Raw genomic sequence first — 72,089 nt, 5'->3', positions numbered from 1 at the left:
GCCAATGGCACCCTGGCTTGCATCAGGAACAGTGTGGCCAGCAGGACTAGCGAGGTTATCGTCCCCCTGTACTCAGCACTGGTGAGGCCGCACCTTGAGTACTGTGGTCGGTTTTGGGCCCCTCACTACAAGAAGGACATTGAGGGGCTGGAGCGTGTCCAGAGAAGGGCAACGAAGCTGGTGAAGGGTCTGGAGCACAAGTCTGGTGAGGAGCAGCTGAGGGAGCTGGGGTTGTTTAGCCTGGAGAAGAGGAGGCTGAGGGGAGACCTTATTGCTCTCCACAACTACATGAAAGGAGGTTGTAGTGACGTGGCTGTCGGTCTCTTCTCCCAAGTAACAAGCAATAGGATGAGAGAAATGACCTCAAGTTGCACCAGGGGAGGTTTAGATTGGATATTAGGAAAAATTTCTTCACCAAAAGGTTTATCAAGCATTGGACCAGGCTGCCCAGGGAAGTGGTTGAGTCCCTGTCCCTGCAGATATTTAAAGGATGTGTAGATGTGGTGCTTAGGGACGTGGTTTAGTGGTGGACTTGGCAGTGCTAGGTTAATGGTTGGACTTGATGATCCTAAAGGATTTTCCCAACCTAAACAATTCTATGATTCTATGAATTTCATATTCATTATAAAGCAGTCTGTGCAAAATTTCTGAAATGGGTTGTGTTGTAACTGAAAAACTTTTAGGGGTCTTCAGACTGAAGAAGTTTGGAACAAATGCATTAAATTTAATGGTAGGCCATCTTTAAGAAGGAATATAGAAAGTTGTATTGGATGGGAAAAGTAAAGTAACTGTAAGAATTAACTTTTACTCTTGACATTTCTATTCAGTAAATATGATCTTGCAACAGTGCATATAATTCACATTCCCCTGTTTGTATTCTTTAAATTTTGGTGAATTTCTGTTTTTTATGACCGTTCAAATTGCATGTCGATGGCAGTAGAAAAATGAATGACAATTAATTTAGTACCACTGAGTTTTCATTTTCAAGAGAGAGCTGAGTAAAATGCATGAACGTGTTATACTCTGGAATATCCTAGGGGCGGTTTTCTGGACCCTTTTTCCCCCCTTCAATCTTTGAGAGCCAATCTTTGAAATTATATTTGATATTTCAATTTTTTTTTGCATAAAGTAGTTAGCATGTGTTTGTGTGCACGCAACCATGTGTGTTTCTGTGAACTTTTTTATTTAATGTAAAAGAAAAATTGGTACCTTCCCAGATCGTGATAACAAAGTATGGAATTAAGGAATACATACATTTGATTATGGCAGAAAATCAAACACAAAAGAACAGCAATGGAAACAAGACAGCAGGGTTAGCATAACTTCTAGAGAGAAAGGCATGTTTCGTTGCTTAGCTTTTTCCTCTTCTTAATATAATTACTTTTTTTGTGACCTTGCATTAAAATCTGCCTTACTGTCATCTAAGAAATCTTTCTGTAATTTACAACTAATTTTTAATTACTGCTGCTTTTAGTGCATTTTCACAGACACAGTAAAATCTGTAATTACTTGTAATTTTATAATTTATTTTAAATACATAATGATGTAGTTGTTTACCTATGTAATATATGTACTAGTGTGTAACTTCATTCAGCACAGAATACTTTTTTGGCAGGCACTGATTTAGCTGATGTTTGATTTTATTTTTTAGTAATAAACTTTGTATAACTTTTAAAATTCAGATCTTTGGGTGTAAGTATTGAATGACTGAACTGTTTTGATCAGTATCAGACAGGTGTAAGACTAGCTTTACAAGTTAAGCTAGCTTTATACACGTTTATAGAGTTTTCATTTTTAAGGCTTTAATACTGAGAGTACCAAGTATTAGTACACAGGATACCAAGAGATTTTCTGTGATCATGTCTAAAGCAATTTGTCTTTTATATTTAGTAGATAAATTGAATTGGAAAAATGTTGAACTGGATGCTGTGACTTACAAATTGATTCTTATCTCAGTGGTAAAATCAGTAAATGTTTGATCTGAAAGGAAGAAATATTGATGATTTCTGAATATATGTTCTAACATGTCTTTGTACAGTGGTCTCCACTGTTCATCTGAGGTTACAGTATTTGTAAAGGGTGGGTTGGTCCTATCTAGGCTATTAAAGAAGGAAAACGTAGAATAAAGATGCCACCTTGTGGGTGAAATAAATGATGCAGTAGACATGAGTCAAAATAACTTGTTTACCAAATAGATTCTATGCATTTGTGACTGGTTGCTAGAATTTGAGCTTGTATTTTCTTAAACATTTACAGTTATTTTGGGGGTTTACGTTTAGTATTTTTGTATGAAGTATCTAAGTAACAGCAGTTGGACCATTCTGGTCTTAAGTGTTAAATGGCTGCTAAAAGTAACACAAGGTAGTTTCATTCGTGTTCCTCATCACCACATAATTTTGGCATCAAATTCAATGTATTGTTCTTAATCTATTAAAGAACAATTTTAATGCAGTCATCCTAACCTGAGTGGATAACCAGAATTAATGGTTTTGTAGATATTTCCTGAATGAAAACAGTATGGTGATGCATTCCTGTGCTGGAATTCTTCTCACTACATACCCAGATTAACATGTTACATGTATTAATTTGTCTTTCTTAGCTGCACATCATGGATTTCTTACAGCAGTTAGTGAAATACTAGGTGTCTACAGATCTTGGTACCATGGTTTTGAATCACCCTTGTCTTGGACAGGTTTATATGTGGTGTTCTTGATTTTGAGGACATTATTTCAGGGTTTTTTTCCTCATTCAGGGGTAATGACCCCTCAGAGCTGCTGTATATGGGGAACACAGTTGAGAGAAATTATATCAATACTTAAAAAATATGGACCAGCAGACTGTGGGTGGGTCAGCTCACGAGGGCTCTCAACTGAAGGCAGTAGTGATGCTTGGTATCCATGCCGCAGTCCAGCCAGGTACCAGAAATTCCCCAAGCAGTTTCAGATAGATATTTGATTTCTGTTTCTGTCATGAAGTAGTATGTAGTGTTCAGGTATTCTGTTTGCACAGAGTGACAGGGGTCTGTGAAGTGCTTCACGTGAAAAGCTCCGGATAAAACCTACATTATTCTTATTCTGGCTATTTTACCTGAATCTACTTGTCCTCTTTATTCTTGCATGGATTTTTGGAGACTCATTCGTTTTGGTGTTTTGTTTTGGAAAAGCTATGCTCGCCGTTCAGCCCAGGTTTATTGCATAAGAATCTCATAACAAACTCTTCAGGATCAATTAATCTTATTGTGGCATCATGAATCTTTGATGTGACATTGCCGTGGGGAACACTTCCCAGTGTCGTTAGAATTTTTTTTTAAAGTACTCTTGCGACTACGTGCTGCACAAGATCTTTTTTTCATAGGTCATGTTAGGGAGCTCAGAGTTGTATGACCCACACAACTCACAGTTTAAATGTTGCCACGCGGCATGCGCATTTTGTTGCTGATTGAGGGAGTAGGCATGTGCAAGAGCACCTGAGTTACCCAGATCTCAGATGTGGCAAGAAATAAGCTAATGGGGGTTACCAAGACTGGTATCAGGTTGTCCTGGAAGCCAGCTGCAAGTCAAAATCCAGCCTCCAGTGGAATCGTCTGCCCTGTGTGAGCCCTGGTACTCATCCACCTATCAAATAGCCCCTTACCTTCACTCTTTGCATTACATATCTTGTACTTGTCCACAGGGTTGTTAACTCCCAGGTGTTCAGATTTTCTTTTAATAAGAACATTTTTATTATGGTTTTTGAAGAAGCGGATCTACAAGGAGGAAAAGGTTTATTTCTGTAAATAGCAAAGATAAGCTACATGTGCAACTGAGAATTTGAGTTCTTCTGCCTCCAGACAAGTACTTACCTCCCCACAACAATGTCTAAGCTGGAGAAGGCTGCTTCAGAGTTCCTCCCTCCTGCTTTGCCCCTTCACATGTTCCAACATGTGCAGAGCAAGACCCAGCCTCTCCCAAAGCATGCATTTCCATAAAAACCTGCTGTGTGTACTGGAAAGCAGCCATGACACAGTCCCGGTCCTGATGCGAATTACCAAAGATTCAGGGCTTCACGGTGCACAGTAGGGAGTACTTGCCCCTCAGTTTGGCTGTAGTCTCAGTGGCCTCTGTAATCTAACTGGTAAATGCATTTTTATTGTAGTAGTTGTTTTTTGTGGTTTTCTGTTGTCCAAATTTCAGAGATATCCAGAAATACATGATACAATTATTTTCAACTTAGTCAAATAAATAAAGTACTCTACATTTCCAGTGGACCATAGAGTGACAGACTTATGCCAAACATGTAATAGGTACCTAGCTTGATGTATCTATAATCTCAGTGCACAAAGGAAAAAAAAAAAAAATCGAGTTCTACATGAACACAGCATGTGATGAAGCAGGGTCTTGTGATAGCACTTCTAATATTTGATGGAGCTGGCTAGCCAGACATTTCCTGGAAAAAGGCTGCAATGTTTTGATATTATTTTTCATTTTCAAATAAGATCTTATTGCTAGCCTTCTTTCAAAGGTTAGTAGATTTTATTTTCTTCTACCTTAGAGATTTTATGCCTAAGACACTACTCCATTTAAAATGTATCATATGTACATCAGTATCTATTGGAAACCAGGTTGCTAAGCTTGATGAGCTCTAAAGGAAGGATTAAAAAAATTCCAAGATCAGTCAGGGGGGTGAAAAACAAAAGTTGTTTAAAGCTGCTTTCTTTAGCACAGCTTCAAATAAAACAAATGTAGTACTTTGTCTTCCTGCTTATTTGAAGTATCTGTGAGCAACATAGTCTTCCTTTGGCTTTGGATTCACTTCCTGATTTGTCTGTAGGTTTCAGGAGGATTGTCAATGTAACCTGTGTAAATACCCAGGCGGGTTTCTTCTTTTCCATGACTAACTTTGGTTCAGATTAGGCAAAAGCAATTTCTGTCCATTTCCTTTTGTATGGACAACTGGAGTAATGCAGATGGGAGTCCTGCTGTGCAGTTGAGCAAGTCATGGCTGGCAATTACTTTCTCAATGTCTGGCATCTCAGATTGTTTTATAAAGGACTGGGTTTACTTCTAGGCAAGAGATGGAGTTAGACCTTTATTTGGTAGCTGGAAAGGTAGCAGAATTCCTGATGCCAGGTCCCAGCTCTGAAATCTGCTGCTTGCTCCCATGCTGTCATCATGAACTGCTGAGCAGGCTGCAGGGGGGTTGTAGTAGCACAGGCTCTTCCCTGTGCTGAGCAGGGCTCAGATTGTCAAACGTGCTGTCTCTGGTCTCTCCTCGGGACTGAACAGTAGTGTGGAGGCTTTTCTTGGCTGATGTTGGCCATAAAAAGTCAGGTATTAAAAAAAAATCTATTGCAGCCTAGTAAGAAAAAAATCCTAGTTTGAAGATGTTTTACGCTGTTCTCTGTTATGCTTTAAGTTTGTGTACCCTTAGGAAATAATCCATGACATTCCAATCATCCAAGAAGCCAGGTAAATACTCTGCTAATAACTGTCAGATGCAGCTTTTTTTTGTATATGATTGTGCACATCTTTTAAGCATGCCCAGCTCTGCTTTATAACCCCTTGATCAGTTATTACTATGGTGTTTATGTGTATTTAAACACTAATGTAGTACAAGAAATTAACATCGTATTTACCGGTTCAAAATATATTACTGCAGCTATCTATTCCTAATGTCCTATAAGACTGCCTTTGTTTTGAAAGATTTGTCTTTGCCATAGCAGTTCAGTTTTCTGAACTTAACACTTCTTTGCACCCTGCTCAGAAATTACAGGGTATATGAAACATACTCTGAAATTCATTCAAACTTTTAAAACTTATTAGGTCTAGGAGAGACAGATTTAAGATTACTGAGGTTTCTGGTTGAAGTACTTCAAGCAGAAATCCATACTCCATTAGGTTTTGTAACATTATGTGACCTTAATTTTCCAGGTATTTTGCCCTTCAAATTGAAGATAGTATTTTAATACTATTTAAGTCTCCTGAAGAGCCTTGTAATATGATAGGCTTAAGTTGTGAAACATTTGAACAAAATGAAAGATTAAAAAGTAATTTAGGATTTTGTATTTTTTTTTATGTATAGCAACATAAAGATACGCATCAAATGGTAAATTGAAATAGGTGATAAAAGGTTCTTTGGGGTGCATTTATCAGGGAAATTAGGTGTACATGTAGTCAGCCATATTTCTTGTTTGAAGGTCTTTCTTTGCATTTGATTATTTTAGGCAAAGCCATTCCCAGTGCCTTGAACTTAGGGATTTGTCTCATGTTGTGGTGTACTTCAAATAACATTCTGTCTGGACAGCAGCTGTAGGATCCTATCTCAGCAGATGAAATAGAATTACAGAGCTGTACTGACTTGCTGGGGGAAAAAGCTGAAGAATTATTTTTAAATAAATCTTGTAGAAAAAGATAGGGGAGAAACATGTTTTTTTATTAATAAAGGTGATATAGTCTTTCAGTAATGTTAAATATGAGGAAATGAAAATTATCAGCAACTAGTGTTGTGCCCAGGTCCAAAATATGTTAGAACTGGACCTAATAAATTACAGCAATAGCTTCTGATGTTTTGCCCCCTCTAATGTAATCCTCGAGCAGTCAAATAGCTATGCAGTATGACAGATGCAAAACACATCACTTTCAAAAAATCTTGAAAAAAGCAGGAACAGTATGTAATTGAAGTGTAATGGCACTTATGCTGGATGTGCAATTACATATATTCACATGTATATTTGTACATTTTGTAAGTGTGTATCTTGATGGTTACCCTAGGCGTTGTGGGTTTTTTGTCTCGAAATCATGTTTTATTCATATACACCAAAAGTGTCAATTGCTAGGTTTTCTGTAACTGTCTACAACAGTGGTTGTTACTATATACTGTAACAACTTAGCATAGATTGCCTTATTCAAAGATTTTCATTATTTTGCTGATAAAAACAAACTATTATTTAACAGAATGTCTTTTTTGCAGGCTTGCGCGCTGATAACTGCCTAGCAGATTATATGAATGTTACAATGTCAAACAGAATTGCCTGAGATGTTGGTATTAATACTGAGACGTTTTTCAGTCACAGCTTCAGGTTGGGTATTCTAGTTACTGAGTACAGGAAAGAATTTTAAAACGCAACTCAGCAAGCAACGATTAATTACATTTTGCTTGTCTGAACTGTTGTTTTCTTGTTCTTGGCTGCCAAACATTGAGATTTTCCCATGTATTTCATTAGTTGTTTCCCAGTCCCTCGGGTTTAGCTGTATATTTGGTATACTTCTCTGACAGTTTCAGATGTGGCGGTTGGTAGTGGCTACTAAATTTGGTCTTACTGGCTGGTCCAGTAAGTGACTTGGTGGAGTCAGAATAAATTCCTTTTGCTGACAAGACTTCCAGTTCTGATTTTTAAGTATCACAGGCTGCCTTGGCACTTGGTGAGTGTGAACATTCACCCTGTATTCCTGCCAAGCTTGGAGTAGGACAACTGTGAGTGCAGAAAGGCAGCCAGAAATCTTGAATCAGAGCTGTGAAAAATTAAGTCCCCCTTTGTCTGTGCTTCTGGACCCTATTTTGCCAAAAACTACGAACTTGACCTCTGCTTTGCTAAATTTTACTAACTAGAAACTGCAAGTAATCCAAAAAAGATTGTTCCAAGTTAACAAAGATTGTATAATTGCTAATTTTTTGGTTTCAGCTAGAAAGCTGTGAAGTTTTGTGTCTACTTTACTAACTCAGAGTAATTAACTGAGCATCCTAGCAGTCTGAAATGCAGAGAGCAAGGGTTTAGGAAGACTGCAGAAAGGAAATTCCAATCAAAATATGAAAAGGTTAAAAACATAAATAAATTTTCAACTTTGGTGGAGTTAAGGAAAGATCCTTGTCAGATATTTAGAAGTACTGAGTTCATACCATAACATATCAACTTACTTTATCTCTCAGGAGTTTCCTGAGCCAGAATTTTTGTAATCCCATTGGTCTTTACTGAGACAAGCTTCCGTCCGAGTTTGGAAAGATGAATCTATTTTTACATCTTACCGTCACTAAGAATGAAATAAATCTGTGGCCACTGTTTTTGCCATTTGCAGAATCACTTCACAGTGTTATGTCAACTGTAATGGTGGTATCAACAACGTTGTGATGTCTGGTGGTGTTGCATGGTAAGCACTGTATGGCATTCTTAAGCAAAATCAAATTTTCATGTTCTTCGCATTCCAGTCAGATAAAAATAATTCTTCTGGTAAAATACAGGGCAAGAATGTTTCTGTCTAGCATTTTACAAGCAAAGAACAAAACTTAGTTTTAACTTTGAAGAAATTACATCGTCTTGTCCTTTTAATTGAAAGAAAGGATCCTTTGCCTGTGAAAATTAAATCCTCCACATTTTGTAGTTGCTTTTCAAACTCATCAACCTGACAGTGAAATTGTGTAATCTGGTAATAGCGTGCCTGAGGCTTATTGCAATTTTGGGCAGTGGTATAAGCAGATGATGAGCTCTGTTGATTTTAATCACTTAGGGTTTGATTCTCATCCCACTGACCTGGGTGTAAATGCAGATTAACTTCACTGACTTCACTGGAATTACCACAAACATCTCAGTGTAAATGAAATCTGAATTTATTTCGTTGCATTTATGGTTCCACTATAGGATCTTCGGAAGTCATCAAAGAAAGAAAGGTATGGATGACTTTTCCCATCTCTTTGTGACAGCTTTCTTATTCAAATAGCATTTGTCTCTGACCAGTTGTTAAAATTGTCATGTATCTGTCTGTGTGTTTGTACTGACGACTCAAGGTCATTGTGCTAAATGCACACGCCAGTTGACTTTTCATTGTCTTACAGCCAGTTTGAGTTGCTTTAAGGTTCCTGCAGCTTGTCACTAGAATTTCTCTTTATTCATGAGCTTTCGTGCTGACTTTATAGTCAGTTTGAAACTGATATGAATATATTTTAGTGTATCTGGAAGGATGGAATAATTGGACATGTTCTAGAATACTTTTTGGTAAGTGGCCATAAATAAAAACTATTGAAATGTAGGATCTAATCCTGCAGTCGTTTTTGCCACCTCTGATACTGTCGACAGGAGATCTGTCTACATAGCAGGGACTAAGGCATTAGGCTTGTACAGAACAGAAATGTAGCTTGTTCACAGCAGATTTTATAGCACAGATGTCTTCAGTGGCACAGACGTGAATGTTTGCTATTTAGTGAAGACTTTTTCTTAACACTGGAAGCTTGCTTTTCAGACTTGTAAGCCAAACTCTTCACAGCAGACCCTTCAATAGTTTTGTTTTTTTTAATGTGATAAGACCAGTTAATTTGGTGCTGAGCCTGATGTGCATTTTTCCTCCTTTATTTTACTGACCAATGAAAATTAATGGGAATCCTGTGCCTGTTTGTTACTTGTGGTTCTTAAAATCTCCCAGTTCCACATTTTAAAATTTTGCATAAAAGATGCTAATCAATGAAGGTCAGAGATATCTGTGTTAATAACTACTGACTGTTACTTGTAACTAGTAATTAAGTAGTAACTAGTTCCTGTTATCTCTGCTAATAAACTGGTCCACTGTAATTTTTATGCATCCTCAGTGTAATTTAGGGATAATACAGAAACGTTAAACACAACCAATAGGGTAAGAAAGGAGGAGCAGGAAAAAAGGTGAGCATGGGCTGTATTTTTATACCAAAAAATACCTGTTTGTTGTAACATGCTAATACAGTTTAATTGAACATCTGCCCTAGATTTGACTAAGGTATGGATATGGGGAAGTAATTATCTATAAGTATTTCTAAAGCCCTGAAACACTGGCATATTTAGAGCTAGATTAACAAACTACTTGAAATATATTCATAGCCAATGCTACATCACAGTACTTCTAGGTGTTTAAGCTATGGAGGAGAGCTTAAGATCTCAGTCTGTTGTGTTCAGGGAGACATGTCTGCCTTAGAGGAGTGTTTGTTCTGTAGGAAGGGATGTGTCTTTGGTCCTTTTTGTGCCCAGGACTTCAGCCGCAGAACAGCCCTGAACCATTCCCCTCAAAGAACTGAGGAGGTCTTCACCTTCCTTTAACACATGGCCAAATGAGGAGGCATGGTGCACACTCTATACGGTCACAACAGAAGAGCTGGCAGAGTCTGTCCTGATCCCTCATGAGCCTAAAACGTCATACTCTTCGGGGAGAGCACCAGATGTGCACTTGGGCCTGTCAGCGACAGGGGGGCTTTTGTTCCCCACAGCCTGCCTGTGTGGCTGTGCAGGGCACAGCAGCCTGCTGCTCGGGCTCCCAGGGGTGAAAGCACTCCTACAGAAATGCTTTGGGTGCTCTCTGAGCATCTGTAGCCGAGCAGCCAGCAGGGCAGACTGCACTGGAAACCCGATTTGAATGGAGATGCAAGATAACTTTTGAGCTGTATTTTTCCTAGTACAAGTGTGACAGCTAGGGGCATGCGTGGAAGCAGAATTTTAGGCATGTTCAGACTTCGAGTGCCTGCAACACGCTGCAGGGAAGGTCACCCCTACCTTCTGCCTCATTTCCTTTGTGTATTTGGCCCTTAGTGGCTGCAGAATAAAACAAACAGATCGGTCTAGAAAGGAAAGTAACTAGAAGTGTTTGACCTAAACAATGGCTTTATCTTTGTTTGCACTGCCAAGTTATTTTCCTTGTTTTGTCACGGAGGGAAAGGGTTATAATGTATCCTAGCACTTCTGGTCTCTGCACAGACAAAAACTGATGCAACTGTTAAAGCTAGAGTGTAGGAAAGACCTGGCTGTGTGAATCTCTAGGAAAGTCTCCATGTGCTTTCTAGGAATTCCTGTCTTGCTTTCTAGGAATTCACTCCGCAGCTTTCTAGGCATTTACACTGTACTTTCTAGGAAACCCCACCTTCTGCTTTCTAGGTACATTTCCTCATCACTTTCCAGGATTATTGCCCACCTGCTTTCTGGGAATTTTCCCTATGCTGCCTGATAATTTCCCCCCATGTGTTCTAGGAATCGCCAGTGTACCTTCTAGAAATTCCCTGTTTTATTTCCAGGAATTTCCCTGTGCATTCCAGGAATTCTCCCTGTCCCATTCCTAGGAATTTTACCTGTTGTGTTTTGGGAATTTTCTTTGTGCTTTCCAAGAAATCTTCCCTCCAGGTGGGAATTCTCCAGGGGCTTTGTAGATTTTTATTACTGTCCTTTGTAGGAATTTACCCTGTGCATTTTAGAAAATTTTTCTTGTGCTTTCTAGGAATTCCCCTCTGCCTTCTAGGAATTTTCTCTGTGCTGTCCAGATATTTTCTCCTGTAAATTCAAGGAATTTCCCCTCTGCTTTCCAAGCCATTTTCTATGTGTTTTGTAGAAATTTTCCACATGTTTTTGAGGAATTACCCTTCTTCTTTCTAGGAATTTATCACAGGCTTTCTTGGAATTCGCCTTTCACTTTCTGGTAATTACATGCTTTTCATTTAAACTGAAGATAAAAACATACTCCTTACGAATGGTTGTGTATTAATTTATTAACTGATAGGATCAAGTATTTTTGTAGTTTATATTGAGGCCTTTTGTGTTGAGCCTTTATTTTTTGCAAGAGGGTGGGATTAGTTCTAGCCTTTCTCTCTAAAGAATGGTGCACTGTCAGATTTTGGGCAGACCTACAAAACATGAAAAGATTTTCACTGCTTTATTAGAGGAGTCTGTAGTAAGATATGTGTAGTCAGAGACCGTTGTCTTGGTTTTGTATGCACACATTGCCAGCTACAATGAGGTCCTGGCCCTGCTTTTGTGTGTTCTAAGTGTTGCTCTTCTATAAGTTAAATTGCAGGAGGAGGCCATAGAGTTAATTCATAGCTCTTCCAGTACTTGTCTTCCTGTACAAATTATTTTTCATATATTAATATTTTACAACATTAATAGTGATAAGTGGTATTATCTTAATTTAACAGATAAGGAAAATTGTAGCAGGAGGGTGATGCAACTTCTCAGCTCTTAAAGGAGGTGCTATGTCTGAGAGAAGATTTAATTTCTGGCTAAGTGTAGAAGCAGATATGCCAAAAATAGATAGTAGTAATCAGTAAGACCTAAACCCCAGCATTCTGGTTTCTTTTTTTTTTTTTTTTTTTTTTTTAAATCAAGTTCAGATATTGTAGATGCTAAAAATCGTAGAGGAATTGAAATAAAAGAAGATCTGGGATGTTAGATTCTGATATATGGGCCAAGTAGCTCCCACCTTTCAACACCAGATTGTTGAAAGTGGGAATTCCTAGTGTGTGACCATTCTTTATTCACGACAGACACCGTGTCTGTTAGTGTATCCACCTTGACCAGTAACAACTAAATACATCGATGTGAGCTCGCATTCTCTTTGGATCCCTCACCATTGTAACTTTGATCAAAAGCACCTAAAAATAATTCTGGGTTGGGAAGGAAAAATAACTTGAAATTGCTTTTTGATCATATTGTCAATTCACAATGGAAAAGAAAGCAAGCTGCAAATATGATAGGGAACTGCTTCGAGGTGCCTAAAGCTGTCATGTAACATTTCCTCCTCTTCTATTTCCCTGTTTATATCACATGCATATTATATTGTCCCTGTTTATTAAAAACAAAGCAAATATTCATCTGCCTCTCCTGTACAGCTTGTAATTGTATAAAACGCGCATTTGTCATAGTTACTTAGAGTGGTTAAGGCAGATAATTCACTGCTGGAGCACTTGAGATTTTGGATATTTATTACCAAAGGATATCTAACAACCATACTGTGTATTCCAGAGTACTCTCTCTTCTTGTTGTATGCTGGATTCCTCTCAGCTACTCTCATTTTTATCTGTATATAGGGCTGTCTGCCATGCTATCTGTTCATTCTTTAATTGGTTAATTAAATCTGTTGTTATAATTTCTAGTTTAAGTGATTAATAAAACATTGCAAAATACTGTTAGGTGCACACAGATGTTGTGGTAGGGTTTGCCTGATGTCTTGTCCTGTGGTACTGACACCCATAAGTGTCTGAGGAAGGCCACATGACTCTTAGAAGGTGATTAAAGTATTGAGAATAGGAAGTCTCAAGCAAAAGCTAATGTAGAAGCAGGTTTTTTTTTCCTTGTTTCTGGTGAAAGCAGTTTGATTTGAAGCAGCTGTAGGTCCCTCCCTCCCTTATTCATTTATTTATTTAGAACTAATCTTTTAGTAGTAGTACTTTCTTGTGGCTAGACAAAGAGTTCACAAAGATTTTCTGGAAAAGTAATCCCTCCTTTTTCTTGCATAGTCTTACTGATAATGTTAAAAAATATATCCTTCAGTTCATTGATTTGTCAACAGAAGACTTTACTCAGTTCAGAATTTTTTAGTGCAAAAATTTTGTCCAGAATCAAAATGTAAAATAAATTCAGGATTTTAGCCTTTTTTTATACTTTCAGAATATCTTCAAGACAACAAAAATATTTCTATGTATCATTAAGGTTATGTCTTCTTTGTGCTAGTTATCACTTTTTTTTCCCTAGTAAGTTTCAGAGAATCAAATACTGTAATAATTTTATCATATTACTGTTAAAAATTTCTTAGATGGTAGGAATAAGAGTACTAATATTGTCAGAGACTTAAATATGGAAATAGGGTATTAATCACATGTCATGTAAATTGCAGAATGTAGGCTATTGAGTGAGATTAGAAGTTATCTCTCATTATAAAATCACTACATCAGAAAAGAACATTCTCTTAAGTAGTTTTCATCTGCGTGTAAGGATTTTGTACTATTGTTTTCTAATAAGCCAACTGTCATTCAAAAAGAAAAGTCCTGGCTCTGGGAGGTGAGGGGATAGGGAGGAACCAAAGGACTTTAGGATGTTCAAATGACATCTGAGTTTCTCTCTGAGGTGTATCGGAGGTAGTGGAGCAGAGGAGATTTTGCAGAATGCCTATGGAAAATTTGATCCTTATTTTCTGCAGAAACACAGGTTGTACACTCTCGGTTTAAGCCAATGTTTTCCATTTTCTTGAAATTTGGATCCTTCTTTTATCTCATTTGTCTGTCTCGGTCTCTAAAATGCCATCACCCTTGTAGTCTCCATAGACTGAAGCCCCAATTTGGCTGAGATAAGGGGTGCTGCCTTCCACAGCTGGGCAGGGCAGAAGCTGCTTCAGCATGGGGAGTAGGCGCTGGTGAGGGATGACCACAAGTGTGGGCACTCAGGTCCCTGTCCTGCAGGAGGTGAACGAGTATCAGCAGTTAAAGGTAGTTTTTGGTGCCCCACTCATGCTAGCCATCTGGAATGCAAGAACAACTTTCCTTTATAAAGTTGACCATCTTCAACTTGATGGTTTTGCAAGAGTTAAAGGTAGTTAATAATTCCCTAATTAATCCCCTTACACTTTCAGGTATTGCTTCTTCTCAGTTCTCCACTGTGGAGGAACTGTGCTCTAGCCGCCTTGCCTGAAGCCTTTTTGCACAGCTTCTTTTTTGAGAAACGTAGACTTTGAGGAATCATTTGCAAATCAGTAGCTCTCCAGGGGAATTACACGAGTACCCAGAAATACTTGCTTTCATTATCACTGTCTTGGCACTACTGCTGAAGTATGTCCTCACATGATGCCAGTTAGAAGCAAAAGTTCATTTTTATTTGACACTCCAGATCAACAACTTCCCAGGTTTAATGAAGTATTTTGAAATCCTCTAAAACTGTGTTGTATACCATTTGCTTTAAAGAAAAAATCTAGTATAGTTTTGAACTGTCTGGTGGAAAAAATGTTTTTTTCCATCTCTGAATACAACCAGCAATCTGCAGATAGACAAGCTGAAGTATCATTTTTGACTACTTTTTTATTTTTTGCAGATCTGCTGTCCAAACCAGTATTCTGTGTTATGCCAATCTACTTCCTCACCAATGCGGCAGGCAGCTGTAGTTAGAATACAGGGCTTTTGTGTTCCACCAGCCCCCTCATCTCTCAGGTTTTATTCTGTTTCTTCAAGCAGTGGACATGTTCCTGCTAGACTCTGTGCTTTTTTTTAATTTGGGCAGAGCCTATATAAGACTGAACAGATGGCTGAAAGCAGTGAGGGGAAGATGATAAAATGTAGTACGTGCTCGGCCTCGTTTGAACCAAGGAATGTTGTATTTTTTGCCCCCACTGGAACAAAGATCCCATGTGTCCTGGAGGTGCATTAGCAGAGGCATCCAGACAAGCAGTCAGTGACAGAGAGGCTAACACATAGCCTCAACTTGTGAAGGATCCAGCATGCGTGGAGATGGTAAGCAAACTGGAATTGGACCTGTCTTTCTTTGCTATGTATTTTTGAAGTTTGTATTCAAGAGTAGGTATTTCTTCATATTCTACAGTTACTAGTGCTCATTTCTCTGAAGTAAAGCAAGGATTATATTTCCCAATGAATTCTTTGAAGTATTATATAATAGAGTAAAATCTCTTCCACAGAGAATGTTTTTGAACTCTTGCACCTAATGACAACTTGATGTTATTTTCAATGGTTATAGAAAGTGCTGAGTTCCAAGAAATTCATGAAAACACAGAGGGGTAGTTACACCAGGTAGGCACGGCAGGAATTCCACAGCAGCAGCTTTTCACTGTTTAGAAGAATCCATTCATTGGAAGACGTGTTGAATAAATTAACTTAAAATGTTGAACTTTTAAAAACTGTTTATTTTTTTAGACATTTAGCATTATTGTTTTACCTCAAGGCAATATAATAAATGGGATGAATTACGTAACATTTTGAAATGGTGTAGTGATATTTATCAGGTGATATCATGCCTTAATTAAGATTGAGTTAATTCATGCAGAAGTTTTGTCTGCACACCCAATAGATATGTTTTCATACCACTGTATAAACTGATGAAGAAACACATGCTCTAAAGGGCTTATTAGTCCTACAAGTAGACTAACATATGTTAGATTATGGTTATAGGCTCTAAAGTTATAAATTAGTCTAAGGATTTAGGTCTGGGTAACTATGTCAGGAAAACAATAAAAAAGAAGTGAAGTGAAGCTATGTTAAATCCATGTCAGAAATAATCAGGTGATACCCCATTAGTTAATCCATCCCATGGTCAGTGAATACATGCTCAGTAGAATACATGCTCAGCCTTTTCTGAATTTGGATTATTTGTTGACTCAGCCCCTGAAGAATTGACCTCTGAGGTCACATGCTTTACAGCTCTGTTGAGCAGTACTGTAAGTACAACTAGCTTGACTGTTAGAAATACTGGGAATGCACACATTCAGCTGAAGTTAAAGAAATTTGCATGTTCATCACATTTTGAAAATCAAGCTTTTGTCTTAGGAGTCAGAGTTTGCATGTGGTGGGCAATTTTCCATTTTTCCTACCACCCACTGTACCCCTGATGTCTTTCAAATATGGTACTCTTCAGCTATATAATAGTGTCTAAATGGTAATACTATACTTATGATAGTAGGTGAAAAAATTTAGGCAGAAGTTGGATTTGAAGCTGATTGTCTTTAATTTCTCCATAGTTCATTCTTATCGATGTACAGAGTCTCTTTTCTTATCATTCCTGCAGTAGTTAACACACTGATGGAGACATATTTATCTTCTATCATAATCCCTTCTTTAATATTGTAGGCTTTAAAATTGTTCAGTTGAAAACTTTAAAAGCTTTTGTTGGAGAAGTGTACATATGTACATATGAAAAGAAAATTGAAAAAAGCACTGAAACTGAAATTTCAGAATAAAATCCATCATTTTGGATATTAACATAAATGGGTCCTCTTTCAAGTAGCATTTCTACATATACATTTCTTTATATTCATTATTCATATACATGGATATAAAGTAACTATCATCCTAAATTAGTCATATCTGAATATACAACCAATTATTTGCTTTTGTGAATTATATGGAAAACGTGTTTAGTAAGAGGACACACAAAGTCTCAAAAAGTCAGAGATGTGTAGCCATAGATATTTGTGATACTGCAAGAGCAGTACCAGATTATATTGAATAGCCATCTTTATTACCCCTAGCAATTGAACTTGTAGTAGCTCTCTAGTTGGCTATTTCGTTGCTGGCATCTAAACAGTACCCACTTTTAGATCTCGTAGGAGTTTTATGAAAGTGCATGACAAAGTTTGATTAAATAACACTTTTTATGTGAAACATGCTTGCTTTTTTCCAGTATTACATTCAGGGAGTGTCACTTCATTAAGAACAGTTTTAATATGTAAATTGTCAATTGCAGGCAGTTTTTGCAAGTCCCAAGCCATAGGCATCATGGAAGGTGTGTGTGGGGTTTTGTTGTTGTTTTATTTACCACTAGCATTTATAAAGTGACTATCCACTCACTGTCTCGGTAGCTGAACTGCTAGGAGAGTCTATTATCCCAGGCTGACCAGAGAATCCAGTGCATATTTGTTAGTGGATGAGGCAAGTCAAGCATTTCTCTGTGTTTGATTTCCATCCTCTGCAGATTATTCCAACAGCTGCTGCAACTTAAGAATTTGCTTCCCCCTCCTGTTCCCTTCACAACCTTTATAGTACCTCTGGCAAAGACAAAATGTCCCACTCAGCAAAACATTTTGGAACCAATATAATTTCAGATACCTGAGATAAATACGTGAAAAATAAAGGGGAAAATTCCTACGAAACACTGGGGAGATTTCCTAGTAAGCACGTGGAATTTTCCTAGAAAGCAGAAGGTAAATTCCTGAAAAGCAGAAGAGAGAGTTCCTGGAAAATGGAGGGCATTTCCTGGAAAGCATGAGGGTAATTCCTGGAGAGGACTGGGGAGGGTTCCTACGAAGTAGAGGTGGGATTTCTTAGTAAGCGCATATGGAAAAATTCCTCGAAAAAAGTGAATGGAAAACTTCCTAGAAAGCAGAGGAAGGTCTACACAGCCAAGAGGGGTTTCCTAGAAAGCACATGAGAAATTCCTGGAAATCACTAGGGGGAATGCATAGAAAGCAGAGGGGGGAGTTATTAGAAAGCATTTGGGTGGTGGGAATTTGTGAAAAGCAGGTGGGAAACTGGGAAGCCACACGGGAATTTCTTAGGAAGTGCAAGGTAACTTCCTGGAAAGTAGGGACAGAATTCCTAGAAAGCAGAGGGGGATTTCCTAGAAAGCACCTGCAGAGCAACGGGGAGATTTCCTGAAAAGGAAAGTGGGAATGCCTAGAAAGTGGAGAGTGTATTCCTGGAAAGCACAAGGGGAATCCTAGAAAATGGAAGGTAGAAAAAGGAGGAGAGCAGGGTGGGGTGTGTGGGGAGAACACCTGCAAAGGAAGAAAGCACACAGAGAATTCCTAGAAAGCCAAAGGAGGATATTCTAGAAAGCACACTTGAAATTCCTAGGAAGCTGGGGGTGAATTCCCAGAAAGCACGTGAGCAAGTCCTATAAAGCAAAGGGGGAATTCCCAGAAATCATGGGCAAAATTATGGACATGTGGAAAATTTCCTAGAAAAGTGAAAGTTAATGCCTAGAAAGCAGAGGGATATTCCTGGAAAGTAGTGGAGTGTATTCCTAGAAAGAATGAGGTAAATTCCTACAAAGCACATTTTGGGGTGTGGATCGTTAACAGGAAAAAAGTAAATACCATGTAGATAGATTTTCTTTAAAGTATTCTTTGCTTTCTTATGATCCAATTATTCTTTTTTTCCCCAATATCTGTTTGAGCACCAAGATGTCATATTAGATCCAGAATTTCTCTTTTCACCTGTAGATGTAGATGTTTATTCTCCTTTTTCAGGTATTATTTTGTGTCTAACCATGTAAGTCAGGGTTCTTATTCCTTCATGAAAGGAAGTTCTGCCTTGAAGCTACTTGAATGGAATGTGAGCATCTTAAAGAGACTGAACTATGATCATGTAATACACTTACAAGATATGTTTGAGACACCAAAGGTAATATTTAATTAATCACTGCACTGGTGTTGGTAGACTGAAAAACAAACAAATAAAAGAACTATCTCTGTTCCATGGTAACTCATATCTTGTTCAAGAATTTTGTAATTTGGTACAAATCTTACAGATCTTGACCAAAACACTGTGGAAATATTTATGTTTTATTTTCCTCTAAATTCTTGCAAAGACACTGTTCCCAGAAATATAAACTAGCAGTTCAACAGAGGACAGTTTATGTCAAGGGAAATACCTGACTAAGCCTGCTTTGTTCGCTGGTCTCTGATAGGTAGAGACAATTACCACAGCCTAGCTTTTAATTTCTTCCTTCTTCCAATTCTCATATCTTTCTTTTTTTACCCTCCCCCCCCCCATTCAGAACTATTGCAACAATAATTAAATACAGTCACCATGAAAATTACAGGGTTGTTTCTTTCCTCTGCTTGTTTGCTGTAGTGCTCTATAAGGAAAGTGGTCCTCTTGTGTGTCCATAGCATTTCTAACAAGGAGAAACATCAGCTGATAAGCAGTCGTTCCATTTTTTTAATAGATGTCTGCTGTTTGAGTAATTGTTATAAAGCCAAAGAATGGTGGAAATCTCATTTTTGAGGTTGAATTACTACTATTCTGTCTTTAACTTACGGTGTTACTTGTTGGAAGGGTGTTATTGCTGAGCTGAATAGAAAAGATCTCAGGACTTTATAATGACAGCACCATATTATAAATATTGCAGTAACGCATGTAAAATAATATTTGCTGTTAGCTGTAAGCATAGGTTTTTTTGGGGGGATATTTAATTGGTCAGTCTCATTTGAGTAATGTATTATAGTTTTAATTCCTAGTTGCTGAAAAGTTGCATTTTATATTTTTTCAAATGTTGGGCCTTTCTTAGGCTTTCTGTAAAAGCCATTGATGATGCATTGTATGGAAGAAGCTTACGCTAAATCCATACTTAGTCCTTCTTTTGAAATCATAGTATTTTTATACATTTTTTAAATGTATGTGTTTTGAAAGCCTGAGAGTTTGTCGCAGTAAGCACTGGCGATATTTGTGGCAGGTCAATTGTCTTTTGTCTTCTGTTCATAAAACACTAAGTGCATTGGGGTTCTAGGTCATCACTGCAGCTGGAGCACTGCTACTAATTATATATATTGTTATTACATGACAAGAAACCAAACTCAGAAATAACAAAATCATTACATTCTCTCTTTATTAATAATAGCAGATGTATCTTGTAATGGAGCTGTGTGAGGATGGAGAACTTAAAAAAATTCTTTGTAATAAAGGACACTTTACAGAAAATGAGACAAGGCACATCATTCAGAGTCTTGCTTAGCAGCAGCATATCTTCACAAAAACGGTAATTAAGTTCCTATGTCTCCCATATGTTCACTGATTTCGAGTGTTCACACATCTGACAACAGTTACTGATTGCTATTCTTTATCTATTCATTTCATAATATATAGTCCAGTAAAGAAAAAGTAAAATATACTACATGAACGCTTTTTTAGAACTTTATTTTTCTTACAGATGCAATAACTGATACCATTTTTATTTTATTTCTCTTTCCATACCAGCTATGGATAATAACATATATTATTATTTCCTAACTTGCAACTGCTTTGCGCTATAATATTAACTTAGTTTGGTTGTTAAGTGTATAGTCTATTACAGGAGGTAAAAAAGCAGAAGTGGATTGTTTCTGATACTTCTTAACAGTACGTGTTAATTTAGGATTCAGTAAACACCAGCATTTTCATCCACCACACACAGAAGCATTACAGTTCTGCACAGTCCGCAACAGAGTTAACTTATGCAGCCAAAAATTTAGAACCCGTAGATAGTGTAGGATTGTGGATAATTCTGGAGTTTTTCATACAGAAATTATGAATCTCTCGGTTACAGCATACTACTTCCAAGAATCCTTCACTTTTACCATTTTTTCTGTTGGGATATACAAGGTTATGAAATGGTGCCTTGTTTCTTCTGTGTACTCATTGGAAGGGCAAAAACCTCTACTGGTTTTGGATATGAAAATGAACTGCAGGTATGAAAATATGTGCAAATTTTATAATTATACAATATAAACCCTACTCTTTTGTTAGATGATGTCAGGTGATCTACTGATATTAAAGACTGAACCAATATGAACTTTTTTCTTTATTACACGATTGTGGGGAGGAATGAGATTTGAAAATCTGTAATACTTATATGACTGGATGAAATGGGAAAGATGCTTTTGGTTAGGCTTCCAGTAGTTCAGAGTAAAATGCACTGGAATTGCTCAAAGAAATTACTGAGCTGAAAGTTTAAAACATTTCTGTCAGAATATCTTCACTGCAACTGATAACATTTTATTTCTTAGCCTTTCTTGGCAGATATTGTTCACAGAGATCTAAAACTGGAAAACATTTTAGTTAAAAGCAGTGACATCGATGAAGCAAATGAAATGAAATTAAAGGTAAGATGACAATTGTAGTAGTTCTGCTTCAAGAACTGGTTTTAATATCCAGGTATTACTGAGAGCCCTGACTTTGATACCTATTAGCAGCTTTTGAAATGAGCCACTAAATGGTGTTACTAGGGAAAAAAATCATTTTGGAAGCTAAGTGTCACTGCTGAAAAAGGCTTTTTTTTTTTTTTTTTTTTTTTTTTTTTTTAATGATAAGTATATTTCTAGGTCAATTAAAAAAAAAATTCCTTGAAGTAACCATACCTTGTTCATCTAGATCTACATTAGCATAGTCCCAAGCCATTCGTTACAGGAAGCCAGCAGGTGCTGTGAGATGTAATTAATTTTTAAATTAGGAATATTTTCAATTTAATGTAAATCTGTTAGTAATTTAGAAAAGAAGTCTATTTAGACTGTGCCCTTGGTTGAAATACAAATATATTATAGGATTCTTTTGATATTAATAAATATTTACTACCTAAATACAATGTCCCATATGCTTATTTCTTTATTGAAAAAAGTAGTCTTTGATGCTTAATAAATCATATGTTAATTATCCATCACTGATTTGCTGTTTTAGTAGTAGTTACTGTGAAGATGTAGGCATCTTCTAAAATAACCTTGTAGAATGTAATTATTGGATCATGAATGTACTATCTTGTGTAGAAAAGTCCATGTTGAGAAGCGTTTCAGGCACTGAAGAGTGTGGACAACTCGGTAATTCATGGTGGGAGAAATCCAGGGTGCAGAACTCTGTTTGCTATGTTTCTTAGGGCCTATGTATTTTTATATAATATTATACTGTTTTTAATAAGCATAATTTTGGATTTCCCTATATCCTTCAGTTTGGGACAGTTTGTATCTTCCTGCAAATGCTAGAGGTAGGTAAGATATTGATATAAATCTCCTGGTTTGCCAACCAGCTTTCCATCCTTGTAGTCAGTTCACCACTTCCGTAAGTGGAAACCATCATGGCCAGCTATTCTTGTTTCACAGCCTTGCTTTATATATCCATTTGGAACAGCAACTATCACACTCTGTCACCTCTCCTTCAAGGTGAAAACGTCTTTCCTGTCCTCCATCCTGTGAATCAGAACAGATCTTTCCCTGTTTTTCTTGTTCTCCTGATTTTAGAGGAGAATAACTCCTGAAAACTTTAATGGAAGAAGCGGAAACGAAGGAAGCAAACCCCAAAGCTGGTATGGCTACTAGCAGTAAAAGTGGCTACAGGAAAGGGGGAGGTCCATCACACAGCGTGAAACAGATAAACAGCTAAGAACAACATTTATCTGCTCCAGAGTTTTCAGGCTCGAGGCAACTGATGTTAAACGTGAGGCTCCTGGTGTTGGCTGTGAGAAATAGTTTTCTCTAATCTTTATGACTTTATGGTTTGGGGCAGGAGATGCAGGGAGAATTATGGGAGAGATCTGGACACAGGTTCCTCCTGGTGAAAGAACAGAGATTCTTCCATATGATACACTACTACATGGCACAAGTGCAAAAGGGCATGTGGTTTAGATTAAGTTTTGTTTATAAGTATAGATAGATCTTCAGTTTCAAGCCACCTGTAGGTATCAGGACATTCCTTCCCAAACTCAGACATACTGACAACTTCAGATATATGTATTGTCTCTCAGACTTGGAGATAAAGATTGTAAAAATATGCTGAAGAAATTGGCTTCTCCACATAAATATTACACCTGAATAAGGTTTTACTATCAGGATAAAACCCCATCTATCAAAAACAATTAAAATCAGCATTTCTTTGCACCCTTTGAAATGCTTTCCCACGTGAGGGATGAAGTCAAAGCCCAAGGGGCAGGTCCTAACTGCTTCCAGTTTTTGCAGCAAAAAAGGCAGAGTTTAAGTAATTTTTTATAAAGAAAGGTGACTCTCTGAAAGGAAACAATCAGGTTTCCAGTTTGCTGTTTGTGGGTATGTGGAGTGTTATACCTGTATGGAAGATGTTGTGAGTGTTCTGAGGAAACCTCTCATTTTGAATATCACAGCTCCTCACAGTTTTGTCCCATGGGAAAGGGAAGAAGGAAGTGAGTTTAGGTAATGACAGCCCATTTAGGACACGCAAAATGCCTGCAAGGAGGTACTAGAGAGGTACCTCCTGTAGTACTAGAGAGGTACTACAGGGTACTTTCCCTGTTAACAAAAAAGGTACAGTGCCTGAATTGTAATATCCTGGAATGCCGAAATACTAAAATTGTGACCAAACCTCACTTATTTCATCACAGTGTACAGCATGACTCTAATATTTTAAGTCAACTTTTATCGCTTCCAGGGCTTTGATATTGTCCTGCTTATGGCATGACAATTATTTGAAAGACAAAAGACTTTCAGCTTTGTCTCCTTACAGGTAACTTTAAGAGGCAACCATAATTTGGCCCCATTTCATTTCACTTTCATTTCACTGATATCTCAAATACAGGGTGCTTAAAGTGGCGAGGAGGCAGAATGCAATCCATGTTCATCTGACAGTTTAGGTTTTCATTTAGGTTATTAACAAGCAGCACTCCAATTTATCAGCAACTTGGTTTTATTTATCTTGACCTTCTAACTTCTGTCTCTGTCCCTCCTTGCCCACAGCAATGTAGCATCTCCACCATCAGTCTGCTGTAGTTGGGCTTTCCAACCTGCTTTATTCACAGAGAAGGTAAAGCGGCCAGCAGGGATTTGGCCTGTGTCCTTGGAGGATACTTAGTTTTATATGAGCTTGAATGTCAAGGAAAAAACTGTTACATTAAAAAACCACTTAGACAGTGGAACAAATTGCCCGGCAAAGTAATTACAGGACAAACAGTAGTGATGTTTGGCACGAACTTGCTTATCTTTATGGAAGAATAGGGGAGAAAGAGACTGAAGATCGTTATATGAAAGTCTAATTTTTAATGGTTTTTCTCTGACTTCAGCATTTTGACTACAAACAGTAAGTTCTGCACTCAACAAAAGCAGTAAAAAGTCCATCTTTATTGCTAGCTTTAATACTGTATTTTTTTTTCTGCTAGGAGGCTGACTTTGGTTTAGCTGTACAACAGACTGGTGGTGGTGAAAGCATGTTTCAGCCTATCTGTGGGACTCCTATATACGTGGGTAAGTTCAGTGCTTCGTTATTTTTAAGAGCTACAACTTGCTGGATTCCTTCCAGATCACAAAGAGTCATATGATCTCTAAGCCCCTTCTTTTTTGTCTTTTATTTTCTCACAGGAATTGTCATACTAGCTTAAACTGCCTGTATGTCTAACCTCATACAATTATCTCTGAGACCCAAAGCATCAGTTTCAGAGAAAGGTGGAGCTATAACTGGTAACAACCTTTTAGTGAGGCTCATCAGATCTTATGCAGCTGCTGTGGAATAAATTGTCCATCATAAGAATTTACATTTCATATGCATTTTGCATTATATAAACATTCATAGTATCTGTTTCTGATGTGTCCATTTTACTAAGCTATATGTTCTATGTAGCAGCGAATTACACAGATTAACACTGTGTTTGTTCGCAATTTGGTGCAACTGTTGGATCCTTGGCAGACCGCTCACACTGTCTCTCTCTTTCTCTCTCTCTGGTCTGTCAGAGATCAGGCCTTCTCCTGAGGATCTGGAGGGGATAGGTTGCAACAGGTATCAACTGGTATCAGGGCAAGGCAGCTGGCAAAATCCTGATACTTGCTGGTGTTTTAAACATGCTTACTACTTGTTATATATACGAAAAAAATAGTGAATTTATGTGGCTTGTCCATATGCTCTCCACCCTACATGCCTTTCAGTTTCTTTTGGCTAGTGGTGTCTAGTAGGAGTGACCCTTTGTTGTCTTTATTCATCTGAAGAGTCAACACTTATTGTTAAAAATATGTAGACTGGCTGTGAGATCTGCAAGGGTCAGCTCTCTCAACTCTTCCTGTGCTGATGGTAGCCAGTTTCCACAGAGGCCTTGTACCTCCAGCCTCTACCTCCAGCCAGGCAGCGCGCGTCTTCTGAGCTTCTAAGGTTTTTCTGAAGGGAATGATAGAACCATCCTTGACCCAAGAGCTGCATAGGTTTTTTTCTCCCCTTCCCCCAACTTCTTGAAATGGGTTTGGGCTCATTTGGCAGAGTTATCTTTCACTGTTGGCTACAGACAGAGCAATACCCAGATTTCAACTCAAGTTTGTATATTCTGAATTTCAATTACGGTTCATTTTCCTTTTTTGAGTTCTGCTCTAAGGAAAGGAGCTAAGGTACATGCCTTGCAAGCTCAGATTTTGTCCTACAGAAAAATGCCATCCCTTCAGCTATTTGTAGCTTTTGTTGAAAGGGTATGGAATCACCATTTTCATTTGGATGCTACCTCTATCAGACAACATTAGGGATGACCTAAGATCTCTTGGAAATGATTGTATTTCATTGTGCTGTTATTCAGTCAGCCTTCACAGGTCTTTTGAGGCATATATTTCTGGTAGGTAAGCAGAACAGCTGCATAGGTTCTTTACATCCCCTTTTCAGGGACAGGTGACGAGTAGTGCTTTTTTGATAAGGTTTCTTTTAATAGTCATGGGCTTTCTCATCTGCCTCTACTGGTTCAGTGAACTGGAGTGGAGATAAATGGGGCTCTGAAGAAAACAAGCAATGATTTATTTTAAATCAGTTCTGAGGTATGTTTGTCTGCACATGTTCCTTCTTTCTCTTGCTATTCTGGAAGCTCAAAATCTCTGAAATTCTTCATTGGTTAAGACCTTGAATAGTATCTAAGGTTGTGCCATCCTTTAAGCCCACCTTGGAAGGTTCACGGATACTTAAAGCCTAGACAAAGTTGACAGGAGACATTACTGACCAAAGAATCTGAAATCAAGTGCGTGTGGTTTTTGCAAATGTGCGATTGGTGGTCAGAGGTAATCAGAGATTCAAAGAGATGGTTTTAATGCGACGTAACTAATTCTTTTCAACCTCCCTTCTGCATAAGAGAGATGGAAGAACTCCATAATTCTCAACTACTCATGGGAAAAGAGGTACAACTGTTGAACACCAGCTGAGGGCTGCTGCCAATCACCCCTTGGGTTGGCTGGTTGAGGGGGTGCTCTCACTCCACTCACTATCCAGTGCCTAAAGGAGACAAGCAAGCGGGTCCCTACAGTGAGGACAAACAGCTGTTCCAGCTGATTGTACCTCTTCAGAGTGCAAGCAGTGACATGCTGTGTCATGCAGGGAGTCACTTTCTAATCAATACTTACAGGCTGCATGAAAGTAACTCTATGTCTACTACAACAAAGGAAGGTAGCAGTTAAGGAAGATTTTGGTCAGATATTAGATGTCGCTGTAGAGGAGTCTGGGTTCTTGTCTGACGATATTCCTTGATGATGCTGTACTGTTTATTGTCAGGCACTTTTCTGCTGGTTTTGGGTTTTTTTTCTTTTCCTCTCTGCTCCCCTAGCCCATCAGGTACTCATTACAATCTCTTAGATGATATGCAGAACTAATTCTCTTATTTCCTCATGAGCTCTATCATGCCCTCCATGCAGACAACACTCACTTTGCATTTCCATGCTACATTGTCTTCAAACTGCTTCAGTCTGCCTTATATTATTGCTAAGTTAAGTTCAGTGCAAGGAACATATTCTGTTGTTACAAGGTCAGCTTTTTCTCTGTTGCTGGGTGTTTTTGAAGCCAACAGCGCTACCTGAATCATAGTACCTCACTCTGGTTACGTAAAGCTAATTTGTAACTTCTGATGTGCTGCAGAAACTTTTGGGAATCTCCAGCTAAACAATGGGATTAAATTCTAAACCAGTTTTTTCATAGAAAATTTCCATCCAAACAATGTGTCTATCCCAGTGTATAACACACTGTTTATTATTTGATGTTGAAATGGAAGCTGAAAGAAACCACGAAAGCAGGTAATTATGACATCGCCTGTCCAAAGGGCATCCTTTTCAGGGTTTTTTCTTTGCATATTTAGGCAATAAATGCTTTGCATTCCGTAATATAAAGATTTGTACCCCTTTCTGATTTATACTGCATGCTATAATATACTTCACTTCATTATCCGATATAGCATTCTTTTTTTTGATTCTGTGGAGTTCTTTTCCTTAATGGTATATACCAGCAATGCATTTCACAGCTTGCTTATAATATACTGAAGCAAAAAAGAAATCCTTTTTGGAGGAAGATAATTAGTCCTTCTGACATTTTGATTGATGAAATACTTGTAGTATTAAATACTTCTTTAAGTGAGGGGGTTGCATGGGATGAAATTACTTTCTGATTTCCTAATCATGACAGAAACATAGAGTCTCAACACTGGAAGGGACCTCGAGTCATTTGATTTATTCCTCTGTCCAAAGAAAGAAGCAGCTATACTTAAGTCATTTCTGATGAATATTTGTGCAAAGTGTACTTAAAGACCTCCAGTAATGGAGACTCCATAATCTTCCCAGGCACACTATTCTGATGCTTCATTATTCTCCTAGAAATTTTTCCTCCTGTCTGCCCTGAACCTTCAGTTTGACAATCAGCTTAAACTTATACCTACAGGCCATGATCTAATCACTTTTTTCATTATAAATTTTCAGTTAACTCACCTGCAGCCACATAATTGCTAGAGCTGACCTAAGGGAGGTGATGGGAGCCTATGCGTGGGGCTAATGAAAAGGGTGGAACTGCACTTCATATTTTCAGACTATTATTCCTTGCCCTATCCATCAGGGGTATGAAGAACAAGTAGCCGCCTTCCTATTTTCAGCAATCCGATATAACGCTTCTCCCTTGGTCTCTTGTTCTTTAGACTGAACAGGATGAATTTTCTCAGTCCTGTCTTGCATTTCTGATCATTGTGATTGACTCACCATGCTCCATTTAGTCCCTATTATGTTATTTTAACATAAATCCCAAATTGGGAGTATCCCAGACTTGGCACAATATCTAGTTGAAGCCTCACCAGTGCTGGGCTGAGTGGAAGGATTGTTTTGTGTGTACTGCAGACCTTAGGCTTGCCTATAAAACACAGGTGACGACTGTCTTTTTGTAATTTATTTAAGGACTCTCAAGTCCACATAAAAGAACAAGAGGTAAGTGCTGGGAATCAGGCCATTGGCCTGTTTTTCACCTGGCATATTTAAATAGGCTTCTAACCCAGACAAGGGGAGGAGTGGTGGCCTTGGCCCCCTCAGAAAGGGCAGGGGTGCACAACGAGGTTTTGTACCAAAGTGTCTGCTTTATGCTAATCCTGCCTGGCAGAGGCACTGTCTGGTGATGCTGGAATTGTTAATTCGTGTTCAGCTTGTGATTCACAACAGTCCTTGAGCTGCTGCCTGACCAGCTCTTCTCCTTGTGTTTGCATTCTGAGCTTGTCTTTCAATATACTTACAGTCATTCCTGGCTCGATGTTGTCTTCAGATTTAATACGTGTATTCTCTCTTGGATCATCCAGGTCATCAATTATAATGGTATCATGCCTAGGACAGACACCTACAAAACATCCCCTGATGCAGCCTTCCGCTTGGACAATGAACAAGTTACAACTACTTTCTGAGAAGTGCTTTTTATAAGCATGTGTGAATTGTTCCTGTGATATTTTAATGTAGACAGTATTATGAAAAAAGTTACATGAAAGAGTATCAAAAGCCTTACTAAAATAGAGCTACGTGATATTTAGTGTTCCTCCTCTAACCCCGAAGCCTGTCAGCCTCTGCTACCTGGAGATTTGTTCCTGACAGGTCCATAATGGCTGCTACTTACCTCGTTGTTTTCTTCTGGGTGCTTATTATTTCCAGTATTTTCCTGGGAATTAAAATTAATGGGATGCATCTGTAATTCTTTGATGCCAGCTTTTCCACCCTCTTACAGATAGATACCATGATTGCCTTTTTCAGTTTTCAGGTATTTCACCTGCCTTCCACTAATAGTTCCTGAACCACTAATAGCTCTGAAAAGTCTTGTCAGTTTTTAAAGTACACTAGAATGAATTTTATCGGTTACGGCTGATTTTAAAATTTCCAACCGAAGTACTTGCTAACCTTTTGCTTCCCTGTAAAAAACTGAGGTCTTGCCCCTTTGTCATTGATATTGATTGTGCTATCCACTGCTTGCAGTTGACATTTTGGTTAAGATTGATGCAAGAAGACATTAAATGCATTTGCCTTCTGAGCATCATCTATCAATTGCATTCTTGGTTGAATACAATACCAGCCTCTTTATTCATTGTCTTCCTACTACTCATATACTTATAGATTATTTCATTTTATGTCCCTTGTTAGTTGCTCCTCATTTTTCCTTTCTGATTTTGCCCCTCTATGCTTATGTTTTCCTTTTGTTCTTATTTCCGTCTTTTGTATGCTCCCTTCTTGTGTGTGAGACTTGTGGAAATTCACGATTTAACCAGACTGGTTTATTAATAAAAAAAAAAAAAAAAAAAAATTATAAATAATAGCACTTTCCTGATTTAGTCATTTTATTTTCTGTAAGATATGGATATAAGGGTATAAACTTATTTAAGTTTGTAAGTTTTCCCAGGATGTTAATAGCATGAATTACTGCTATTTTAAAATGTTCTCAAAACAATCAATTAAAAATGAGATGATACTGTAGGTTTTGGCCAGTTTGGCAATATTAATGGTAAGAATCTCCTTTACAGTCTTGTTTTACCAGCTGTGGTATTATCAAACCATTAAGTTAACCATTTTAAGTTCCTTGACATAACAATTACATATCTGATGGTTGGTACCTACCTAAAACATGAAAAACTGAGATGATAGTTAAACAAGCTTTTTAATTTGGCTGGATACCACCAAATAAAATAGTCTCTGTCAATCCCCTCCTCTATTGTGTGAAGTTTTTTATCTTGTGCTCCTTACTGGGGCTAAGTATGTCATCTCCATTGATTCTGGAAGCGAAGACCACAGATTTTGCTGTGAACTCACAACCATATCTCCCATGATACAGTAGATAAAATATTACTAAGATGGCCCCAAAGCAGCATCTTTTTGACATGTGACTGAAACAATATAAAGTGAAATAAAGTGATATAAAGATTATAATTTGTGATTTTTTTTTTATCTAGGGTATAAATAAATAGGTTTGAAAATTTTTATTTTAGAGTATTTTGGCATCGATTTTGTTCATCTTATGATGTATTCAAGCTAATACGTGCAAACAGAGGCTCTCGTGTTTTGCAAAAACCCTATGTTCTTATGCACTACACTTACATGTGGGAGAAAAAGAAAAGTTTGTATGGTGTCTTGCAGTACTTCAAGTCAGTGTGCTATGAATACTGCTTTAATAACTTATTGTGGGGAAAAAGAATACTAAGTTTAATCATACAGCTAATGTCACAATGTCACCACCCCCTTAACAGCTAAATGGTGAAAGTGAGGACACATCAGCATGAATTGTTAAGGTCTGTACATTATTGATTTAAACATCTGCTGTTGGTTCCTCTTTACATATGGGAACAAATTATACCACATCAGCACATTCTTCATGCTTTGTGTTTAAGCATTTAGAAGTTTTTTGGGGTTTTTTTTGTATTATTAATATTATTTTTTCTGCTTGGTTGGCAGCTCCTGAAGTTATCACTCCCTATGACTACAGCCAACAGTGTGACATTTGGAGCATAGGTGTCATTATGTACATGCTGTAAGTAGCTTGTAAAAGTAATATAAAATGTACAGGCCCATTTATAATACAAGTACTTACAATTTTGCACTGAAATAAAAAATAAACCTGTGTGTTAAATCTTCGCAAAAGACTGAACTCTTATAATTGCTTGTATGTAAACATTACAAATTTCTATGCAAAATGAAGTAGAAGGTACAGTTCAGTGTTAAAAATTGAGTATTTGATTTATTAACCACTTTATAATCCTGAAATAACAGAATATTACAGAATATTGCAGTGAAACACCGTAAAACTAAACTGAGAGTTTAGGCCTCTCTTTTTCATATGTTGGCTGGATCTATATATGAGAACTAAGTTATTGCCTTACAGATTATTGGTCAAATCCTCAAATGGATGGCACAAACCGTGCAATCAGGGTAAGGGCTTTTCTTCACCTCTGCCTGTGGTAACTCTGTAACTGAGATGTTTGAAGGCTGCCAGCTCTCCCTGTACAGGTTATCATCTGTGTCCTTTGAAAATTTATTAGTCTGCTGTTATTAGAGGAAGAAATGAAATTTTACGTTTGTAAGAGTACATGCATATTTTTATTGAATTTTTTTGTCATTTATAACATTTGCCTTAGTTACAAAATAATAATTCCTCTCTGAAAAATCTTATCCTGCCTGTACTAGCTAAATGATATAAAAACATACCCCAGTAATTAAAAATAAATTGTAGCAAAGTACATAAATTACCATTCATATGACACAACTAAAATGTCACATTGTATGCAGTGACTTTTTTTCTTTCATTATGTATTTGCATGTTTTTTTCCCCACTTTCAGTCTTTTTCTTCTCTCGGTTGCCCCCAGACGATGCTTTAATGCCAATGTTTTAGAACATCACCACTTGGCCTTTCATTTGTTGTTATTATTTCTGTCCTGTGATTGTTTTACTTTTGTTGCATACAGCTGAGTTCTTTAATAACTTAAGACTTTGTACATGAGCATGTAGACACAGGCACACAGTTTCATAACCTCATCGTTTCTGGATTTTCTTTGTTTTTTTCTTTCCACTTGGTTTTGGTTCCTCAGTTTCTTTTCTATACGATTAGCTCACTTTTCTTCTTGTGGCAGCATGATGAAGTGTTCGTAGTTTTATTGCCTTTATTATTTTTTTTTATTTCTAAAATCCATGTGTACTTTTTATGCTGATACAGAATGAGTTTTATTGTTGTACTTCATGATATTAATGTTTGCATCACGGTGGTAGGATTTGCACAACGTAATACAATAGAAGGTATTATAAAATGGTTGGTGGAAATTGGATGGTTTGACTGGCTAATAAGAATCCAGAGCAGTGCCTGCAATCAGCACAATTCACAGCTCAGAACTTGTAAAATTCAGAGCAGTGAACTGTGTTGATTGCAGCCGGAGCTTAGAACTTCTGACCGTCTTCCTTAATTAGCAATATAAATATTTTTTAAAATTAGCATTTTGTAATCACAACAGTGTCAGAACAAAGTAGCATTAATTCACCCCTTGTTGTGTTGACTACACAAGAATGAAAATACTGTGTATGAATTAATAGAATACAATTCACACTCCTTTTTATTGCTTAATTTGAAAATAGTAATACAAAAGCCATAAGATCATCTTCTGATTTTAATTCTGTTTTTGCAAATTACTTTTCTTCCCACCCTGAATAATAGCTTGTGCTCCTGGTGCTCCTTTAATGGGCTTAAAGATACTGTTAGAGCCATTATTGCCACAGTCACAACTTTGACCCTTCCAGGCTACAGCTAATGCCTCCCCGGTAATTCGCTAGCTGCCAGAGCTCTTTTTGCAGTGCAGATGGCATGCTCCATCTTGGTACCAAGGGTATTATTGCCACGACAGGCTCAGTCTCTACCTATATGGGGAGCACAAGCCCCGAGGTGACTCATGAACTCTGTTTTCATGAATGTTAATGCGCAGGGCTGCCTCTGCATAACGGGGCAATGCCAGCGTGATGGATTTTTATATGTAATTTAAACTGAGGGGTACTTTATACTTTCCATTTCATTTCTATTTTAACATATACTAATAGAAGCATACACAATAGTAACCAGCAAAAAGAAAAATCCATTAAAATACAAAAGTATGGCAGCATATTGAAAGAGCAGACTAGCAGGAGTCCTGCTGCCCGTCACACTCCGAGAGTACGGCCCATATGCTGCTCTCTAATAGGAAAGGGTCGGGGGCTTCTTTTTCCTGTGCCATCTATGCTGTTGGATTTCTTCCTCATTCTTCCAAGTGTGCTCAGAGACTCTGGCCCCTGCAATAGTTCTCAAAAAGCTTTGTGCAACTAAAGAAGTCTAGGATGCCTGATAAATTACTTCCTGCATTGCAGCAATAAGAAACCTGTTAAGAAAATGTGGTACTTTTTGCTCCTTTCTAAAGGCACAGAAAATTTCTTCACAGATTTTCAAGGTTCCATGTGATACGCTTCACCTACTTAACTTGATTTCTTTAGCTGAAGTTATCTGTTGTCTGTTACTGCCTTAGTCTGGAGAGAATTTAGCCCTCTCTGTGCATAACAGCATAATGGGCATTGTCACCAGTCAATACTTACAGTATCGTGTCCTGAAATGAATGCATTCTTCCCATTTTCTGTTCTTTAAATTGAGTTCCGTGTGGATTTATGTCCTGAGGGAGATTGGGAAGGAGAATTGGAGAATAAAAGAAAACAGCAATTTTTGTTGAAGACATTTTGAGATTAAAATTTTGGGGGAAAATGCACTAAAATATTAATTTTATGTTTTACCTTAAAATGAAAAATTAAAGCCATGTGAATGAAACTCCAGAATATTTTACTTTGATGTAAAGTGACAGGCGTCCTTCACTAGGATGTGACAATTACATTTTCAGTAGCTACTTATGTGTTTTGGGAGTAGATCTAAAAACATAATTTGCTGCAAATAATTTATTTGATGAAGTTAGCTTCTTTTTTGTTTTAATTGGCCGCAAAAAGGTGTATTAATTTCTTGAAAGTATATGCTATGTAATTTTTCCATGTCAGTTGTGCACAAATGGTATGATGTAAAATCTATTAGAAATTTAATCTGTCTTTATTAGTTTTGATTGAAAACACAGATCACATGATATGGTTTTTCATTTGTTATGTGATTAGTAGAACACAGATCAATATTTACTTTCAAAGTATATTCTCTAATAAACATTTATAGTTTATGTTTCTGGTTAATACTTCTGTTGGTAAACAGTAAGAGTCACAAAAACCAAATACAAAGCAAGTTTAAACATTGGGTTTTATATTAACACAATTTTTTTTAGGAATGCTTTTGTTTTAATTTCATATATATTACCTTTTTTATTGTTACCACATCACTAAGAATACAACTGGCATAAAGGAAGCAGATGATACAGAAACAGTAAATTGAATTTACAGACATTCAGATACCACATTTACTCATTTTACTTAAAATAACAAGAAATAGATACAGGGCAAGAATGCCGCTGAGGTATATTTTTATGAACATATATACTTTTAATAAGTACACTTATGGGTATGTCTTAAAATTTTTCTGACATTCCTGAGATCTTTGCTTTTTATTATCTTATTTCTGCTGAGACCTTAGTTTAGATTAGGCCAAATAAGGTAATGTTCACACTATGTAGCTAAAGGAGATACAGCTTGATACCAGAACAAGAAGTAAAAAATTTAAAATGATGTTTTGTTTTGTCATAGTATTTTCTGCTTTATGTTTTTGTTCTGAAAAGTACATCTTGTGTAGCAGTAACAGGATATTATACACTTCTATATTTTTCTGTGAATCACACTTGCTTTAATTTATTGTTATTCAATGAAGAATAGCAAGTTTTAGACTGAGAATTGAACATATTTCATAGATTGTAAGAATTTGGAAGTGAGTTTATCGCATTTTGAACAGCAGTACACTTGACTTTAGGGACACAAGCAACCACTAGGTATGGCTAAACTGACTTCTTATATAAAATAAGGCTACAGAATAAAAGTTATCTAGTAATTCTTATACTGAGCCAATGACCTGTGTTTGATCCAAACCCTGTTTTTCAGAAAGCCGGCTGACTGGGACTTAAATGCCTAAATTGAGAGTGGTCTGTTTTATCTTGTTGCTGTTGTTTCAGTTCTTGTGATTGTTATTAACTCAGTGGAGTTTTAGCTCACTAGTCTGAAAACAGTGGGACATGAATTAATGATGGTTCTTATTACCGAAATGTGTGGTTGCTAGGACAGAATTGTTGAATTGTTTAATGGAAAATATTGCTTTGACATGAAATCAAAAGAAATGGTAAGTATAAAGTGTTTGCAGTAAACAAAATTTCTGCACACGGTGGCAACAGGTTAGCTTTCAGTTAGCCAAGTGATTTGGATGAGTGAGTTATAGAATAGCAAAATACTCTATTTGCAGTTTAATTTTTTCTAGGTTCTACCTTCAGTTGTTGTATCTTGTTAAACCTTTGGCTGCTACTTTAAAAATCCATAAAATATCAATTATCTTTTCCTTATGTGGATACCTAGTGACCAAGATTAAATCACCTTTTAACCTCATAACCTTCTTCCTTTAAATCTCTCTGAGACACACATTTTTTCAGAACTTGAGTCACTTTTGTAGAGTTCTTCTGAAGCTTTCCCAGTCCTGCGAACTTTTTGATTTCACAGTGATCCCATAATATATAGTTTTTGCCTTACCAGTGAAAAATAGTAGGTATCTGTTCACTGACCCTAATTTTCTTACACCTTTTATAGCAAGCTTAGAAGAAAAGCTTTTTGAACTAATAAGAAAGGGAGACCTGTGCTTTAAAAATCCGATCTGGGAAACGGTTAGTGAGGCTGGTAAGTACACAATGCTCTCACAAAATAAATGCTGACAGTATTGCAATGAATTCCACAAATGTAGTAGTTTTGATCTTTTTTTTTTTCTTTTAAGTAGTATGCTTTTTCTGAAAAGGGAAACTGATATTAAAAAATAAATTGACATAAATGATATTATGAACTGATTTCATAGCATTGTAAGTAAAACATTCTCTGCTGAATTAAAGCACTCAGTTGAAAATGAGTTGTTAGCAGAAATGAGATGTGTCAAGTTGTGGGGTTTTTTCCTAGCAAAACAAGTATTGAGACTACTTCTGAAAGTTGATCCGGCTCACCAAATCGCAGTTAATGAATGGCTTGATAACCAGTGGATAACAGGGAGTTTTGAGGAGGTATAATTTCTTCACCTTGTGTTCTACCTCTTACTTATTTGGTACATAAAGATCCTGTATTGCCTCAGTGGAACCCAGTAGGGTGGAAAATTTAAAAAAACACAACCTAAGCAACAGAACACTTGTAGGGGCCTTATTCAAATCTCCCAAATCCATTAACATGTTTTGCTTGTATCCCATGGGCTTCTGATAAGTCCATTAACTAGGAGAAGCTTTACACTGTGTTCCTTACCCAAACCAACTTTGCCTGATTTCCCGTATGTTTTGACGTAATATGGAAGTATGGGTTAGGTTAATTAATTCTCACAATGATCCTGTTACTATAATAATTTTTTTTTTTTTTTTTTTTAAATTTAAAAACAGAAGATTGAGCTACCAGGAAATCTGGCCATTCTGAAGGCAAGTGAATTGTAGTGCTGGAAAGGGAACCTGTGAGCTCCCAGCTCCCGGCTGGGCTGCAGACCTCACCACTGTGAGAATACTGAACTATCAGCTGTCTGATGAAACAGTTGCACTATTTTATAGTTGAAATTAAAGCAGAGGGAATGGATATATCTGTTACTTAAAGACAACACTGACGATAGCAAACCCTAATTTCTTCCATAGCTGGCTTCAATGCCATCTAGAAAGAGAAACGCCTATGAATGGCTGAAAGATATTCCGGTATGTGGGAGGATAAATAGCTCTGTATTCAAAATGGACCACTGGTTTTGCCTCACACCTTCATCTACAAAAAAAACATTCTGGACTAGCATACATCTTTCTTCTTTACTGCTAACTGAGTAGAGCTGAACAAGAAGCTTTTTTTTCAAAGTTTCAGTGCATTCTTGTGTGTGGGAGAATAGCCACAAGCAAATGTGTAACTCTACAATGGTCTGAGAAATGAAACAATTTTCATCCAGTTCTGCCCTGCCATACTATGGGTACCATGCTGTCCTTGCTGCATGAAACTGAAGATATGGAAAACTACCATCCATGTGATTTTTATGACTTTTCACCATGTATATTCATTGAGTTTGAGACTAAATTCCATATGGTAACATAATTGCATGTAACAAGACCATCCTATAGTTCATTGTAAACCATTCCTTCTCTCCATAATATACAACATTTCGGGCACAGTAGATTTTAATTTACAATGCTTTTCTTCATTTAAGAAGAAGGTAGCAAACTGATGATCTTAACTATAAAATACCTACGAATGCAACCCCATATTAGTTGCCTTCCGTTTGCACTTTTGCAGTAAATGGGTGACACCTTTAAGCATTAGTTTCAATGTAGAACTATATTTTAGATTTTTTCATCAAGTTTGAATGTTTCTAAATGTTGAGAGATGGCCATCGTAGACTGCTGACAGAATTCCCTCACGCCAGGGAGCCAGCTCTGAAGTCCGCTGTTATGGACAGCTTCTGCAGACATTATTTGGTCAGAAATAAATACAATCAGAAATGAGCTCTGGACATACACTGAATCCATTTGCTCCTCCAGCTGATCTACTCCTAGCACAGTTTTAAGCTGCTTCCTTAAGGGGAAACTTTCTGGATGAGGCAGTGCTTCAGGCAGCGATCTTGTCTTCATGCTTCAACCTTGCCTGTATGCGACCAGACAGTGTTTTCTATTACAGTAGAATTGCAAAGAGGCATTTTGGTCCCTTAAAATATCTCTATGTTAGCATGAGTTGACTTTCAGTGCCATTTTAAGGTGTGGGTTGCTGTCTCTCCCGTCCTAAAGGAGACTTTGGCAGCCATCTGCCTGCGAGCAGTAGCTCCACCATTAGATGCTTTGGATCCGCGGTGTGTGAACACAGTGTGCAGCCGCTCTGCTCGCGGGCGGTACTTGGGTGAACTTGCTCCGTGGGCTCGGCACTGTGCATCCGCGGTGCCCACTGTCCTGTTGCGCTTCTGCTGAATTTCTTGAAAAATGTTTTCAACCAATATGCCTGTTTTCTTGAATACTGATGGACCTGTTTGGCATTTTTGCTACTAAATACATCCACATTTCTGTTCAGTACTGACACTTTCAATTTATTTATTTAGTTAATAACATTTTTGTTTCATTGATGTAAATGATTTATTTTGTATAAGGAGCTAAGGACACCAGAATGGTCATACAAGGTAATGTCAAGGTCTTTCTCACACCATGATCAGTGGCGAGGACAGATGCTTAGAGGATAAGAACAGGAGAAGCATTCAGTACTGGAATAGTACACCAACCTCCCGTCACTTGTTGCTCAGGGTTTCCTGAACCAAAAGAGAGTGGTGGTAATAAAGCTCAATTGACTTTTTTCCACTAATTTTTCCAAGTATCTTTAAACTCATATAAAAATTTACTTGTGGCAAAGAATTCCCCAGCTTTAGTAGGCAGCCTATGAAGGAGAGTTTCCCTTGTTATTCTGCACCTTCTACCTTCCATCTGTGTGTTTCATTTGAAGCCCCCTGTTGTCTTATTTGCATTCTCCTATGCCGCTCATGGTTTTCATATGTATTACATATTGCAGTGTTCGAAGTGGTAGTTAAATATTTTTCCATTTCTAGTAAAAGCCTTAGGTTTTTAGAGGAGTATAAAGAGAAGAAACAGGGACTTAAAGTGATAAGTGATCCTCTGCAGAATTCTTTAACAAATGCTCATTAAGATGTCCTAATATGGCCTGGTTTTCAGAACTACTGAGCACCTGTGGCTCCCATCTTACTTCAGCAGGAGTTGCAGCTACTCAGTACCACTGAAAATCAGGACACCAGTTTCTACTTCATGCTTGTGCCTTCACAGCCTTTGTGATTTTACAATAGCCAGATGGGGAACATGAAAGTGCATTATCATGTAGAGAATTCTGCGTGTAAAAAAATTAACCCCTTGGTGCCATGTGACACACGAGCTTCTGCATAGGAGTAAATGCATTTGGCACCACAGTCTCCCACCAGGAAATCCCTACCATCTGTACCAAAAATTTATGAAGTCATAAGTCATTCTGTATGATTAAAACTGGCATTTCAAACATAGGAGCAGCGATTTTATATTCCAGAACGATACTTCAACAATAAAAATTTTAATTTAAATGTTACCATGTACTTATAGCTAAACAAATGACCTCAAGCTCAATTCAAGTTAGTGGATACCTCTGGAGGTTTATGTGTTGTCAGTTTGAGACCATATATAGTTTTGGCCAGGGGCTATGCAAAGGCTTGATGATTAATTATTTACCAGAAATACTAATTAATGCAATTCTGTTACTAGTTTTGATTATTCTGATCTTTATACCAGTTAAAACTTTTCCAGACACATTTAACTTTTTACATCTGCTAAAAAGTAAGAGAAAAAAAAAAGATGACAGGATAGCAGAATATTTTTAAGTTTCTAAGAAAGACGAAGATTGTATTACCACTATGAGTTGTTTCTGCATAATCTGCAGGAGTATATTATTTATATACTGAGTATAATATTCATGAAATATAAGGTAAACCTTATTTTGCAATAAACAGTTTTATGGATACACATATTTTGGTTTGATACTGTAATTTCCAATTACTTTAAGCCAGATTTTAAAAAATATGCTCTATTCATTTTTTTTTCTACCTAATATTATATATTGTATGGATTGTGATGTATTTCAACTATAAGAATATTCTAACCTCTTTTTCTTCACTTCCCACGAGAAGGATTTGGTATTTTCTTAGATCTGCTTTAATAGAAGGTGGTGTTTCCTTTCACGTAGAGAGGTTGTTTTTTTTCTTCTTTCCTCTCCTCTACTGATTTTTGTTTTTCTTGGAAGAGCTTTTGAGCACATTGAGGGTGAACTCTGTTTTAGAATTCTATGTTATTGCTGTGATTTTTGGTGAAATTTACAGGTACATGATTCTGCTTGACTCAAGAGTAAAAGTAAGACCCTAAATATAAAAATATGTGTACAGCATGTGAGATTTCTTGTTTGTTTTGGTGGCAAATTGACTTTTACAAGCAAATTAAATGCCTAAAGCCCAAATTCTCTGGAGCCTCACTTACAACCCCAGTTCAGCAAAAAGCACATATGTGGGTTCCTGTTCTGCAAATTGTTTAAGCATGTTTCCAAAGTTATGTGAGGACTTGAAAAATTTGATCCAATGAAGGACTGAGATGCACTAAGGATGCCTAATGATTCTGAGAAGAAATCTGCTTAGAGCTCTCGCTTTAACAAAGCTGCCTCTCACCTTCCCATCTTAAATTTTCTCAGCTATGCGGAGTTGGATCTTCTGGTGCGCCTAGACCTCCCTCCCTTGGCAGTGCTGGGCAGTTCGGAGCCGAGTTACAGATCAGGATTTAGAAACTCACACGGCTGTCAGTGCTTCAGTTCCTCTGCCTGCAGACACAACTCATGAGTTTCCTGACAGAATGCAGTAAGAATCACAGCTTGCTTTTAGTGACTGGCAGAAATACAACCTTTTGTGGGGCAGCCTAGTGGTCAGACTACTTGCTGAAGATGCAGGAGACCCAGGCTCAATATACAGTGTAAACTTGCCTAGAAGCAAAGGGTTGTGCTGGGTGAGAGCACGGCATTGCTTTATTCTTCCCTTGACTGAAGTGATGCCATCCGGGTTGGATGGCTTACGAGAGGATCACTTTCTGTGATTCTGTACAGCAGGCATTTGACAAGAATGGTAAGGGCTAAAATATGTCCTACACAAGTGGATTTAATACACACATACCTTCACTCTGCACACAACGTGGAACTTGAAACCACTTCAACATTTTTGCTACCAGCAAAATAATGCATTCTGCTGTCATATCTCAATGAAGCAAACAGCAGTTGCACTCCATGATATTTTTCTATTACACAAGTTCCCTTTTGTTTATATTATCTGTAATTACTTGTTGGTTTATCACTGTCATTTTAAGTTTATTCCATCTTAGTTATGTTTATATTTTCCATTTCTGTGGATCATTCTCCTTTATTAATTGATGGTTGGACTCAAGATTTCTCTGAACTAAGTCAAAAGCATTGTCTCTAGCTTTCTTCTGTATAGAAAAACCAAGAAACCAGGCAAGACAGTTGCTCCTTCTTGCCTTGTCCATAGTTACATTGGTTTTGTTTTTAAACTCTAAGACCCTTTCCGTATGCATCAAGGCTTTTCTCTGGCTCTGTCAACTTTCCCCATGGTTTTAGTATTTCCAGACATCTTGTTCTTCCATTTACTGTGTATCATACCTAATTTGAAGGTTCTTCTGTTTACCTCTACAACATTTTAATTGTATCATCAGTGGTATGCATATTGGATTCTGAATGTCTGATAATGACAGTTTCCTGCCCTCAGTTTACTAGCATTACCTAAAATGTTGTTTTGGTTTGTTTTGTTTCCCCCCCCCCCCCCCACTATAACTGAATTTTTGTCCCCTAAAATCTAAATCTAAAATACTCCAGACTAATGCTTTGAACGGCTCTTGAAAATGATCACTTCAACCTGTCCTTCTCCTTGGTGTTTTTAAATTGGTGTATGTGCCACTGAGATTAACAGCATGAAGGTGCTCATCAGGCTTGAAACTTTGTATGTTAGATGTGTTCATGCAGAAAACACTTTATTGTATTTTCCATAATTCGTTGGATATCTCTGCATTTTTGTCTTGAATCTTGCTAAAGTTTGCTTCCTAAAAATTGAGCAGAAGAAAAGCTGAAATGGAAACAAAAGAAAGAGAAACAACATCGTCAATTACTATACCTCCACTCCTTTTACTCGCAGTTGGCACCAGGTGCTAGTGAATTAAACCCAACAGGTGTTCAAATGAGCCAACACAGGTAATTAACTTAAATGGTCCTATTTTCTTAAAAACTGTCAAGAAATAAACCCCCTCTTCTCTTTTATGTGGTACACAATTATCTGGCACTCTGTAAGGCCTAAATCTTTTAAAAAGGCCTAAACTCAGCCTCTGATTTTGTGGGCACAATTCACTGCACGCTACATATTTAACTACATAATTGTTCATGCAAAAGAGGTAGTTAAAATGTGTATCATCAGTTATGCCCACAGTTGTCATAATTACAAATGTAAATCTGCATCTGCAACAGGTGAGGTTGTTTTGCAAAATCAAAACTTACCTTTCTAGTGGATATGAGTGTTTATTCCTTGACCATTTGGTACACATGTGCACATAGCTATCTATTTCAAACAAAGGAAATACTTTCTAAATACCAGCCCTCATGTAAAAGAAAACAAATAGGAGTTTGAAGTAAGAATTGATAGACTAATAAGATGGGGGAAAGACTCTAAAAATAGTCTCATCTGTGACCTCTTTCCTCTGTTGGATTCACTGTGTGACCTCAGAAAAAGCCATTATAATGATATTTTCTGGGTTGCAGTTTACCAGTCTGTACAATGCAGATTAAAAACTACCTATTAACTAAATATCATTAATTAACATTAGAAAAAAATATCCCTGCCGTTACTGAAGTGCTCTAAGAGCATCAGAAGACTGGTAGTATTAATGCAAAATATTATCCCTTAAAAATAAGTAACAGGACAACTCCAGTTTTCAGAGTTGTGTATAAACTTTGCATATAGTACACACTTGCCTTTCTCTCCAAACTTTCAGATACATAATTGTCAGCTTTACTGAATGGCCAAAGGATTAAAACCAAAATTATTTCAGATCATTCAGTGTGAGCTGAGAGGACAGAAGCCTGAGCAGTCTAAGAAAAATTGTTCCTTCTGGACCCATAAATCGTTGTACGACCCATTCCAGATTAGGCTAAGTAAAATGGGAGTGTTGTCTGGGCACCTTCATTTGCTCAGTAACGTAAAGAAACACTGATGGACACACAAACGGGGAGAAGCAGGGGCAGTGGAAAATCTCAGAGCCCTTCTCCAACTCTTTGGGTTTTCTTGTTGTTGCTTTTGTAGAAAGAGCTAAAATTCCTTTGCAAATTTTTGGGGTCTGTAGTTGAAGGAGTTCTGGGGAAAAGATCACCTGCTTCCCTCTTGACTGTGGTAAGAAGAATAGTCATAGTAGTGCTTGCAGAGTTGTGGTTGCAAAAGAGATGACCAGCATTTGGAAAATATCTTCTTTTTGTGTGTCTGAGTGTGGATTAAAGTGCATGGCTTAAAACAAATAGGGCCATTACTCTGGTGTTATATTTTTATAATAGTTCCTAGATTTGTTGAAGTCAAACTTTAATAAAATTTACTGTTACATCTAGGGTGAAACACGTGTTGTCCAGAGACCATGTCCTGGAGTTCATGGAGGAATGGAATAATAATCTAGACATTGGTGAGGAATGCAGTATGGAAGAAGAATCAAATAACCCTGCTACTACATGTCAACAGGATGAAACCAGTGAAGCAGAAGAAAGCTCTACCAGTAACAATGGTAACATAGAGCTTGGTGCAGAAATTGAAACAGAGAAGGGGGGCAACAAATCCTCCACACCAGCAAAGCAGGTAAGGTTTACGTGTTGTAATATACAACAAAGTAAATGATAAGTAGAATTGACAGTGAATTAGGAGATGTTGAGTGTGACCTAGTGCAGAGAAAAATTGCTGATGTCTGGTGAAACATTTTAATGTACTGTAAGAATAGAAATAAGTACTGGGATGTAAGGGGAACTCTCCAGCGCACAGTTGTCACGTAAGTACTGTGCACTATAAGAAACCATTTTGACTTAGATACCAAGTCCATAACAGGTAATGTCTCCTGTTCATTCTCTTCAGGTGTAGGGTGTATGTGTACATATGGGGTGGGAGGCGGGAGGAGGAATGTGGAAGAAAACTGTAGGGTCTTAAGATAACAATATTTAGGGGCATTGAAGAGGAAGCTTTCACAAGACAGCCAATTTTTTGTATATATGCTCTCTAAATAATGTAAGTAGCCATCTTGTGATGCTATCTCCAGAGGGGGGAAAAAAGGAAAAAAAAAAGAGAAATAATTGTTCATAAACAACAAATGTATAAGCCCCCAATTAATACTGAAGTCTAAAGTTTAACATTTAGGATAGTCATTTGATTTCTTCAGATGATTGCCTAAGATAATGATTTTTCCTCATAGTGCCTCTCTTGATCCTTCAGCTGAAACAACGAAAAACCATAATGCAAATACTAAGGCTTCTGCATTAGCTGTGACCTCTAAGGCGCTCAGACTTACCAGTCACAAGGTAGCTTGCTGTGCCGCAGTCTGAAAGCATCATTGTTACATTGGATGGTTTCTGCTTTCAGAGAGGCTACTTAGCAAAGAATGAGCTCTTGATATGGAGTAATAATGCATATTTATTACATCTGAATATTCCTGTATGAATTAAAAGTGAGAGGTCTATATGCAAAAAAGGAGTTAAACACACTTCATATGCCAAAATCAAAGTTCTAGAAATTCTGCTTCATGCTACTCTAACTGGAGATATGGAAACTGCTATCCTTACTTCCAGGCCCCATGGGCGCCTAAGACTTTGTCTGCTGACCATGCCCAGAAATGTCTAGGCTTGGTCTTCAGCCTAGGGCCTTTTGAAGAGTTAGGTCAGGGAGTGTTTCTGGAATGTCATAGGATAGGATTTATAAAAAAAAAATTGAAAACAAATTTCTTTGTCAGAAGTGGGGCCTGAGGAGGTAGAGGTGGTGATGCTAGTGCTACTGCTCTTTTTTTGTGCTAGCCTAGGCATGGAGTATGAGCTGCAGGAGACTTCAGTTTCCTCTTGTTTCTGAGCACACTGCCTGCAGGCAGTTCCTTTCTCAGGGAGAACTTTTCTTTCATTTCCTATCATTTCATACCTCCTTTCACATCATTCAGCACTATCACTCAAAGAAACCTAGAGCTCCTTCCACAGACAGAGGGCAAATACTGCATTTTGGATTCCACTGTATGGACCATGGATGCACAAATTACTTGTGGCAATGCCTGTATTGGAATTTGCTTATATTTCCCTTCTCTTCCTCATTTCCCACACAAGATAAAAAAAACAGGACTTGGAGCAAATATTTTAAATAGTGATGGTGAAAAAAAAGAAACCCAAACAACCTTTCCATACCCAAGGTGCAGCACTGCTGTATGGAGCTGATTGCTCCTGCTACTAAGTTGTCCGTTGATCACCATGCCTAGAAGACTTACGTGGGATGCCTTCCCCAAATCACCTAAATAGGAAGTCATAGCAAAATAGACAAAACCCTAGAATGTAAGAAATGACTTACTGGGTGAGATCATCTGGCTCAGTACTCTCTCTGACAGCGACAACAGGAAATGCTATTTAGGGAGAATAGACAAGCCTGGCTATTTCCTCCCATGCAGTACCCTGGCATCCAGAATTGGCCTTAGGGTTGTTAGAAGATACATCCCAAACTAATCCTTCTAGTATTCATTATGGACCTGTTGTCAATGAATATGTCTGATTCCTTTTTGAATATGCTGATACCATCTGCCCCTGCAGCTGCCCATGACTGCAAGATCCAGAAATGCACTATTTACTGAGTAAAGAAATATTTTTTTTCTGTTTTAAACTGATCTCCTGCTTGGTTCATCAGATGGCCCTTATTTCTAGAAGTACAGGATGTGGCGAATAGCTCACATTCGTCATTAAGTAAAATCTCAGTCATATCCCTCCTCAATCACCTTCTTGCCAAACTGAAGAGTCCCAGACTTTTAAATCTCTTCTCAGATCCGTGTGCTCTATCCCTCTGATTATTTTAATTGCCATTCTCTGTACCTTTTCTAACTCCACTATGTCCTTCTTGAGATGTGGAGACCAGAACTGTGCATAGTGCTAAAGATGTAGAGGCACCAAAGCTTTATATTTAGGAAAATGGTAGGTATTGTCCTCTTCTCAATACCACCTCAGCAATGGCAAATGTATTTGGCGTTCTGGATACCACCGCTTGCCCAGGCACTGACGCCAGACAGCTCTCAGTGATGGCTCCAAGATTGCTTTCCCGAGTTGTGACTGTAACTGCCAGTTTGAGTTGAGCATCACGTGGACCTGCTTTGGATTATTTTTCCCTAAGGGTATCACTTCACTTTTTTTCCCCTCACTCTGTTTTTTCCTTTTTTCTTTTTTTTCTTCTTTTCTGAAGTCTGTGATCTGCAAGGGAAAAGAAATGTGGTTTCACCCAAGGGTAAAAGTGCGTATAGAACATATCCAGGAGCTTAGCTGTGTAAGAATGTTAGTGATGATAAACATACTGGTGTTGTCACTTATCTGGACTGCTCTTTTCCCCCAAATAGAGCCCTGTTCGGAATTACCTCATTGATGCTAGTTCTCTAGGGCCTTTTTAAACCTCCAAAGTGCATCATCTGACTGCTTCAGCCCCTTCAGTCTTGTTTCACAGATTGGCAAGGAAAAAAGTAGCACATCTGTTTTACCAATTGCAACAGTTGGAAAGAAGAATACAACCCTCAAGACTTACAGTGTTGTGAGTACTGTATCAAATGCCCTTGCTAACATTTTATTGAAAGTTTGTTTAAATTGAGAGATAAAATAATGTGTAATTAAAGACCGTCTGTTTCATATTTCCCTGGAACCAGCATTTCCCTTTGAGATGACCAGGGTTTAGACACTTGGGTTTCTATGCATATATTTAGGAGTGTGATTTTAAGCTTTAAAAATATCGGACTACTTCATCTGTTAGTACTGAATATTATTTGTGTTCGCAGGAGCATTTAGAGAATGATATTTTTGAAAGTCAAGAAATTCTTGTCATTGTACTGAAGCAAAAGGCTTACCTTTTCAGTAGGTATAAATTGTTATTATGATTATTACTAAAGTCACTGATTTTTATCAACTAAAGATCTATACTGAGGAATACTCAGCTGTTTTGCTAGTTTTGTCTTGTTTTCTGAAGAGATAAATCTTATAGTAAAAGTTGGACTTTGTCCAGTGAAGACCGTTGATCTTACCTTGGCTGAATTTTAATCATGAAGCAGACCACAGAAAGAAATACCAAAGAGCATCATTTTTATGAGACATGAAGATACAATTCTCATTTTTGTAAGATGAAGATACCATTTTAAATTGTGTTTGAGTATTGTGATGAGTTAATATCTGTGATTTTGATTCAGAAGCCTAGTTAGTGAAGATTAAAATCAAGAAAATTATATACAGTTGTTAAAGCAAGGAAGTTCTGTCTCAAAGAGATTGGATTTAAAATTTAAAGGTAAGAAGCTTGTCTCTGTGTACTGCAGGAAAGATTAAAATTATCTGTTATAATGAAGCTGTTTTATTTCTGCATGATCTTATTTTTACATATTTTATGATGTATAGTACAGTAGAGTTACACTAGAATAGTATTTTGTAATTCTCTGTTGCACTGCTTTGTTCATATCTGTGTTCTTCCCGCCTTTTCAGTGTGTTTATAAAGTTGTAGTCTTTATTTATTTTATTATTTTTTTTAAATTGTAGTCCCCTGCAGGTAGGTCAGTATCTCCAGTGCCAAATTTAAAGCGGAATCAGGATTTCCAAGAAAAGAAGGGAGAACTGGACAAGTGCTCAGTGCCATCCACCCAAGAACTGGTAAGTAAAAGCCTACTGAAGTCCGCTGTCTCACTCAGAACCAAAAAGAAATCATAGGGCATCCATCAACTCTGAACAACTTACGAGTAAACAACTATTACTGGTGCCAAAATGAGCAGACGACATAAATGTGGACAAATATATCCTGAAGTGTTTGTCTCTTTACTCTCCTGAACCCTTTAATCAGAAAGCTTTAGCTTTCCTTTAGCACTGAGGCAAATCTAACAGCAGTGTGAACTCCTAACCTGTAAGAGGACATCCACTGATAGTATTTTTGTCAGAGTACAAATTATAGAATTGTATAAAAATGTATGTAATTTATTTGTTCTATACTAATAGGCACCGTGCCAGGTAGGCAGTTTGCTTTCACAAATCCATTTTGCTGTGTTTTACTTGCATTTACTTTCTTTACTTTTGTCACAAACATTTAGGGGGAAAGAATGAGGCCAGAATCTGTAATAGGGATTCCTGATAACTGCATGCTTTACAGTCTGAGAATATGCTAGGAAATTGCTTATAAATTTGCTTGAGGCATTATAGCACAAGTGCTTCAGTCTATGGAATTTGTTACTGCTATTTTAGGTTGCTGTCAATTGCTTATTTTTAAGCAGAACTTATTTTAAGCTTGACGAATAGGAAATATATTTTTAAGTACAATGGAATTTCTATGGTGCTCGCTACTGAATTTCTGGTGTGTTGATTAAATTCTTTAAATAAAACGGGTGCTAGAGTAATGGCTTTTACAAGTTAATTAATCTTCATTTTCAAAAGGATGAGCTACCATTAAGCTTAGGTTTATTATACGTATGTGTAAATTGCAATGTGATTTACTGTTCCAAAGACAAGGCCATTCTCTAAGGACAGGTGTTACCAGTAGACTGTCATTGTGGTATGTGATAGGAGCAAAATATACACACCCCTGGCTGGCTGGAAACATTTCCTTAAATATACGTACCTTCTGTCTTATGGCTTATTCAAGCAATTCTGCTGAGAATATCAGTCTGAGGAGACACCACCTACTTAAAGATCTTCTGATCTTCACAATAATATTGAAATTCCTCTTACAGGCATTACAGCCTTGATTTTATTTAGGTGTGAAGTATTTCTATTACAGGGCCAAAATCTTTCTCTGTACATATGTGAAAACTTGGAGAGATCTTATTTACAGTAAACTAAGTAAGAGCTTTTTGACATCATATAATATTAAAAGGGTAATATATCACTCATTTTCACTGAAGAACATAGCTGTCTGTGATATAATCAGGCACCTTTTTGGGAGTATTAATCTTCTAGTTTCCGTTTTTTAGAGGAGATCAAAGTCAAGTCTGTTGAGGAGCTGGGCACAAAAGGTGTGTTCTACAAAACGCAGTGAGTGTAAGAAAGTCACAGATTTCTGTGCTCTTCTGTCAGAATTCAGTAAGAATTTCACTTTAAGCAGGAAGTTGTCCTTTCTCTCTCTTTTTGTTGTGCACTTACCCAGTAGCAAAGTCTACTTCACATATGAGCTCTAATAGTCACCCTGTTTTTATTTGATGTGGTCCAGACTGCTTTCTGGTTCTCATGACACCAAAATGTTAGGTCAGATTGTGGCCTGACTAACTGTCTCCTTGGCTATTAACTGGCACTGCTCATTCTTTTCATTTAGTGAGGCAGTTGCTTGAAGGGCATGTCTGGGCTCACTATTGAAACAGTGGCTGCATCATTAGCCACCCTCACGGCAGTCCTACCTGATCACTGGAGTTACACAGTGGTAAGCTTCTTTCCCTGATGGGGCACAGTCTTGAGGGTGCTGGTATTCTGCTACCAGATGCACTTTTTTTGTAACACAGATAAAATTTTCAGAAGCCCAGCAGACATGCTGACATTTTCTACCACCCCTGCTCTTTTGAACCAAGGAAGCTTGAAAATGCACTACTTCACATCAAAGGGTTATGTCATTTTTACAGCACTAGCAGAACACAGTAAGTATAATTTACCATTAGAGAGTGAACTATTTACTTGTTGTGGGTGCATTCTCCTGTCCTGAGGTATTAAATCATTTCCCAGCTCTGTCAATCTTAAGATATTTTGGTTAGAGCACACCTTTTGAGGCTGGCTCCTCAACAGACTTGACTTTGATCTCACCTATTCCGATTTCATTCTCCTTTCCTCTTTCCTCTGCACTCCTGGATTTATTTTGTATGTCGTTCTGTTTTGCCTGGGTACACTTCTGTTTCCACAACTCCTCGTGCTTTTTGCCGCAGACCAGACGTATGCCCTATGTTGCCCCATGTAAGTCTCACTTATGTCCAGTGTTGTCGTGACATATCAGTGCATTTTGATGATGCACAGTGGAGGGCTGTGGGCTCACATGAAAGAGGGCAGCAGCCTGTCAGATCCACGGCTTGTAACCTGCCTCCTGCCCAACGCTGAGTTGTGTCAGGGAAAGAAGGGAGTGAGGAATTAGGATACAGGCTGGATGTATCTTGAAGGTGATATTGCCAGACCGTGGACGGGAGCGGTTGGGAGGTGCCAAGCGGTCGAGCATGTGTTGGAATTGCAGAAGAGTAGAACATCATCTTCCCAAAGGCTGGAGAAGAAACTTTCATTATGTCGGTGGCTCCTAGCGTTAAACCTCTTGTTAAACAAAACAGAGCTCTTACAATAAGCTCCATGCATTTTTCCTTTTTCTTCCTTATCCTCTTTTTTTCTTTATGCCTTTTTTCACTCCTTTTCAATACCTACATTTTTTCTGCTGATTTTTTTCATTTGTCAAAAGATTTCTTTTCTTCTTCCTCAAATCTCTTTCTTGTTTCTCCTTTTGATGTGGCCTTTCTCTGTGTTTCCCTTTCAACCCTCAGAGCTTACTTTAGTCTCTTCACTGTATTTGCTACATGGAGGAGTGCTATTGAAAAATTAAAAGTAGATTGCACGGGAATTTCTTATTTCTCCTTTTCCTCTAGAGGCCCGTTTCTCTTCCCTCCTATTTCTATAAAGTTTTCCATCCTCAAATGCTTCCTTCCTCTACTTCCAAATAATTTTACTCATCTTTCCCTTTCTTCCTCTGTCCTTCCACTTCATCTTCCCCTTCACTTACTGTTGCTTGATATTTAACTTCTCAAGTAGGGTGAGAATTCGTGGTAGCATTCAGATTACCGTGTTGTGGATAAATACTCCGATCTGTATCTCGGCTTTACTGACAAACACTAACTTTCCGACTGCATCTATACTGTTTTTCTCTTCCATTTTTTCCTATTACATGCTCAGTAACAGTAGCTAGGTCAGCAGTATTAACTGTTACAGCCACATTATAACCACAGTCTTGTATAACCCATTACAGATCAGGTCTGTATGACATTGTAATTTAAATAGCGGTTGCTGGCAGCCTATCTCTGCTTGTCCTCCTATTATTACAACCACCAGTAGAGCTGTTCTACTGGGAAATTTCAAGTGTAGACAAAGCTTTAATCAACAGTAATCTGATCCTTTAAAAATGCAACACCAATTCATTTATTTCTCATTTCACATATGAAATTTTAATAGGTACAATCACCCTTAAGGATGTTTCAAATATTAACATTATGCATAATTACAAAACAGAATCTTTTTTCTGTATGAAACTACCAGCATCTTTGAACCGAGTAAGTAGTTTTCTGTGCAGACATCAGGTTTACTATCAATCAGAAACTTATTAACAGCTGTGTTAGCCCTAATTAAGTGCAGAGCAATGGCAGACTTTTTAATTAAGTCTTATTTTCCTAAGAGGAGACTGGTGGGTTGGTTTTTTTTTCACTTCTCTTCCCCACCTCCATCTTTATTTACTGTGTAAAGCCTGCTTTAAAAATAACTGGGACACAAGATGGGGCCATTGACACAGGGCCAAGACACCAGGAAATATTTCCTTTACAGAATGGCTGTGTGATTATACTGACCATATTTTATTCCTTTGGCTTTGTAAAATAATTCCAAATTTTTAAACTTTTCTGCAGTGTTTGTCACTTGGATTTCTTTTTTAGTTCTCTTCTTGTCCGAAGTGTGTTTCCTGTATTGTCAGTGTCAGCAGCGGAAGAAATTGAAATTAATTTTAGTGTGTAAATTCACATGAGAGAAAGTGGAGATGCCTGACATCATGTGCACCAAAAAAAGGTCCTTGTTGCCTGAGTAGACCTCTAGGTGTGTACTAGAATGAATAAAGTACTTAGTTGTTATGAGAAAGAATGGGCCTCGCGGGTAAGTTGAAATTTAAAAGTCTACAAGTGTGTGATTTTCTTAGTCCTGAGCGGTGCCGAGTGGTATATGTGTACTCCTGAAGGAGGGAGAGAAGTATGCTGAAAAATCTCTTAATCTGCACTTTCTACCTGGCACTATTTAAACTGGAGATCTTCTACAACCACAAACAATTGCTGGATCGTTACTCTGCTCAGAGGATAAGCAGTGTGTGCCACGTAAGAGGGCAGACTAATCTCTTACTGCTCTTGACAGAGTATTGTCAAACATGAATATTTTTATTTATTATCACAGGTATAAAAATGCCTTTACCTGAGCTGTGTTCAGTTTATATTTTAATCTGAGAGACAAGATGACTCGAGGCAAATTCTGACCTTGATGTGCTGACAGTTTACACCAAGGGCTCCAATGAAATGGTGACAGTTTATACGGGGTGAGGATCTGTGCTTGCAGTTTAAAGAGAGGGCAGTAGCAGACAGTCTCGTTTGGATCAACACATGAGATGAATTTAAGGGTTCACTTCTCAACCAGGAATCTCCAAGGTGCTCTGGACAAGGCAGCTGCTTGTGGCCAAACCTATGCTAGCAAGCTGCCGTTTGGTAAGGAGCGCTGGAGTAACCAGTGTGGCGGGAAGAACTTTCTTGGAAGAAGGACTGGAGTTTTCATAAGAGTATGGCTTTGGTGGAAGTGAGTTCAAGGTAGCACCTTCTTCCTGCGTTTGTCCCCTGTTTGGTTTAACTGAGACCTTGGAAGGGACTTTTGAAAAACAGCTAGTACTGTTAAGATTCCTGAAGTTTCTGCCCCTTTTCCATCTAAAATACCTTCTTTCCAAAGGTGGAAGTTTGTTGTGGTAAGTCCTGGATTGCTAAGAGCTCTACAACACTCAGCTTGGGCTACTCTCCTACGTCCAGTGATGAGTTTTAGCTGCTGGAGTTACTTTGCTTTTCTGTCCCAATTAAACATATTAAGGAGCACTATAAATGACACAGTGTTTATCCAAATAACTGCTGTTTTCTGGCAAAATCTGACTTTAGTGTAGAACTAAGGTTTAATTAAAATGTGTGCTAAAAGTGAATTTATCTTTCATGTTGATATTGTGAAGAAGTGCAGCATAGCTTATCATGCCTACGCTTACAATTTGTATGAAAAAAGGAAAAGTATTGTGCAAACATTACTACATCCCAATTCAGAGTCTGCAAATAAAAGATGGTGATTAAAAAACAATTACTCCCTTCCCATAAGTAAGTGGTTTGCTAATTATCTATAAAGATACAAGGATAGGGCAGTCATAATCTAAGTGTGACTGTCTGTTGAAGAATGCATTATGGAGTTGTTGGAGGCTTCTTAGCATTAACTAGGAAATGTTTTGGAAAAGACGGTGCATCACTACATACCATCAAAGAAAAGGAGACTGTGGGGTGAAAGAGCAGGAAGAGAAAACAGCAGCACAAGGGTGACTGCTGTTACACGTATCCGATAACGAAAGAAGACTGCACCTATCCGGAATGAGGGAAGTCAGCAAGAACATCTTTGAAAGAGATAAAAGGACTCTCATCTCCCTTTTATCCCTTTATTTATTCAGTGAATTTCAGTGCTCGCAGAAGGCACCTGGTTGACAGCTCTGTACCTTGTAGTCCTTGGTTTATTCCCAGCAGGGCATACAGTACAGACATCTACAGCACCGGTTTCCCCTGTTTGCTCTCCTAACGGCTAATGTAGGGTATGCTTTTATTTCCAAGGTGTGTTCAGTCACAGGCCAGTCTGCCCGCTTCAGCAGTACAGGGGTGCAGGCTGGGGGGTCTGGCAGACTTGGAGGCTGGACTAAAATGAGGCAGCTGATGCTGTTACTGCCCCAGCCATCGTCCCCACCCTTTGGTGGATGTTGCCACCCCTGAGGCAGTGATGTCTAATCCACTCATGAATCAATTATTGAACTGTCGCATTTTTCAGCCTGGCCTATTAAATTAAACTGACATCAGTCTCATCTCACAAAGGCATTAGATAGTGATGAATTTCAGGTACTGTTAACCTGGTTTTGAATTGGCCAGCTAGAGACAGACAGATTCATTTTTCATTCCAGCTGCCAGAACCACTGTCATGTCCTATCTTGCTATTGCTGTTGTGGCTTGTTGATCAATGGGTTGCCTTCCTTGCTAATGCCTGAGAGGGGGCAATTTCATAAGGAGAAAGGGAGCATAAGAAAACAAGAAAGGTCAAAACCTATTTTTTTTCTGTCTTTGTTAGAATTGTGAGGAAGACAGTGCATATGTAAACAGTGAGACTGGCTGGCTGGTTAAAAAAGCTTCACTGGAAGAAAAAGCACAATACTGCCTATATGGACCTAAAAAGGCACTGTGTGGAATTAACGCAATTCTTGTTAGGGGAGCTTACATCCCTGGAAAAATGGAAAAGAAATATGCCATACTGCCAACAGCATTGCTTTATAGCTACAGGTACCTGCAGTACACCTGCCATGTATAGGCCCTGCTTGCTCTTTGCTGTACTTCCATTCACTGGGTGCACCTGCTAAGGAAGCTGTGGAAATCTTTTTACTGTGGCTTCTTAAAAGGTGGAAGTTCCTCAGGCTGCTCTGAGCTGAACCTCCACGTGTTTGGCTTTGTCTGTACTCGTTCCCTTCCTGGATTCTGGTTTTATTGGTAACCAAAATAAAACAAAAAGGTGTTCAAATGGAGGTTGGCTTCTCCTACAGTTTATTCTGTTTTCTCTACCCAGGACTTAGAGGGAATTGTTAAGTGTCTGTGTGCTGTGTTTTGACTCCTCATGGCAAGATGGAGCCATGGGAGACCTGTTACATACAGCCATGAATGGCCAGCAGGGCAGTGCCGTGGTTCGCAAAGTGGGATGCTGACCTGTGCCAGTCCTCCGTAAAGCCTGTGTTTGCGAGCGTACTTCTCTTCAAATGCACTTCTCTTTTTCAGAGTGGGAAAAAAAAAAAAATCAGGGAAATCCTGGCAGATATTTCCTGCCTGCTGGAGCTGTGGATTCATTACTATTAATAGAACTCTTAATTGACTACTCTAGAGCAGCTATAAAAATTGATTAGATGCATATGAGGAAATAAACATGGGTCAGGCTGTAGTGGCACAATCATATGAATTTGATGACCTATTAGGACATTTTTGTGTCTAACAAAGGATTTTTTTTAATAAACATTAAACACTTCGCCCAAATTCTGCCCTCCAGCACTTCTCCCAGTCTAATGAATGTATAATGAAAGCAAATATTTGGTATACCAAAAGAATCCCATTTTTTGAATCTCATTCCTGTATATTTTCAAGAGGTTAGGTTACTTGACACGTAAAACATCTATGAATTTTAAGTGAGGCCAGATTAGTAAAGCTCTATAGTTGGTCTTTCATCTTAATGTAACCAAGAATGTCCTCTAGCTCACTCTATTTACTAAGAAATTAAAAAATAGCAAATTGCACATCATTGCATGCCATATGTCCATTCCTCTCCTGGGCTCTGCTCTACAGCAATGTTAATTGACTTGCCTAAACCCTCTTCTCCTGAGTTGTGACCACTCCTGATGAAACAATCAACAATGCTGCTGAGCAGAATAGGGAATGAAAAAACAAAGTATAACATCGAGCCACATTAAGAATAAATTCATTTCTGCAAAGTGAAGATAAAAATGAAGTACTGACATGTAACCTATGCTTTCGAAGGCAGGATCTTCAGTTTTGGGTGCTCACTTAAAAAGCTGGGTTTTCAGGCTCAGCATTGCCTGAAAGTCAGAGACTTTTTAAGGGAAGAGACTTTACATTGAGAAAACAAAATCATTAATGAGTAGAAAATGTAGGCTGTTATACACATTTGTTTCTGTTCTAGTAGACTTTGAATAAGGCACGCAAAATTTAAAAAAAATCAAGGGCTGTTAAATAAAGATCATATATTCTTCTATTGGGCAAATTAATTATTTAATAAATCTGTAATAGGTAAATTGGATTATATTACATTGAACAAAAATAATAAGGACGATAAGCTTGCAGTACATTAATGAATTTACTTTTTACCTTTTCACTCTGGTCTTCAGAGAACCTACATTAAATCACAACCTTTGTCTTTTATGCTAATACACAGTATTTAGATGAGGATGCATTACCCCAGCTTCACATCCCATAGCACGGTGCTGTGAAATGCTAACGAACACACCTGAGTGCAGGAGCCAGCTGAAGCCAGTTTTCACCACAGCCTGTTGGTGGGTGGGGGTGCTGGGGGCTGCCCTGGTTGTCCCTGGCTCCTTGCCCAGCCCATAAAGAGGCGTTAGCGAGCTCCCATCCTCCTGAGGGGAGCCAAGTCATCATCCTTAGGTCTTCTCCTTGGCTAGGCTCAGCCAGCAGGGCTAAGCTGGGCTGTAGGAAGGAGAGAGGAAGAGTCTGGAAGAGGGGCCTGAGCATGGCAGGAGCCCAGGCTGCAGCCCTGAGGTGCCTGCACTCACCTGGGCAGCTGTAACTCTGCCCGGGCCTGCCTGTGGCCCCCAGCACCGGCAGAACACTCGGTGCCCCATCAGCCAGGGAAGCTCGCACACAGGTAATTACTGAGTGCTCCTTCTAATGCTCGCCTTTGAGGCTGTCCGTGTTGCTGTTTCTCAGTGCGCTTCATCCAAGCTTGATGCTGACTGTGGGGTTGCCAGTTTCTTTGCAGCTTTCCTGTGTTGCCACCACTGCTTTATGCAGGTTACTTAGTGTTCCAATGTTTGCAGTCTCTGATAGAGGTGTACTGTCCTTTTCTGTTTTGAAGACTCCTGAGGTACACTAAAGAGGGAAAGAAAATCTTGCTCTGCACACCCACTAGTTTTTAGAACATTTCATGTGCATGTAACTCCTGCTGCTGTAGCACCTGGGAGCACCCACCATGCACACTTGTAATGGCTGATGAACAAATACTATCATCAGCTGAGGGGGGGGAAAAAAATAGAAATGCAACCAACTCTCAACTCTTATCAAACTTTTATCTTTCTTTTTATCTTAAATAATGTGACTAGGTCAGAATTGCCTGCACTTTCTTTTTTACGCAGACCTGAAAAACAAACCGCTAGGTCTTGTGGATGCAGGGAAAATACTGCAATTATGAAATCTCAAAAGAATCAGAAATGAAAAAGCAAATATAATGAGTATGATTTTATTATTATTAATAGTCTGATCATTTTCTCTAGCAGTTTCATAATTTTTGATCCCCTCAGTGCTGGCAGTGCACAAAAATGGAGCACAACTACGGCAGGTTTAGTCCAGGTTTCCTTCATAATGTTATTTATTCAGTGATACTACAAAATAGCTATGAAGTTAGAATTGTAATTTTAATAGCACTTTTTTCTAGGTATGGTCAATCTATCTTTTTATTATGACAAGTTATTTTAAACTACTTAGTATTCAGGATATTTGCAGTTACAATGAACAAGTTCATTTAAACACCAAATCAATCAGTATTTCCACTAGAGAGAAATTTTTAAGTACCAATTAAGAATGAAAAAGCGATCTACATCCTCTAATACAATATTAATGTGCTGAGAGGGGTGATCCCAACTGCATGAGAAAAAATGCAGCTGTGCATATGCTTGTCTTAAGAAAGGGTTTTTTCTTCTGTCACTTAGAATAATTTAATGAATAAAAAGTGGTTCTTTTATTACTACTAATGAACGGAAATCCCATCAAATTGCAAGGCATCAACACATGACATTACTCTTAAACTAAAAGCGCAGTAGATTATCCCAGTGATAATGGAAGCTATGAGCACTTTGTACGATGGATGGACTGTACTTGTCTTGCTGTAGTATACTGTTACCTTTCAGCAGTGCATAGATCACAGTTAAGAGTTATGCTAGGTGCTTAATTCTGTTATTCTCTGTTGAAATATCAACTTATCTGCTCGTAATGAGACAGTTTAAAAAAAGAAAAAAATTACAGAGGCACAGGGGAAATCATGTCCTTTAGGTCAATCAGGATGAGCAATGACCTCCCAAGGGGAGTGGTGGCAGTCTTGCTGATGAAGTAACTTAAACCCACGCTGACTGAGCACTCGGACACATAATGGTGGGAAGGATCTTGCCCTGGCGCTGTGGTCTAGTGGCCATGTTCTTCTCTGGTATCTCCAGCTTGGGTTTTGTTTGCTCTGAAGTAAGGGGAGCAGTACATGAAACAGCCTTGGGGGAGAGGAGCCAAGTTCTTTACAGGAATAAGCCTTGGATGGGGGTACCCTGTTTAGGTGGGGATTAGGTTGCATAGAAAAAGGGTTTTACAAGCCTCCAGCAACCGGAGGGCCAGCTTAGGAGATGTTTACTGAAAAAGAAGGAACCGGTGCTTTAACCAAAAGAGGTTTTATCACCTTGACTTAGATAGCCTTGTTTCAGCTTAACACCTGCTTGGTTCTTTGGCGGTTGATCTGCCGGAGATGTTGCTGAACAATAAGGTGACAACCTCACCCTATCAAAATGACATAAAATACATTTTCTTTTAAGTTGTGTTTGAACTTGTCTTACCATAAAGGTATTTTCGGAGCACAGGCACCTTGGGGAACATCTGAAAATATGAAAAGGGGGGTGGAGGAAAGAACCTGAAGTTGAATTGAACTAAAGATTGCCTAGTCTCTCCAAGGATTTCATTAGTGACTTTCCTGTGAAACAGTTTCAGAAGCCTATTTACAACAATTTTGATTTTCTTATTCTAGTGATTCTCTTGCATTAATTTCTATAAATGCTTTTTTTCCTGTGATATTTCTGTAAGTGTTATTTAAATGTGCAATTTAAAGGACCGTTGACTTAACTATTTTAAGACAGCATCCTTATGAAATAGATTATTTATTTTTTCAGACAGCAAAAGATATGTAATCTTATTCTAATTATCGGGGGGGGCAGAAGTATTTATTATTCATAAATGTAGAAGAATTTGTGCATATAAAACTAGAGCCACTGAAGTTAGCTTGATTTACACAAGTTGGAAATCAATCCAGCTTGTTCTTAAAATACTTGTTTTGCAGTTTTTGCATGGAGAGTCTGTAAAACAGTACAGCTTCTGCTCCCTTGCTGGGTTATAAATAGTTTATAAATTAGGCATTTAGTATGCATTTTTTAATAAATCATCACTTGTCCTGAAATTCAGGATGCTTTGATCTGTGCATGTTTTCGCAAATACATAGCACCTTTACGATGACCCCAGTGCTAATAGCAAACTGCACGGAGGGCTTTTCATAAGAATATTCAAAGTTTTTGCTGTTTAGTCAGCAGCAGCCTTGGCTGTACACCACATCACTCTTGCCCTGCACACCACCAGGTGGGCGTTGTTGGAGATACCACAAAACCACACTCAAAAAGTTACCATGCACAGGGTAAAAACACCTTTGTGGGATATTGCCATGATAATTCCAGCCTCACAAGGTAAAGCTATCTTTAAAAGATCCCTTCAAAAGAGAATAGGGAATGTAGTAATTGGGGAAGTGAGTGGAGTCATGTGGGAAAATATTTGTGCCAGATTACTTTTTTCCAGCACAGCGGATGTTACATTAAAGAGCTAATGTGTAAGTTAATGCTGCCTGAGGCAGGATTAACCTCTAATGTGTAGGGATTGAAGACTGCTAATGGCCTAGTTAGCATGAAAACCAGCTTGAGTGGGAAGGTGACTTAGTGTACCTGCACCTGTTATCTGGCCATTGCTAGGTTTGTTATGCTGGGTGCCTGCCACCAAATTGCCACCACCTCTCTGTCCAACTCCTGAGTGGGCACAAGGTCTGTCACAGGATCAGCCAGATCCAAGGCAGGGCAGAGTCGTGCTGCTGGTGGCTCAATTTGTGTATGAGGCCAAATCAATGTGTATGACTGACTCCCTTCCTGATCAATCTCTCTTCTTGAGCTGCTGGTGCTGGCACAAAAGAGCTTGTGCTACTTTCCTGGACCAGACTTGTAGCTCTTTTCAGTCAGTGAATCCCAGTGAAAATGGCAAAGATTTGCATCCACTGGGGATGTGGGGCTTCTGTTTAGGAATCCACTTTGCTGTGCTGAGGCTTTTCAGTATGAGAGAAGGTGTGTTCTTGCATTGATAGAGGGCATCTGCCAGGGTGGTAAATGTCACGATGGATGGAGATAAGAGGATGCCCTCTTCCAGGCCTGGGCCCAGCTCTTGGTTCTCTCCTCTGTTGTGGTGGGGTGGCTGGGGTCTCTCTGGTGCGCCCAAGTATTGGGTGGAGGCAGATTCCCATGGGAGCCTGTTCCCCTGTGCCCCTCTGCAGTTTGGGTGTGAGGAAATGGGCTTGCAGCATTGCCTCACACAAGCACTGAGGTAGATTCAGTGTGGGTGGCAATTCTCTGGGAACGCTTGGCACGGTGTTTTGTATTGCTCATTGGATGCTGTCTTCATAAGGATTTAGTCTTGATTGAATTTCTTCCCTAAATGTGCTCCTGGGCTCTTAATCTGCTCCCAGTTCCTTTTCTGGAAAACCACTCCAGTGTGCTCAGCTGTGCGTAGGGCACTAACTCTTCAGCTCCTGGCTGCTTTCTCACCTAAAGTATTTTGCTTCTGGTGTGGAGGCATAGCACCTGTATGTATCCCAGCTGCATAAATGACAGCTTCCATCCTCCTTCTTAGCAGTAGTTTCTGTTGATTCGTGTCTCTGTGCTGGCAGTTGTACAGTTAATCCACTTTCTTATTAAAGTGCATGCCATTTTAATTTTGCTGCGTAACTACCCTCTTAGGATAAAATGGAATCTCAAAAAAAAAAAAAAAAAAAAGGCAAGAGATGGGGTAAAACAAATGAATTCTCCTCCTTTTTATAAAACGTGTTAATGTTGGGTCAAAGAATGCAGTTGACTCCTCCTGATGGAGTGCTTATACAGACCTAGCAGTGTTGTGCTGCTTTTTCCTTGAAAAGAAATTTTCCAAATAAGAACTCAAAATTTGTACCCAAAAATAGTATTTTAAATGTAATATCTTTTTCTATATGCCTCCTTTATGTGAGTATACTGTCACTCAGCTGTTGCAGAGGCAACAAGACCCATTAGTATCTGTCAGTCTGTCTGAAGGTACCTTTTGGTTGCCATATAGAAATTTCTGCCTGTTGTGTGGCTTTCAGGCTGAGTGCAGAACACGGAATATTTTTCTAGTACATGTGTGCACAACGGCTGTGCAAGGAAGCAGAGGGGATAAGTGGTGTTGCTGAGAAACCGAGGAATTCCTTTAGCAGCACCAGGCCATGTTCTCTTCCCAGTGAACATGGATAACTCAAATTAACGCTAATGGGTGTTATGCACAAGGGAGAGGATGATCTACCCCATTGCATGCACTGGGAAGTGCAATTTAAAGCTTTCCTGAGGCATCTTTAAATTAGATTTCTTGGAGCGTCTGTCTTTGAGTTGTCTTACAGGCAGAACTCCCACTAACTCGACAGAGCTTGCTGCACAGAGATCGATGGTAGGGGATGTCTCTTTTGTTGTATCTTTTCAAGAGGTGTAAAATAGACAGAGGTAAACTGCTCTTATTGGTACGATATACAGATGCTTGTCTGTGTATGGGGTAGTGATTCACTTCAAGGCATACACTTTCAGGTTACATGACCCAAAACACTGGAAAAATAAGCCCATTAAAAAAAATGGTGAGGAATTTCCTTTTCTTCAATCCAGAAGAGCCTACTCTGGCCTTGATTGCTGACAGGAGTTGAAGGAGGATAGATTGATTAGATCAACTGTAAAGACTGGATGTTTAAATGGCTAGCAAGGACATACAGATTAGCTGTGAGAAGAATAATACAAACCAAAACAAAATCCCCAAGGCCATAGGACTTGGGTGACAAAGGGATGCACCCATAAAAAGGTAGATTCTGTAATGGCTACATCAAGGCTTTTAGCATCTTCCTCAAAAGCATCTGGTATTAGCTGTGGTCAGTGGTTACAATGTGGGATTCACCTGACCTCTGAAGTTGACCAGTTCCTATGTTCTGGTTTCATCCAATAGGAATCAAGGAGTTGGATGCTTTTAACTCTGTAGAAGATGGACTTGTGTTATTATAGTTACATGGTGTTTGGTCAGTCCCCTTGCATTTCACTTGTTAAATGAAGGAGGCAGTTTGTGAATTGTTCTGTTGAAACCAGGTCCTAAACCAAGCTAAGTGGAGGAGAAATAACCTCAGCATAACATCCTCATATGATGCTGGTGTCTGCAATGCCAAACTGTAATTTTATGGTCTTACCTTATTTCTTTTTCCTTTTTTAAACACAAGGGAAATCTTGAAAGGATATCTTTTTCTTAAACATCTTTTTTGAAACCAGTGGGGGTTAATTAAAAACTAAATATGGAATCTACAAACACCCAGAAATTATTCGCACTGTTGTTAATTTCTTTTTTAATATTCATAACTGTTTTCTGTTAATTAAGAAGAGAGGGAGAACATGAAGAAAGGCTCAGAACAAAAGCAGTCTGCATACAGATAAGGGTCTGAGTTATCAAAGAACTGGACTAAATGCGTACTGCCCGCACTGAGTGAAGAATTTATATGCAGTGATTGTGTATTGCAGCTGAAAAATTGGGTAGACTTACGTATGAATCTTACTACATCAGCATTTGGTGTGATCCTCTTACTACCATGGTTGCCACTTCCCTGTTTTCTGGCATTAGACATTCTGCAGTCCTGAAGCCGTTTAATTAGCTCTTAGAAAGCAGGGCTTGTAGTTGGGAAATATTTCTAGCTTTTGTAGTAGTATTATATAAAGCATTTGTACGAAATAAGGCTGCCTAACTTAGAATAGGATGCTGCATTTTCTTTATACTGAAGAAATCATGAGCCTGCCGCTAATTATTTCAGAGGTATTAGCCATTATTTTAACAGCATCTAGAGGCTGTGGTCAAGATCAGGGTTTCACCATGCAAGGCATTTCACATAAACATGTAGACCACCCGTTTCTTGATGTCACGCAGTCTTGGTCAGTAGACACAGGTGCTGTTACCTCTCTGTGTGAATGGCAAGTTGCTTTCTTTTCACATATGCAGAAGTATTTGCAGACTCTTCCACATCCAGGACCTTCACCAGCTTTGTTCTTTTCAGTTTTTAGTAATGCTTGTTTAGCTTCATCCCTACAGTGTATTTACCTTCAGTCTTGAAGCAAACCTCTAGTGTAAATATCTTATTTGAGCTGTTTTGAATACTGGCCTATTTATGAATTGGGCTTCTATCTCTAATCAATTTTACACCACTGTGTGCAATTTGTCATCTCTGTAGGATCTGGGTGAGTTTTTTAAATAATGTATTTTAGAATATACTCATGAATAAAAGTACTGTATTGCCCAGTAAGATTTGGAAGCCCTGTGTTAGTTGTGAATAGCAGAGCAAAGCTGCTCAATAAATGCCTGGAAACAGAAGGGTTCCATCAGCTTAGTATGGCCTAGTTCGCTTTCTTTTCCAAAGGGACAAGAAAAATGATCCTGCTTTTTGTTGGAGGTCAGTTGACACCTGGCTCTTTACTCCCTTCAAACCCATTTGAAAACCCAGTCTCAAATGATTTTGTAATAGTCTGCTTAAAATGTTCAACTTGGTCAAAAAAGATGCAAGAACAATTCTGTACAGCATAGGTGACCAAATCACATGCTCGTGAACAGCACATGACTGAGAGAAATGCTTCATTTTCAGAGGCTAGAAATTTAAATAATCACAAAGAATAAATTGCTTCAAGAAAAGTAAGGGTGAACTAGCTTGAAGAGAGACCACTGCATTCCCCTCTTACTTTCTTTAGCTATACTCCCAACCCCTTGTAGAAGTAAAGAATATATTTCATGACACATTTAATGCATTATAAAATCTATTGACCTAAATGCAAAGTTAATTGAGACTCTGCATTTCTTGTCCCTCAGTAGAAGTAACAGTAAAATAAACAATACCTTTTGGCCAGTCTTCCTGTTGGATCATGCCTGGAAGAAACTCTTTCTCATATATATGTATAAAATGTATAGCACAATATGCCTGCAATATGAAGAGATGACAAGGTGAGATGAAGCACCTGGTGCAACATGCTTAGTGAAAGACAACCTTATTTCATTCCCTTCCCCTTTTCTTCACCTCTGTATCTCAGTAGGCACAGTTTGAACGACTTTGCGATTGTGAAAATAGATGGCTAATATCCAGACGAGGCATGTGAGAGGAGAAGACTTGAGAAGAAGACTAGAGATAATTAGCATAAGCCAGGATCATTAAAGCTTACGCACCAGGATAATCCAAAGAAAAATGATCTTTTGAAATAATTAATGCAATGTTCTAGCTTTGTTAATGATAAAAGCTTGCCTTTGTGCCGAGGGCCTGCACGCTACTGAAGTTCATTCATGCAGAAGGTTTAAGTTGGACTTGGTGCCTGTGTTGATTCTCAGTATAGAGATGAGATTTTTGAAAGACTGTTTGACCTTAGCTAAGGGTAGATTTCATTTAGGATATTGAATATATCTGTGTCTGATCTGTTCCACAAGTAGAAGACAGGAAAAAAATCTAGGCTTTTATGAAGTCCTCTATGTTAAATAGCCTGCATGATTGGAATTTCTACGCTGATGCTTGCTGTCTTGCAGTTCTACCAAGACAGGCCCATTTTCAGGTTTCAGACTCCATCATCTCTAGCATCGTGGCAATCTTCTAAGAATGAGCTGTGGGGATAATAAAAACTGGAAATAAGGAAACAGCACTTTTAAATGAAAAAGAAATGGATTGTACTTCTTGCCTCACATCAAACGTAGCAAAGGTTTTTTCCAAGGGTGGAGAATCGGGAATGGAGCAGAGGGAAGGAACAGAATTAAAAGAGAATCTGAGTTCCCCTGTGCTCCAGGGAGGATGTTGCATGCTCTGAGCCTTATAAGGTTCATGGCATTTGAGATTTTAAGCTGTGACAATACAGTTAAAGTTGCAAACAAACTTATTTTAGCAAAGATTTATGGAAGAAATGTAGCATATAGAGGAGTCTGGAGATTAGAAGCAGACTTCAGACTCTGGCAGCCTGAACATAAGTTAGAGACCTGGGTTAGAGATGAGTGAGCTGTATGTACAAATACATGTCTGTGATCTTTTTGATATGAAAAAGATCACAAATTATATCAGAAAATACAGGGTCAACAGTAGCAAGAATACCTTGAGGGAGACAGGAGTTACAGTAATATCAGAAGACAGCTGGTAATGGGGCAACAGCAGATTTTTTTTTTTTTTTTTTTTTTTTTTCCCCTTAGGGACAATGATGGAACAGTAATTACCGAGAAAGCCAGCAACCCGCAGAGTGTAGGAGTGTCTTGCTTGTAGTTAGAGATACTGAAATCTGGCATATATAGGAATCAAAATTTGATCTCTGAACAATTGAATCTGCTGATGGTGGACAGGTAAGAAGGCAGATGGGGTGGGGAAGGGGGAGAAGAAGGAAATGACACTGTGATACAGTGCCTTCCTCAAAGATCTAATGCGCACTGCTTATGTCCCTTCAAAGGTTCGTCTGTTAATGAAACGGCATTTCTCTAACCCAAATTTTATCTAAAATTGAACCCGTGAAAAGGAGTAGTCCAGGTATAAACGGATGCAGTAGGATTAGTCCACTATGTCACCCAAATAAAGTAGTGTGGCTGTACACTTTGATCTCCCCTGTTCTTCCCCCATCTCCTTTACAACAATATTGTGCTGGTTTAATCAGTGATCCCTAACCCTTGATGTTGGAATTGCAAACAGCATTTGCATGGATTTGTTGGTGCGAAGGTGAAATGGGTTAACTCTGCTATAAGTAATAAGCTGCAATGTAAAAGGAATAGGCATATATTGTCTGAAGTGATGGTGATTTAAGATGCTTGAAGCCCAGCGTGAGAAACCTGAAAAGGGATTGAGATTTGGAGACTGCTCAAACACTGCTAAAAATCAGCCCTCTCTACACTGTCCCAAGGAGGTCACTCAAAAACTGGATTAGGCATCGGTAATCTCATCTGCAATTGTGGGGTGGTTTGTTCGAAAAAATCTGTCTCCCAGCAAGACAGTTAACTTTATTTCCCAGGCATTCACTTTTTTCCAGTGTGCTGTACATGTTTTCTTTCATACTGATTTCTGTGGCTGGAACTTACTGATGCTTGTCTCTGTTCTTGCCAATATTTCTGTCTCTTTTACAGAAGTAAATGTAGTTTCTTTGGGGATCTTGTTTTGTCTTTATCTGTGCCAATGAACTCCAGAGCAATCTGCAGTGTCACAGGAAAAGGAAACCTAAAGTTTGAGATTTCAGTGGGAAATTGCTCATTTCCTCTTGTCCCGCAGGTGCCCCTGGAGTTGCTCATGCCAGTATCAGTTGCTCTGTTTCTCTGAAAAAGACCTTCAAATAGCTTCCTTTCCATTTCATGCTAATGGAGTTCTACGTGACTTTTGTAAGTTGTTATACTGTATTTATATGTAAGCATGAAACATTCTCCTCTTTGAATAAGCAATGAAACAAGTGGCAATGAAAATGCAATTGAAAACAAACTCCTACACAGCTGAATAAATACTGTCCTTTGCATATTAGCGAAGATCTGATGGGATCAGCAGAAGATACAGCGGTGGAAGAGAAGTGTTTGAGTGTGTCTGTCCAACCACTGTGAGAATATCAAAGGAGATGGGAGTTAAATGCATTTACTGTAGAACAGAGTTTAAATGCCACAGACTTAAAAAATCACAGCTGTTGGTTTGGGGTTTTGTTGTTGTGTGTGTGTTTTTTTTTAAGAGAAATAGAGCAACTGATACTGCTTTGTTTTTTTTTTTTTTTGCTATGGACAGAAATAATTTAACATCTACATTTGTCTGTCAAGAGGCCACTGCCTGCTTGTGCATGTAGTTGAAACCTACAAATATAATAAAGTTTTTCTGTTTCTCAGTGTTAAAACGTTAAGTGTTGAGTAGCTTTGAAATGCATGCTTTTTAACTGAGATCTTTCAAGAAGTAAAATTAACTGCACATCAGTATTTAATGCATGAAACCATGATTTACTGTCCTGAGAACTAATTTCGGCTTGCTGCAGATGTAAACTTGCCCTCAATAAATGTGATACTGGGCCTAACGGGTGAAGTCTGCAGGTCTTTCCAATTACTTTTATGGGTATCAGATGAAGTCTTTAATTAATGCATCACTGAGTGCTCAGACTCATTTAAAAAATTCTCATTTCTAGCTATAATGCAGATCTTTCAAAATGTCATTGTACTTTAAAGCCGTTCTGCTCTCTTGGATGAGAAGTTATTTACACTTGTGTGAATACATCTGATATATTCCTCCTTTCCTCACACCATAATATGCCTACAGTATGTGTTTTGATATATTATGTGTATCTTTGAATACATAATATATTACCAGATGGTATGTGATTAGCAGGGTACACTAAAGTAGAAAGATGTCTTCTGCCCTGGGTACACGTACACAGTCTGGTAGTGTACGTATTTAAAGTGAGTATTTCAGGATGTATTTTTAGGAGAGAAAATAATCTGTTGATACATGCAAAAGTTCTATGTATGCAGTAAATGAGCTACCCAGGAAAGTTTGATATCTAACGTGCAACTTGAAGTATTGGAAAACTACCTCTGGCTCATGAGCTTAGCCTGGTGAAATTTTGACTGTGAAGACTTTTATTGTTCAGATGTCGTTGGCATGTTTTCAATTCCAGTAGCTTAGCAGTTCAGATTTGGAATATGGAATACCCAATGTCCATATGACTTTTTTTCAGGTCTCAGCTGTTCTTAATTTGTAGAGGAGCAAAAAAAAAAGTTTCTGATGGGTTACTGCCTGCTTGGGTGGGAGCATGTGAAAACCATTGTTTTCTCAAAACAAGTAAGGAAAATGCCAGCTTTGGGCTTGTAAACAAAGCTCCACTGTCAAGGAAAACTTATGGACATGTTTCAGATTCCTGAAAATTCAACATTTAAATCAGAAGCACTGATACAGCCTTGCCTGAAATCATGTAATTTGCTGTTATAATTAAGGCTGGTGTTGTGAAGAGACCCAAAGTTATGGCCACCTGTTCCTAGCATAGTTTTTAGTCATCAGAAATTGAATGCCATGGGCCAAACTTTCAGCTCTTAGTAATAAAAATTACACAGTGAAGAGAAATTATAGACATTCCAGAAGTGTACTGTTTATGGGTCGATTCAAGTCTAGAGGTAGCTTTAGGTTGGTAACTGATAGAGAATTCATGTAAGAGTCTTAGCTCAGGTAAATCAATAAGGCTTCCTTGATTGTAATGGGCTAATGCCAATTTATACCACCTGAAGAGCTATTGCCTAGCATTACAGTGTAAATATAATTACTATAACATAAATTTGCTTTGGTTCACTGAGCTGGCAACCAGCAAGGTTTACAGTATAGCGTCTTTTTGTTCTTGCTTCTAGAGGGTGGCTGGAGTTAGAACCCAGACCACAGTTTCTCTCCCAACGAGCTGTTTTGACAGTATTAGCATATAAAGTAGATATTGCAGAGCGCAGGGCTCTTTCCTACAGGCCCTGTGTACTGCGAGCGCGGCAGGGAAGGTCCATTTCAGTGCGTTGTTTGGCACAGCGGGAACCCGCTGACTCAGCAGTACCTGCAGGAGACTCAGTGCTTTTCAGTGGTGGCTGCTATAAGTGGTTGCAATTAGGCTTTGACATTAACATCCTACCCTGCGTCAGGCCAACTGGGAGAGTGGAGCAACTTGCTAGATATGATTGTTTTCCTGAGCTCTGCCAGCAGACTCGGTGAGACAGGCGGGTATTGATTTAAAGATCTGAGGCTAGCTTTGCAATCAGATGGGCTATAAACATTTTTGAAGCTAAATATTAAAATGCTCAAGAAGACAGCGAGCTCTCTGAATAGAAGTGAGGAAATATCTGAGCTTTAGGTTGTTCATTCAGACCTGTAAATTACGAAACGTGGATGATGGTTGCCACAATAGAAACAGAAAAGGCAAAAGTATCACCTTGTTTTTTTCATTGTTATGTATTGTGTAAGTTGAAAGGCATTTCATGTCTTTGACCACAAGTGTTCGTGGACTCTGAAGTATAATGTCAGCACAGGTCTCTCTTTGCCTGGTTGCAGGCTATCTAATTTCCGTTACTTTCTCCCTTCTCCATTCATGCTGTGATGTCCCTGCTGACAGCTAATATCAGTAAAAGAATCAATAAAGAATTATTAATAATAATTAAAGCATGGGAGGCCCATTATACTGAGCAGGTTTTGTCCCTCCAAGTATAGATTCTGCACTTGGTTTTGCAAGTGCAGCTGAAGAGACTTGGCACAACTTCAGTGGCCTCTGGATGTAACTGAGAGCAGGATGTGGCCCTTGGCTTTAGGAGCTGTTCTTTTGAATTATTGTTAAAAGCAGGAAATCATGACTTCTGGTTCTAAGTGGCTGAAATGCCATGTAACTCAGGGAAAATTGTGAGGGGAGGAAAAGGGCTGAAGTGAGTCAGTGAGCAAGCTTTTTGTGCTTGGAAAAGAGAAACCTGTTTTCAAGTGCTCTTTATGTCACAAATAAGAGCACAATAGTTTCAACGCTAGCACCTAGCAGTCATTTTCCACAGTATAAATGCACCATAACTTAGCATGATTTCTATGCTCCTGGGAGGCTGTGGACTTAAATAACAAGGGTGCTCCAGGTCACAGCTGAGATGCAATTAACCCTGAGATTGAAGAAATACCTTCCCACCTGCAGGAAGGATTCTCATTTTGAATAGCTTTCCATTAGTTTTCCTGTGGGAATGACACAATATTGGTAGTATTTCTGGAACTAATATGACAGTGCTAGCCAGGGAGCAGTTTAGCTATAGGTTCTTAACACTTCTGTGGTCACTAGGGGTTCTGTGGGCTTTCAGTCAGGCTCTGACTATCTTCTGCCTATTGGGAAAACTTTTTTTGTCATTCTGTGATTGAGGTAATTCCATGTGGCAAAAGAAATGCCATGCCCGTATTTTAGCAAGGGGTGCATTTGTGTGCATCTAAGTTGTGATTTTTTTTGTTAATTCCTTGTTCTCCCTCGGGTGGCACATAAAGCTAATCATTGTTGTGTTTTCAGCTGACCCAAAATATTCAGATGTGTTTGAAATTCCATAAACCAAATTTATTTGTATCTGAGGAATAACCTGATAGATAAACCATTGAGTCAGAACACTTATTAGGATCAGAGTTTCTGATCAAAGTCGTATAGTTAGTGTTGTTAGGAAAGCTTCAAGAACTTGAAAATGATCATTTATGGTGGAAAACAACATAACTGTTTTTTTTTTTTAATTTACTGTATAATTTTCACTCATCTGTGACTTGATGTGCACCAGAAAACCATTTGTCTGCTCTGTGCATTCTCTGAATTCCTTTGCCTCTTTCTCAGGGATTGGTTGTATGTTGTCTCTGCTACTGAATTTTTAGATAAACCGGCATATCAAAACTCTAATCCTGCTTACTACCTACTTACTTACTTAAAGATTCTTTCATCTTTTTTAGTTTTGCATAACTCTTACTTAACTGCAAACCCACTTCTGCAGAGGGAGAGACAGACTAAATATGAAACAAAACAAGAAAAATGACTATGAAAGAGACTTGATTTAGGACAGAACACTTCAGTGAAAGATGTCCTTTAAGTGTTAGGAAGTGTGGATGCTTCCAGCCTGAGATAATCCCAGAGAGGACTATGCTTAGCTGGAGAATGGTTTTATGATAACTAATGGTTCATTTCATAGCTACTCCTGCAAATTTTCCTATCTGGGACTGCAACACCAAAAGCCACTGGCTAAAGGAAGAGGCTGACTTCAGCCTGTGAAACCTTTAGAAGACATGGTCAGTGGACTGGGTCGCTGATACATGAGAACAGGACTGCAGTGAATTCAAAGTGCGTGTGATACAGAGGTAAAACAGCCTTTGTGAAATCAAGTGTTATGTATCTGCTGGCTGCCTGCCTCCCCCTGCCTGTAGAGTCTGACCTGTTTGGCTATCCAGGACTGTGACTTGATAAGCGCCACTTTCATGTACAAGGAGATTATAGGCAGTGTTATCTTTGTAAAGCATAACCTGCAGGATCCTGTAGAACAAAACAGGACAATATTGAAAGCAGTGGGATGTGGCTGTAGTGATGAGGAGAAATATGATAGCTGTAAAAGCATCACAGAGGCACTCTGGCTCATCAGGCACTGCATGCTGTCATGTGTGTGTTTAGGAAGGGATTATTCCTAGTGATCAGTTCCCACGTTAAGTATCAGGTAAGTCAGAAAGTAGAAGTACTCAGAGGCATGAAAAAAGCATAGAGGACAAACATTTTAATCACATGAAACAAACAAATCATTTAGTTTCCTTAAGGGGTCATCAGAGAGACCTAGAAAATTAGGAAAGCTTATTTACATTTATAGTGATCATTGAATGAACATCAAATATGGCTTTGTTTTGGGAAGTGGGGGGATTTGGACCAGATGATTTTCTAAGGTCCCATCTGACATAAATCATTCTTTGATTATGATTTTTGATGAAGCCAAGAGGCAGTAAACTTTTAAAGGATATTTTGGCCTGCGGACCTCATTGGCATAGCATACTACCGAGTCCATGATGCTAAATAAGAAAAAATGGATTAGACATCAGTGTAGATGAAACAAAAATCCACAGTTGGGTTGGGTGGAACACCTTTTCCCAAGAGCTGGATGTTGTCAGGCCAGCACAGCTTTCAACGCATTGTAAGAAAATTTCCTGATAGGTAAAAAGGAGTTTCTTCTCCTTTCCCTAGTGTAGTTGGTGTGGGCTATGGACAGGGACAGCTCCTCTGGTTTGTCAGGACATGGTCTACACAGGGTGAGGTTCAGCTTTCAGTTACAAGAGGATAGTTCTAGTAACTTCAACATCAGGAACTTCTTTGTAAGGCAGTTTGACTTTCATACAAAATTATTGAAAAAAATCAATATATAAATTGGCCCTGGATTTAAAACTTGAATTTTGCACAAACACCAGATTTACTATCTGTTGCACAGGTGGAGAGGGTCCAATGCATCACTATTTATCAAGGTAGCTGTGCTAGGCTGAGAAACGTATGAAAGAATTAACTAGGGAAATGCTGAAGTCCCTGCCTTGCAGAGGGTACAGCCAACTGTGTTACACTGGTCTGTGACCCCTAGAGTAACGATACCCCAAATGAAGCCAATGGTTTCCTATTTTATGCAAACTAGGCCAACAGATTCTTGAAGTGTTAAAAATATTCATCTCTTCTTGAGTAAAAGCAGATTAAAAGAAGCTGGTTGGCCGTTTTCTACAATAAAACCCACCAACCTGTCCTTGTCCAGAATTTATTTCAATAACATGTTCACTTCAAGAGTGGGTAATAAGAAGATTATTTTTAAAAAGTAAGAGGAAAAGAATATAAGCCTGAAAACCACTTTTGTTAGTGC

General features: G+C 38.4%; 1 protein-coding gene across 1 annotated transcript; it reads left to right on the top strand.

The window, feature by feature from the left end:
* Positions 1–18,717: 18,717 nt before the first annotated feature.
* STK33 (serine/threonine kinase 33) lies at positions 18,718–48,614 on the top strand (the record flags this gene model as incomplete). Its single annotated transcript, XM_082317300.1, is given in 14 exon segments — positions 18,718–18,813; positions 20,033–20,141; positions 20,144–20,170; positions 21,190–21,272; positions 24,281–24,365; positions 30,804–30,879; positions 32,060–32,139; positions 35,575–35,715; positions 35,986–36,086; positions 36,693–36,749; positions 43,246–43,271; positions 43,273–43,486; positions 47,422–47,532; positions 48,600–48,614. Coding segments are annotated over 14 exon segments (1,143 nt in total). The 5' UTR covers positions 18,718–18,795.
* Positions 48,615–72,089: the final 23,475 nt, after the last annotated feature.

Source organism: Platalea leucorodia, assembly GCF_965183815.1.
Source record: "Platalea leucorodia genome assembly, chromosome: 7".
Taxonomy (NCBI): Eukaryota; Metazoa; Chordata; class Aves; order Pelecaniformes; family Threskiornithidae; genus Platalea; species Platalea leucorodia.
The sequence above is the reverse complement of the archived record's forward strand: the minus strand, read 5'-3'. Positions and strand labels throughout refer to the sequence as shown.